The 72,089-nt window shown below is 42.7% G+C and overlaps 1 protein-coding gene across 1 annotated transcript; it reads right to left on the bottom strand.

Annotated features, from left to right (window-relative positions):
- Positions 1-24,649: 24,649 nt before the first annotated feature.
- LOC126355563 (uncharacterized) lies at positions 24,650-34,941 on the bottom strand. The gene is made up of 4 exons (XM_050005924.1): positions 34,920-34,941; positions 33,793-33,877; positions 33,094-33,589; positions 24,650-24,694 (listed from the first exon to the last, which is right to left on the bottom strand). Exons 1-4 carry the CDS (start codon positions 34,939-34,941, stop codon positions 24,650-24,652), a joined length of 648 nt encoding a protein of 215 aa, XP_049861881.1.
- Positions 34,942-72,089: the final 37,148 nt, after the last annotated feature.

The raw sequence follows: 72,089 nt of genomic DNA on the forward strand, positions 1-72,089 counted from the left end.
ATATCATCCTAGAACTGACATGTGATTACATTTTCATGCAACTTGGGTGTATAGATCCTGAGAAAACAGTACCCAGAACAACCACCTCAGGCCGTAATAACGGCCTTGATAGGCCTGGGCATTGAGTAAAACAGAGCTTGGATGGCGTGTACAGGTACAGCTGCCCATGCAGCTTCAACACGATACTACAGTACATCAAGAATAGTGACTGGCGTATTGTGACGAGGCAGTTGCTCGGCCACCATTGACCAGACGTTTTCAGTTGGTGAGAGGTCTGGAGAATGTGCTGGCCAGTGCAGCAGTCGAACATTTTCTGTTCCCAGAAAGGCCCGTACAGGACCCGCAACATGTGGTCGTGCATTATCGTGCTGAAATGTAGGGTTTCACAGGGACCCAATGAAGGGTAGAGCGACGGGTCGTAACACATCTGAAATATAACGTACACTGTTCAAAGTGCCGTCAGTGCCAACAAGAGGTGACCGAGACGTGTAACCAATGGCACCCCCATACCATAACGCCGGCTGATGGGCTAGTGTGGCGATGACGAATACATGCTTCGAATGTGCGTTCACCGCGATGTCGCCAAATACGGATGCGTCCATCATGATGCTGTAAACAGAACCTGGATTCATCGGAAAGAATGACGTTTTGCATTCGTGCACCCAGGTTCGTCGTTGAGTACACCATGGCAGGCGCTCTTGTCTGTGATTCAACGTCAAGGGTAACCGCAGCTATGGTCTCCGAGCTGTTAGTCCATGCTGCTGCAAACGGTTCAAATGTGTGTGAAATCTTATGGGATTTAACTGCTAAGGTCATCAGTCATCAGTCCATGACTGCAGTGCCTAAGACCTCTCGGCTAATCCCGCGCGGCTGTTGACTCAGGGATCGAGACGTGGCTACACGATCCATTACAGCCATGCGGTAAGATGCCTGTCACCTCGCCTGCTAGTGATACGAGGCCATTGGGATCCAGCACGGCGTTCCATATTACCCTCCTGAACCCACCGATTCCATATTCTGCTGACAGTAATTGGATGTCGGCCAACGCGACCAGCAATGTCGCGATACGATAAACCGCAATCGCGATAGGCTACAATCCGACCTTTATCAAAGTCGGAAATGTGATGGTACGCATTTCTTCTCCTAACACGAGGCATCTCAACAACGTTTCACCAGGCAACGCCGGTCAACTGCTGTTTGAGTATGAGAAATCGGTTGGAAACTTTCCTCTTGTAAGCACATTGTGTCGCCACTGGCGCCACCCTTGTGTGAATGCTCTGAAAAGCTAATCATTTGGATATCGCAGCATCTTCTTTCTGTCGGTTAAATTTCGCGTGTGTAGCACGTCATCTCCGTGGTGTAGCAATTTTAATGGCCAGTAGCGTATATTTGATATTTCCTAGATGTAAGAGTGTATTTATTTCTGACTGTATATAATTGATTGTAGTTATAATGTAAATATTGTAAATTGCTGGGTAATAGTCAAGGGAACTTTATTTGAACATATCGATAACAACGACGAAATGGCAGTAGTTGAGCCGTTGTTTAACTACTTTGCGTATGGAGAGTCTCTGTGGCGTTGCGAGCAGAGAGGAAGCAGACCAACTTGGTTCAAGAAAGAGTGCTTAAGTGTTTGTGGGGCACTCCCGCAGACGTTGTGTGCAGCTATGATCGAGCCAGTGCAGGCGCACCTCATTCGTTAAACCGCGAGTATTGAGAACACTGGAGGAGGGACAGGTGGAGAAAACTGCCTTTCCAAATTTTTCCCGTCCCATTGTTATCCCTGTAACTGGAGCAGCAGCAACAGCGGCAGCTCGGCATTGTCGTCGGCTACATTCTTCGTCTTCCGCACAGCTAAAACTTCGCGAGACTTATATCGTACCAGCATTACCCAGTGACATTTCTATCATAAACTTTGATAATTTCCTTCAATAATAAGCTTCAATAATTAAAACTGGGGCTCATCTTCTGTCATTTTCCCCAGACATTATCAACAAAAAGGACCCCTCTCCTTTCCATGCAATCACCGAGCGTCGAAAAATATGAAAACTGATTAACTACTTACTGCCAGCTCTGTTTATTTACTGATGACCATCATCATCATCATTTAAGACTGATTATGCCTTTCAGCGTTCAGTCTGGAGCATAGCCCCCCTTATAAAATTCCTCCACGATCCCCTATTTAGTGCTAACATTGGTGCCTCTTCTGATGTTGAACCTATTATTTCAATATCATTCTTATCATTCTTCTCCTTGGTCTGCCCCGACTCCTCCTACCCTCTACTGCTGAACCCATGAGTCTCTTGGGTAACCTCGCTTCTCCCATGCGTGTAACATGACCCCACCATCTAAGCCTGTTCGCCCTGACTGCTGCATCTATAGATTTCATTCCCAGTTTTTCTTTGATTTCCTCATTGTGGACACCCTCCTGCCACTGTTCCCATCTACTAGTACCTCCAATCAACCTAGCTACTTTCATATCCGTAACCTCAACCTTGTTGATAAGGTAACCTGAATCCACCCAGCTTTCGCTCCCATACAACGAAGTTGGTCGAAAGATTGAACGGTGCACAGATAATTTAGTCTTGGTACTGATTTACTTCTTGCAGAGGAGAGTAGATCGTAGCTGAGCGCTGACTGCATTAGCTTTGCTACACCTCGCTTCCAGTTCTTTCACTATGTTGCCATCCTGTGACAATATGCATCCTAAGTACTTGAAACCGTCCACCTGTTCTAACTTTGTTCCTCCTATTTGGCACTCAATCCGTTTATATTTCTAAGTTGCTTATGACCAGTTTGTCTAAATTTTGCTGCCTCAGTAACTGCTCATTCTTGAATTTCATAACAGAGGGTTAATTAATTTGTTATTTTGAGTATTAACTTCACTCAAAGTAACGTAAAATTTCACTTTCAGAACTAATAACTAAAGATACAATACAAATGAAGAGTGGGCAATTCCATTTATTCTGCATTTAGCTTAGCTGATGTGTGGCCGAGCGGTTCTAGGCGCTTCAGTCTGGAACCGCTCGACCGCTACAGTCGCAGGTTCGAATCCTACCTCGGGCATGGATGTGTGTGATGTCCTTAGGTTAGTTAGGCTTAAGTAATTTTACGTTCTAGGGGAATGATGACCTCAGATGTTGAGTCCCACAGTGCTCAGAGCCATTTGAATCATTTTGGTGACTTCTGGTGGCTTGGTACCTACCTTATTGCTATGAAAAAAGTAAATCAGTTGCTCACTTGCTTAAAGTAAATTCAGTTCAGTCAATAATTAAAAGCAAATTGCTTGCCTTTTTCCAGATTTTGCTTTACTTTATTCAGAGGTTACTCAAAGTAATTTTTTACGAAACAAAGTTTCAGTTGGTCAGTCAGTCATTCATTTAACCAACAACTTCACTTAGCTTGACCTTTAAATTAGTTATTTCAGACTGAGTAACTGCAAACTCAGTGCCTTCTGATTTATTTATTTTCTTGTCAACTGTTGTCTTGTGGAAAAGAGTAACAACCTTATGTTGCCATGTCAGAAATTATTTGCTTAATTTTCTTTGGCATTACCTTAATTAGGATTTTGGATATTCATGGCTCTAGTGGGCTGGCGACAGTTTAGTTATCCAGTTTTGCTAATCAGTATTATTTGTATTAAAAATGTAATGCGAAATAAGTGTTATCGAGAGCATGTAAAAGTAATTCGCCATGTTAGTGAGGGGTACTATGTCATAATGGAACTCAATTTAACTGCTGAACATCACACAAAAACTGACCTTTTGGAGCTTACAAACGAACTTGGTGGAACATTTTTTCCGCTAGGGGCAACAACTACAAAGTTAAACTGCCTTAGCGTTCACCGATCATGAAGATGGTACCAAGTAAACTGTGGACACAAGCGCTAAAGATCATGTGATACGATCCCACCAGGTACAGAGAAGCTGATCTGGGTGAGCGTAGGTATGGGCCTACATAAGGATTTATTATATATTATAGAGCTGTTGGAAACTAACGAAGATATGGATGAGTGACACTGTTCTCTACACAGAGGTATAGCACACGTCAGAGATACGGACTGAGATTTTATGATTCTCGTCAGTCTTGATAATTCTGACAGAGATAAACTGAGTCTGCCGAAAGATTTATTAGTTTCCAATTTAGATTTGACAGATAAGGGTGATATCGACAGGTCAAGCGAAGATATCTGCCACAAGTAAATCATCAATGCAACTGCCTTACATGAGAGAGTGAACATTTACAGGGAAATGATACAAAGGCAATGGAAGCTTTGTTACAGCAGTTAATGGATTTATTTAATCTGAGTGATCCATTAGCAGTGACACTACTCACGCAACACAGAATTTCAGCTGGGAATAATACTCCAGTGTACAAGAAACAATATCGAGATCTGAAGTGTATCCCTCCGGTAATGGAAGAATTTATCGACCAGCAGCTAACTGACAGTATTATTGAGCATAGTGACAGTTCCTGAGGAAGGACACGTCTAATTTCGGTAGCAAAAAAGTCAGAAAGTCAGCAGATGGCTCTAAAAATTTTAGATTTTGCTGTGACTGCCAGTACCTCAATGCACGAACGATCACAATGCACAGCTGATACCAAATACGACAGGGATTCTCGATAATGGATTTAAAGAGTAGATATCATTAAATGGAAGTATTGCCAGTGGGTTGACTAAAGACAACTTTCTACATCCAAGGAGGTCATTTCCAATGTCGTCGAACGCCATCTGGACTCAAGAACGTATCCGCCATGTTTCAGAGGTTACTTGATGGTGTATTTAGTGGACTGAAATCAAAACAATATTTGATGCGTTTGGATGACATAATATTGTTTTCAAAGCACATGGAAGACTATGTATGACGATTGGAGGAGGTATTCATGAGACTGATACATCTACATCTACATCTACATGACTACTCTGCAATTCACATTTAAGTGCTTGGCAGAGGGTTCATCGAACCACAATCATACTATCTCTCTACTATTCCACTCCCGAACAGCGAGTGGGAAAAACGAACACCTAAACCTTTCTGTTCGAGCTCTGATTTCTCTTATTTTATTTTGATGATCATTCCTACCTATGTAGGTTGGGCTCAACAAAATATTTTCGCATTCGGAAGAGAAAGTTGGTGACTGAAATTTCGTAAAAAGGTCTCGCCGCGACGAAAAACGTCTATGCTGTAATGACTTCCATCGCAACTCGTGTATCATATCTGCCACACTCTCTCCCCTATAACGCGATAATACAAAACGAGCTGCCCTTCTTTGCACCCTCTCGATGTCCTCCGTCAATCCCACCTGGTAAGGATCCCACACCGCGCAGCAATATTCTAACAGAGGATAACAACACGACTAATGCTAGGCATGGTAAATGTCATTTTGCAGCAACGAAAATAAATTATCTTGGTCATATAATTAGCAAAGAAGGTGTGAGTACAGATCCACGCTTGGACTCAGCAGTTCAGGATTTTTCGCCGCTGAAGACAGCTAAGCAGTTGCAGAGTTTCATCAGCCTTTGAACCATTTGTTATAGAAATGGCCAAAATTTGAATCATATATCGAAAGTCAGAAAGCATCGCATACTTTAAAGCGAGCGCTGATATTCTACCAAGTTTTGATATCCCCCAACTTGAGAAAAGAATTTGTTCTGTTTTGTGATACAAGTAGTACAGCTCTTGGATGTGAGCTAGGACAGAATATAGACAAAAAGAGCATCCTGTAGTACATGTATACTGACAGTTGAACAAAGTAGAGCAAAATTATTCCATGACTGAGTAGGAGATGCTGGCAGTAATCTAAGATATTACATATTTCCACTGTTACTTATAAGGCCAAAAGTTTAAGTTAATGGCATATCACACTGCTCACAAATGGTTGCTAGGATTGAAGGATTCTTGCAGAAGATTAACAAAGTGGGCACCCGGTTTGAGTGAATGTGATTGCACAGTAATACGCAAACGAGAGAAAAGGCCTGATAACAGCAACAGCTTGAGTAGAAAAATTGCAGTTCTACAAACACTGAGCAGGATCACTGCTGAATGGCGAAAGGCTCAAACTGCATCTTGTAGGGAGTTTACTGCAATAGATGATTATTCAATAGGTATTAGTCACGAATCCATATACATCAAAAGGCAAAACAATAAAATTCCGACATGATACCATGGACCATAACAAGTAGTGAAAATGGCGTCGGTGTTAAAATAAAATAAAGGCACGGAAGATTACTTCGATTATTCACTTGGAACATATTAAGCCTTTTAAGAGCGCTGATGATGCATTGCCACAGATACCAGTGGCATGCGAAGCCTCGTGGAATAAAGAAGAAACAGACAACTACTGGCCAGGGTACGTCAAAAATGCATTCCATCTTTAAGTCACATCGATAGATAATTTTTTAAAATATTGTTTACCTATATTACACTTCCTTTGTTCTTGTGTGGAGTGTTAGGAAATCGTCCAGTTTTATTCTGTACTATTTATAGTATGTTTTAAATTGTTTTTCTTTCTTTTTTTCTTACTTTTCGTTATATCGGGATCGGCATACTGTTGTTTATATATATGGTGGTAGAATTTTGCCCTGTTAATCTTCTGATGGGAGTCGAAGATAGTAATAAAGATGCCTTTCCCTCAGGGTACAGGTACGGACAAAAATTGTATTAATTGATGGCAGCACTCTAATATGGTTGGAAGACCTACAGAGATGCGAGAGGGTTAGTGTTAGAATGTGCGCAAGTAGGATGATACAGACTGGTGTACAGCCATTCAAGGTTCAGTTGCTCCTGGGAAAAACCGAAGCATCTGAATGTCAAAAGGAAGTGTTAATGCCATATTCGCATTTCCAGAGACCAGGTACCCACCGCGTCTACACAGCTTTTTCACCAGAAGTATAATAAACCGTTAATAACACGGGAAACCAACATGTGTGAATAGAGTGGAATTACTGGATAGCAGAATAATAACAAACAGTACGACTTGTGATTTATGTTCACTGTTAGGAACACATTTAAGTGGGAACAACCTATGTTGTGTTGCCCCGAGAAGCTGTTAGAGGTGCTGCCTACCAAAAATGTAACCTTCCTAAACACTACCCTGAATCCAAACAGTCTACGCTGACTAGACGAAGTAATAGGGAGGATTATGCCTAAACAAATGTTCTAACACATACAGGAATACTGTGACAGTATCATCACTATGATCATGACATCTACCAGGGCTGTAGTGGTTCTGATTCCGATTTGTGTAATCTACTTCTGTTTTAAACGAAAGTCAGTGCAACACTCAGATTTACCTGTGGATCAGATACCCATTGATTGGTTTGTAAATAAAGCTCAGATATAGTAAGCGATTTACGTGTAAATTAATAGATATGTGAATAATTGTGATACTGTGTAAGAAATGGTTTGTGCAGAAACATATACTACCGATGAAATGTATCAACTTCTGAAAATCATATAAATTATCTGTATGGTAGCAGAAGAACAATTAAAGCTGTATAATGTGTGACTATTGATGCTAAATATGTAGGATGAATTTATTACGAATACTCCAAGCAGAAAAATTCTAGACGCATTTTCTGAAGCAAGGGAAAGATGTTATATCCGAGGATGGTATCGCAAGTGGACACTAAAAATTCTTCGAAGTTCTATCTTGGAAGCTACCGAAAGCCAAACTGCCTGTGTCAATGATCAGTAGGCTGCCAACTAGGGGGAAATGTTGAGTGAGTTCTGTCTAACACAGAAGCTATCACAGCAGGAGGGAACGACTAAGTACCCATGTCTACAAATGAAGCTTAATGACGTCATGGAAGCTGAGAGAGACTGTCATACCAGCGACAAATCGGAGTTTCGTAAGGAAGGCTAGGTATAACACAACAATAAGTATACAGGTGATAAGACAACAGAAAAGATTCTCTGAAAAGTGAAGCTGCGAAAGTTTGAAGTCACTAGGAAAGGTGACAGCAAGAGGCAACCAGGACACATGATGTCATAACCATCCCCACCGCCACAGAGCACACAGGAAGCGCCAAAAGAAATACTCCATCCGTGTAAATAAATGTTTCGCTGCTGATTAGCGAGTGCTGTTTGCCCAATGTGTAGCCTCAGCTCTTGTGTCAGTTGCAGCTGTCCAATGAGAGGAAAGGCAATGGAGGTCGCTTTTCGGCATGCCTAGATGTCTTCGATCGTCTATGAAACCACGAGTCCAGATTGAAGGACGCTGCTGCTGCTGGCTCCTGTTTCCTAAAAAGGAGTTGAAAGCCGAGTCCTGAGAGCCTGTGAGTACTTCAGGTGCACCTGTGGCGAGACTCCTGAGTGTAAATCTTCGACGTCTATGAGAGCGCTTTGGATTCCGCGGTCGACGGCCGCCCATGACGTTCCAGCCGCCACCTGAGACTTTGCTGTGCTGACGTTATTGCAAGATGTGTGCAAGCTGGTCTCCTGCCACTCATGAGGTTCTACACTGCCGACCCGAATGTGGGGCGGCACTTTGGAAGACAGTCTTGTATTACTGCCTGGGTCGAAGGCTTCCATCAAGTCACTCATCGATCAGTCTGGCCTGGCAACGGAAAACAGCAAATCGAAAGCTGAAATTTTAAATTTAGCATTTGAGAAATCTTTCACGCAGGAGGATCGTACAAATATGACGCCGTTGGAGTCTCGTACCCGATTCCCGTATAGAGCACATAGTGATAGACATCCCAGGGGTTGTGAAGCAGCTGAATAGGTTGAAAAGAAATAAATCGCCAGGTCCTGACGGGATTCCAATTCGGTTTTACAGAGAGTACTCTACTGCATTGGCTCCTCACTTAGCTTGCATTTATCGCTAAACTCTTGCCCAACATAAAGTCCCGAGCGACTGGAAAAAATCGCAGGGTGTTGTCCATTCATCAGCCCGGCTTTAGAAAGCATCTCCTGCGAAACGCAACTCTCCCTTTTTTCACATGATATCTTGCGAACCATGGATGAAGGGTGTCAGACGGATGCCATATTCCTTGACTTACGGAAAGCGTTCGACTAGGTGCCCCACTACAGACTCCTAACTAAGGTACGAGTATATTGGATTGCTTCCCAAATATGTGAGTGGCTTGAAGACTCCGTAAGTAATAGAACCCAGTACGTTGTCCTCGATGGTGAGTGTTCTTCGGAGATGAGGGTATCATTGGAGTGCCCCAGGGAAGTTTGGTAGGTCTGCTGTGGTTTTCTACCTACATAAATGATCTTTTGGATAGGGTGGATAGCAATGTGCAGCTGTTTGCTTATGATGCTGTGGTGCACGGGAAGGTGTTATTGTTGAGTGACTGTAGGAGGATACAAGATGACTTGGACAGGATTTGTGATTGGTGTAAAGAATGGCAGTTAACAATAAATAAAGATAAATGTAAATTAATGTAGATGAACAGGAAAAAGAATCATGTAATGTTCGAATACTCCATTAGTAGTGTAGCGCTTGACACAGTAACGTCGATTAAATATTTGGGCGTGACATTGCAGAACGATATGAAGTGGGACAAGCATTTAATGGCAGTTGTGGGGAAGGCGGATAGTCGTCTTCGGTTCATTGGTAGAATTTTTGGAAGATGTGGTTCATCTGTAAAGGAGACCGCTTATAAAACACTTATACGACCTATTCTTGAGTACTGCTCGAGCGTTTGGGATCCCTAACAGGTCGGATTGAGGGAGGACATAGAAGCAATTCAGAGGCGGGATGCTATATTTGTTACTTGGTAGGTTTGATCATCACGCTAGTGCTACAGAAATGCTTCAGGAACTCGGGTGGGAGTCTCTAGAGAAAAGGAGGCGTTCTTTTCGTGAATCGCTACTGAGGAAATTTAGAGAACCAGCATTTGAAGCTGACTGCAGTACAATTTTGCTGTCGCCAACTTACAACTCGCGTAAAGACCACAAAGATAAGAGAGGTTAGGGCTCGTACAGAGGCATATAGGCAGTCATTTTTCCCTCGTTCTGTTTGGGAGTGCAACAGAGAGAGAAGATGCTAGATGTGGTACGAGGTACCCTCCGCCATGCACCGTATGGTAGACTGCAGAGTATGTATGTAGATGTAGATGTAGATGTTCTTGTCAACGAAGTTTCCTTGGCGCTTTTGAGTGTAATTTTAGAATCCCACCACTGTATCCTACACAACTCTCTTCTGAGAACCGTAGGAGACTGCAACCGGACCTGTATAGTAGGTACTGCACTAATGTCTCCCAGCCTGTCATCATCGTCCCAGTGGATTGTCTCAAGGTCGATATTATACTTAGTGATTGAACTTCGTTCGTTAAAAGTGCATGTGGAAAACCCAAAAAATTTGTTATTTTGTGTCCTTTACATATGTCTCCCTCTTTTTTTTAGTTTTGTTTGATGTAACAACTTAGTCCTTCAAAATTTTGTTTCAGTGTCTGATAGAAACTGAGCATTTTTTGTCGTTCTTTCTCCTAAGGATCTGCGGTAGTACCTTCTCGCCTGCCTTGTTCTACATCTTAAGGATTGTAGGGTGGGCCTCCAGGGGATTTTGAGCTCTTTTGACTTCCTAACAGATGTTGTTATAGTCGTGTCTTGAGCATCTGCGTCAGTCGCACCAGTTCGTTGCCTTTGGCGTCAACATAAAGACCACTTCCGTGAAGTGGCGCTGTCTTGAATTCTGCCTTTAAAATTTCCCAATTGACTTTGCGTAAATCGTATAGTATTCGCTCTGGACGTTAGCGTCTGAGTCATTATCTACTACTGTCGTGAGGTTGTGGTCACTTGCGGCAAGACCTCTGAGACCGTTCAGTAATGTGGGTATTAACTTTCGAGTTTGCGTGAGTGGTATGTATGTTTTCAGCAGTGGATAGTCAGTCAAAACATGAGTACGGACCAAGCATGAAAACAGGAAGAAGGTGTTCTGAACTGTGAAAAAAGAATCGAAATAGAAACGGTGCGCTGTCCAAGCTCAATCTGTGCAACGTCGAGCAGATAACAAGATTCACGCCGTCGTGGTTATGTGGCCACAGTGTTGGACTGCAGAGCGAAAGATCAGGGTTTAAACCTCCCTCGTGCCCCTTTTTTTCACACAATTCTGAACTTTCCGGCCGGTTATTGACGTTTCTGCCCTCCTTCTGCATTCTTGGCAAATTTCACATTATACATTGGTTGTAGAATGTGAGTCGTGTGGTAAGAATATGTTACCGTCGCAAGTAAATGGGACGAATAGTGAGAGAAGGACAGATATCACATAGATCTTTCACAGAAATGAAAACAACAAATAAACAGGTGTGAACCACGTTACAACAAAGGAATTCAAGAGTCAAAACTTCCAAAACAGAATGCAAGTGTCATAACATGTGGTACCTGCGTAGAACAAATAGGACGTACGTATACCTGGAAGTCCCTTCCTTACACCTCGCTATTGCAAACGGACGTTACCCCACGACACAGACACAAATCTGAATACAGCGAATAGACACGTCAATGTCCGAACTTAAAGTTCATAATTTTGCAAGAAAAAAAAGAAGAAAAAGTGGCAAGAGGAGATTCGAACACAGATCTTCTCATTCGTAGTCCAACGACATGACCACACGACCACGACGCCGTGGCTATTCAAATTTGCTCGATGCTGCATATCTTGTACTTGAACCACTCACTGTTTCTATTTTGCTTTTTTTTCACAGTTCTTCCTGTTTTCATGCCTGATCAGTGCTCAGCATTTGACACGCTATCCACTGGGCCATCTCACCACTAAATCTGAGGGGAGTGCGATGGGGAATTTCCCTAATAAGTATGGGTAGCGAAAAAGTCTGTGTGAGTGTGATGGTACTGGTTATAAGACGTTCGGTACAGCTGAGCTATGTATCGACAAGTTTTGTGTGATCACTACTCATCCAGGCTGGGAAGCTATATTCCACAACAGTGCAATCCCAGAGCTGAAGCACGTAGTGTCGATGCAGTTGATCCCCATGATATGCCACAGAATAATAAGTAACAATGAGAAAACTTAATTGCCAGCCGTGGTGGCCGAGCGGTTCTAGGCGCTACAGTATGGAACCGCCAGACTTCTACGGTCGCAGGTTCGAATCCTGCCTCGGGCATGAATGTGTATGTAGTGCTTAGGTTAGTTAGGTTTAAGTAGTTATAAGTTCTAGGGGACTGATGACCTTAGCAGTTAAGTCCCATAGTGCTCTGAGCCATTTTAACCAAAACTTAACTTTTCAACTGCAAGAAGGTCATTTTGCTGGTAAATTACACTAATTTCTCTCATCTTTCACTCTGTGAGCATTCTGTTGTCCTGCCTACGCTGCTAAAACGACAGTGAGCGAATGTTCCCGGGGTCGGCGACACACTGGTTGTGTGATATCGCGCTCGTTAGCTGATGCGACGCAAATTCAACTGTTGCCATAGGGCCGGTGGTATGAGTAAAGTCAGTTCTTTCTCCCCTTCTCTAATGCAACTGGAAATAACCGGAATGAAATTCGGTAACACAATCTTAAGAAAATCTCTGACTTCGTGCTGCTGGTTTTGTATAGACTGACCAGGCAATTTCTAATAATAATCAGTTGAATAATGGAATGCTGAAAATTTCTTTAATTATTACTACAATATGAAGACCACATGGAAAGAAAGGGGATATATCCATTTTATAGATTTTTCTGGAGAGAAATTTTAAAGCATAAAGGGTTTCTGTTTCACTGGTTATTGAAATATGCTTTTGCAATTTATACACTACATTCAACGGCCTTTTCTTTAGGATTCCTTAAAAGCGGAATGAATTTAAAAAAAATTGGACCCTGTATGTCTTTTTATATGATTTTTTTTGTACAATGCACTAATTAGATTGGAAAAGTTAGAATGTAATGGGGTATTGGGATGATATTTCACTATAAAACTTCCCTGCAACTCCTTTGAGAAAGATCTATTCATCTTTCAGTCTAGTCATTATTGTATAGGATGTTCATGACTAATCAGGTCTTAGGAACAATGCTGTTCTGTTTTTATTTTCATTGAAATCATGTAAATTATGATGATTAATAAGCCCATGTCTCAACGTTTGTATCTTTAAATCACCTGGTATACAATTACCAACAATTATACAATAAATGGTTACAACACATACTATAAAAATATGATTAATAGGACGTAATTTCAGTTATCACCATAAATCGCAGTACTTATAACCCGCAGTCTTCATTTCTCGCTTTTTACTTATTACAAACAAATAACACAAAACGTGTTTGGAAATTCACTGTCGAAAAGGAATATTTGTTTAGTACTCTTGGGCCCCCGTGCACAGAAAACCTTCAGTTCTTGCAGATCACGATACTTTTCCTTGGTGATAGGTAGCAGTCCCGAAACATTGGACATGCGACCTCTTGTTAGCATGCTATCTCACCAGGTTTGTTTTAATAAAGCAGGACCTTCTATTTCACACACTGATATGATCTGGTTTCATTTAATTGCTGTGACTGAAGTCTTTACCAGCCTACCATTGTAACAGGGTGAAGGGAAGAAAAACTCTCCTTCTGCAAGTTCTGGTTCCTCTTCCATTCATCCAGCAGGAAGTAACAATTGATGTGATCCAAGATCCGTTGTAACTGTCACGATGTACGACTAGCTACGGATGGTGACGTTCTGTCTTCATCTCCTTAATAACTCGCGATGGAAATTCACATTTTTTTCGGTATCTGGGTTGCCAGAAATCAGTCCATTCACGTATGATTGAGCCAACTTCAACAACCTGAAAAGGTGTGGGTTTCGCACGCGCATCTTTAATTATGCCTATCCAGTCTTTTAGGAACTCAGTTTTTTTTACGCCTGATGAGGCCCACGTCTTTGTCACTTTCCAGGTATGAATGTCCTCTTCCTGAGAATGTCACACGAATTGATTCAGCTCGCTTTGCATGATGGACAAGATAATGGATGAATTTGAAAAGGGTGTAGTTTCTGCTTTGACCACGACAGGAGTCACAGAAGATTTCGAAATTTTTAATCTCAGGATCCAGAGACGAAGTAACACAATGATGCAGGAAAGAAACTACTTCATTTGAATCTTAATTTCCTATAGTTTCACGATAAACATAAGATACGGCATTCTGTCTAAGAGTCGATGTATGTTAAATACATACAGAGAAATCTGTCGGTTATAATAGACAATGTTGGTGCTGATGTTTGAACATGGAAGATTTCGTTGGAGTCCATACATATTGTTCTGTGTTTGTAAACTTTTTGCTTCTCTGTCGAGGTTGTCTTTTACGCTGACAGAAAGCATCAACTTTACGGCGGTGTAGTTTATATTCAGCATTCTCTCTCTTAATATTACTTTGAACGTCTGATCTTTCCTTTCCATCTGTTGCATGTGTGAGTTGTGCCTCTAGAGCTTTGAAAGTTACAGAAAACTTATCACAAATACTGCATGTACAAGTATCACTTCGAGAGAAACCGAATGATATATGAAATTCTGTACACTCCTGGAAATGGAAAAAAGAACACATTGACACCGGTGTGTCAGACCCACCATACTTGCTCCGGACACTGCGAGAGGGCTGTACAAGCAATGATCACACGCACTGCACAGCAGACACACCAGGAACCGCGGTGTTGGCCGTCGAATGGCGCTAGCTGCGCAGCATTTGTGCACCGCCGCCGTCAGTGTCAGCCAGTTTGCCGTGGCATACGGAGCTCCATCGCAGTCTTTAACACTGGTAGCATGCCGCGACAGCGTGGACGTGAACCGTATGTACAGTTGACGGACTTTGAGCGAGGGCGTATAGTGGGCATGCGGGAGACTGGGTGGACGTACCGCCGAATTGCTCAACACCTGGGGCGTCAGGTCTCCACAGTACATCGATGTTGTCGCCAGTGGTCGGCGGAAGGTGCACGTGCCCGTCGACCTGGGACCGGACCGCAGCGACGCACGGATGCACGCCAAGACCGTAGGATCCTACGCAGTGCCGTAGGGGACCGCACCGCCACTTCCCAGCAAATTAGGGACACTGTTGCTCCTGGGGTATCGGCGAGGACCATTCGCAACCGTCTCCATGAAGCTGGGCTACGGTCCTGCACACCGTTAGGCCGTCTTCCGCTCACGCCCCAACATCGTGCAGCCCGCCTCCAGTGGTGTCGCGACAGGCGTGAATGGAGGGACGAATGGAGACGTGTCGTCTTCAGCGATGAGAGTCGCTTCTGCCTTGGTGCCAATGATGGTCGTATGCGTGTTTGGCGCCGTGCAGGTGAGCGCCACAATCAGGACTGCATACGACCGAGGCACACAGGGCCAACACCCGGCATCATGGTGTGGGGAGCGATCTCCTACACTGGCCGTACACCTCTGGTGATCGTCGAGGGGACACTGAATAGTGCACGGTACAACGAAACCGTCATCGAACCCATCGTTCTACCATTCCTAGACCGGCAAGGGAACTTGCTGTTCCAACAGGACAATGCACGTCCGCATGTATCCCGTGCCACCCAACGTGCTCTAGAAGGTGTAAGTCAACTACCCTGGCTAGCAAGATCTCCGGATCTGTCCCGCATTGAGCATGTTTGGGACTGGATGAAGCGTCGTCTCACGCGGTCTGCACGTCCAGCACGAACGCTGGTCCAACTGAGGCGCCAGGTGGAAATGGCATGGCAAGCCGTTCCACAGGACTACATCCAGCATCTCTACGATCGTCTCCATGGGAGAATAGCACCCTGCATTGCTGCGAAAGGTGGATATACACTGTACTAGTGCCGACATTGTGCATGCTCTGTTGCCTGTGTCTATGTGCCTGTGGTTCTGTCAGTGTGATCATGTGATGTATCTGACCCCAGGAATGTGTCAATAAAGTTTCCCCTTCCTGGGACAATGAATTCATGGTGTTCTTATTTCAATTTCCAGGAGTGTATTAAATGCTTTACGATAAGTTTCATATGATACGGAACAAGTAGAATGTGTCTCTTGAAACATGTTGAACGTCTTCCTGATTGTGAGTTCTTCACGCAAATACGGTTCCTGTGTTTTATTTATGCTGTAATGACTGGACCGTCCTTTAAACGACTTGATGTGAGCGCAGATGTTTTGCTCTGCTTCTGTTGAATGCTTATGAACTTGGATTCCGTGTTTCCCTCGTTTATGAACTGTCTTCATTTTTAAAAGAATTCTTGATAGTTTCTAATCTTTTCTTTGAAATACCATGCAGTGATATAAAGGCCTTTTGACAAACAGACAATTCTGTCAAAGTATTGTCTCTCATTATTCTAACCTTATAATGAAATGCATAATCACGCAAAGTAACTACTGACTCATCTCTGTGAGGCCTTCGGCGTAGTATATTTCCAACAGAAATCAGTCGTGTCAGGTAACAACTTTGCTCATTCCAGTCCCTCAGCAAACTGAAATTAAATATTAATGTAGACTTCTCCGAATCTGTTAGCAAATCAGTACAATTCTTCTTACAATTACAATGCTCTCCCACTTCTTGTGACACTTTTCTTAGCTTTACAAATACTTCAGATTGTCTACCAAAGCTCTGTCTTTTTCTAGAACTACCACTGCAGCTTGACTCTCAATATTCCATCACTAGCTGAAACACCGACCTCAGCTGGATTTTACATGATATTCAATTCTATCACACTACAAACCACTGAAGCGATTGTCAACATTGACATTTTTCGAATGTTTTGGGAGTGAAACATGTGACACCAAAATTTATATCAATAGTGTTAAATTTCGAACTAAAACAGCGACGGTTGTAAGTTGCTCAGGAGTCGTAAGACTGAGCGATTAACGTGGTAACTTGTGGAACTACCAAAACATGTCATAACAGACGATGAAACATAGGTTTACAGATAGGACGTCAACACTAAGGTTAAATTGTCCTATTGCATGTGTTCTGGACCGGCGAGAACGAAAAATCTCGACAAATACTGATAATTGTAAAGGTTGTGCTCACTTTCTTTGACTATAAGGGCACAGTGCGGTGTTAGTTATCGCCACCAGGTCGAACCGTTACTAAGGAATACTACTTACAAGCTCAACGCAGCTTACGTGAAGAAATCCAAAACGAAACCCCGAGATTTGTGGCAAAACCATTCATAGCTTTTGCACCACGATATTGCACCTGTACACATTTCGTTGTTCCATCCTGAATTTTTGGCCGAAAACAATAATTCACGAATGATGTGGCAGGGGACTTCAAGGCGTAGCTATATAAGTCGTTCCACAGTGAGACCATACTAAGACCATTACGTAATAGGAGTGACGAATTGTCAGAAGGGAGTTCGTTTTCTGGATTTCCTGTTGATACAGTTTTGCTGCGTGTCTTCGGAGTCCTTCGGGACGGCATAAATGAATAAACCGTTCTCGGTTTTCAAGCCGCGTCAATTCGAATATAATCCTCGAACTTTCGATGACTTTCTCCACCATCGTCGTCAGTTGTTCATTGACCGCCGGGGCTGCTACGGTTTTTCGCATATATAGGCATGATGACATCAGCAGCCAACTAGGTCTATCTGATTGGCTGCTGATGGTGTCATCATGCCTATATAAGCGAGAAATCGTAGCAGCCCGGAAGTAAATGAACTCCTGACGACGATGTCTGAGATGGTCATCGAAAGCTCGTGGATTTTATTCGAATTGACGCGGCTTGAAAAACCGAGAACGGTTTATTGATTTTTGCTGCGATTCGTGACAGGTGCAACACCACAGCATGCGAGTGAAACATCGCGCCAACTGGAAACGCGCTCTGTCGTTGAAGTACGTGCTACTGTGCGATTGTTATTGGGAAAACGTCTGAACAGCAACACAGATTAACCGTGAATTTCTGGCTGCACATAGATCAATTCCGCAATCGACATCGAACACAGACGACTACGATCGCAGAGTTTCCATCCGTCACGCCGTTCATTTCTTTGTTCTCGAATGGTTGCGTGACCAAGGAGAATATTTCTGTAGTCGAGAAACTGAACGATTAGTAGGGCGTTCCGACCGTTGTTTACAGAAGCTTGGTAGTTGTTGAAAAGTAGTGTCACACAGCTGCTTCACTTTTAGGTGTATTTGCCAGCCTCAATAATGCGTTATTCATTTCTTGAAGTCCCCTCGTAAATTCTCTAGACACGGCAACATATAAGTTCTTTATGTTTTTCCAAGCATAACGAATACCTTAAAGGACAGCCGGTTTGCATGCACAGATGAGATTAAGAAGCATCTCTGAGAGAGCTGGAAGTTATGTCAAAACTTCCAGAAGTATTTCTCAGATTAAAAAAAGCGTTGTTGTAAGTGAATAACATCCAATGAAGGCTGCTTTGAAGGGTATAACATTGGTGCAAGAAATAAACACGAGGGTCTTTCAGTAAGAAATGCAATCCATTTTCTATTTTATTTTTCTCGGCCAGTTTCGGTTGAAAAGATGCACAGTTTGTTGTGGTATATCGTAGAATATTTCTGCTTGCGTTAGGTAACGGCGCTATGTGTAGGCTTCAAATTGGCGTCTGTAAAGGAGGTACGTTCCACGCAGAGAGCTGTCACTGAGTATCTTTTGGGGAAAACCTGTGTAAGACGTCGTGGTCTCCAGACCTTCATTTGCTTTCATATTCCGCCCTCACAATCATATTCTGCACATCAAGATGCCACCCAAACTCGACAAGATAAAGTCAATTTTGTATGAATTCATGTAAACGATACACAATTAACAAGTAAGCGCACCGTGGTTGAAATATTCGAGGCTGTTGTACACACGTACATTCCAGACACGACGGTCACAGGAGCTTTTAGTTCGGGAGAGAAACCGCACAACGCGACGCCGGTCCCTTCAGAGGACGACCCAGCCTATGTCGGCCGGTGACCGCCCATGTAGCGACAGAGTGGAAAGGGGGAACGACCCCGTGTTCGGCTTAAAAGCAAATTCCGCTACATTGTGTGGGAACGGCCAGCCTACGCATTCTTTACACATTGCAAGCAGTTTCAGTGATTTTCACAGAGAGACAGCAAACGCCAAACGCTAATGTTACAGGTTTCCGGATTGATCGCCTTAAACGAAACGTTATTCTCCCGTTTTAGAAGAGCAATGCTGATTGGCAGACGATATTTCTGACGCTTTGAGCTGAAGGAATAATGGAAGAGACCGAAAGATATACCCATTCACGTCTGGCTTGAACAGGAGCTGTCCCGGTGTCGCTCTTGGAGCGAGGAACAAGCCTCTCCTCAGTAATTCACTGGGAAAGCGAATCGAAGGGCGACTCTATATTGAGTCCTTGCGATTAAGCTATGTTCACTGTGTTGGCTGACACACTTATTGTCCAGTGTGAACGGACAGAGTTATATTTAAACGCCTGCAAGCGAATTTTGAGTGTCATCGCGGTGGACTGGTTATCTGACCGGTGTACCATGCCAATAGTTAGACTAGGGGCGAATAGAGATCCTTGACTTCATCAAGGCACAGGTAGAGTTTGATTGGCGAAGGTTAATCCAGATAGAACGAGAATTATCTTATTTGTCAGCAGCAAGCGGTGCAGACAGCAGTCATCGCAGCTTACGGTATTGTGTGCTACAGCTATTGCGAGCCCCATATTTCCTCCACAACAGTACACTTTACTACATTTCACACGCGATAGCCTTAACCATACCTAGGAACATTCTAAAGTATAATTATTCAAGTTGAGTAGGCGCGACTCTCAGCCTTTCTACCAAGTCAACAACCATCTTAAACTTTGTATAGAAATTTCATTAGCGAATCCTATCCTTGAGAGGTAACTTCACATTCCGAAAAGAACCCGAATATAACTTGTTCAATTCATAACTAAAAGGGCCATTGTGATTTCTCAGAATTTTTGCAAAATAAATAATAACTTTGGATAAATTCATGTTTTTCTTACACTAACTAGCACTACTTCAGTACCCAAGTATCCCACTAGTTACGTAAGAATTTTTTTGAATTTTTGTGTCATTTCCCCAGAAGATATTTATTGCTGAAAGTTTTTCAGGCATTTCTCTTTACAACGTTAGGAGCATCTGTCTGCCTTCTGTAGTAGTGTGGGGGTGGAAATTGCATCATCCAGGAGCCACAGGGTAAAGGGTACATCTCAGATTAATCCGTCGCGCAGAATAACAGAATATCAGATCAACCCCACACCTCAGACCTGAACATCGAAAATATTCATAAGCGTTTGCAGAATGTCTACGGAGACCTAGTAGAGAACTAAAGCACAGTGAATAGTTGGCCGACGCGTCTGTCATCATCGCAACAAGATCGCGCAAACCTGTCCGATCTTCCGCGTGCTGCCCAGCTGCACACAGCTGTGAATCTGCAGTGTTGGAACGGCGGAAACTCTCGTTCGAGGTGATCAACCGATCACAATCATACATCTCGCTGCTCAACTGGACGTCTCTGTCGATAGTGCTGACAAACTCGTCCACCTGTTGGGGTACTCAAAGGTGTCTGCCCACTGGGTTGCTCGCCATCTAACAGAAGACCATAAAAGAGCAACGAAGGACCATCTGCGCGGAATAGCTTTCGCGTTACGAGGATGATCGTGACATTTTTTGTCGAATATCGTCACAGACGATGAGACACGGGCGCATAACTTCGAAACAGAAACAAAACAGCAATGCACTGACAGGCACAACACTAACTCTCCTCCAAAGGAAAAGATCAAATCCGCACTCTTAGCCGGTACAATCACGGCGGCGGTCTTCTGGGCTCTGAAGGGGTTTTCTGTTTGGTGTCTTCCCGCATGGTCTCACAATCAACAATGAAGAGTATTGTGCTACCCTCAGGAAGTTGAGGAAACAACTTCAGCCTGTTCGTCGCCACAAAAATGCGAAGGGACATCTCCTTCTGCAAGATAGCGCAAGGCCTCACACAAGTCTGAGCACAGGATGGGAACTCAAGAAACTTCGTTGAACATTTTTTGTCTCATCCATCCAACAACCCGGATCTCACATCTTCCGACCTCATCTGTTGGGCCCAATGAAAGATGCACTCTGCCAGAAACAGTACTTGGATGGTAACATACGCGCTTACAAGTCCTGTAGTAAGTTGGCGTAAGGTCATCGCATTAAATGGAGATTATGTTGAAAAATAGGATTTTGTAGAGTAGCGCCGCTCGCTTTGAACGTAAAACTGAAAACAGAAAAGAGTACCAAAAACCCAATAAAAGCCCCAAAATCCAAATTTCAAGTCCCAATGGAATAGCATCAGATGGATAGCAGCAAGTATATAGAAAAGAAATCCAGTATAAAGTGACTTAATTTTTTTAAAAGGTAAAGAAAACAAATAGAATACATTAGTTTCAAATTAAAATAATTGTAGATCGCAAACTAGTGTACTTAAAGATCACAGAATAGAACGAGTGAACTCAAAGAACATTCCTTCTGTGTACTCATTGAGGACACTGCGTAATACAGAAGAAAGAAGGTCATACATTGTTAATGTGCTGCTAGCGCATGCTGGATCAGGTCGTATCTCAACGTGTGTTCTTGTACGTAAGCGCGACGAGATTGTTTTAGTGCATTTTTGGAAATTTTGCGATCTGCTAGGAATCATAAACTTGAAATAGGTAGATCATCAACCTTGGTTATATCATTACGTAAAGCCAAGAAAGGAAAAGATTCGAACTTGTCTTAAATTATCATACAGGGAAGACTGAACTTTGCCCCGAAGTAATAGACTGTTAGCAATTTACCGACATAGGAACTGAACATTGGTACTGAATTGTGAGAAAGTACTGAAGTTTCGTTAATTGTAGCAAATAAAAGCTGCATCTTGTTACAAACTCTCTGGCTGAAACTTAACTAATTCCACCCAGCATAGGGAAAAGCTACTGCCAAAATACAATGATAGGACGTGAATAGTATAGAATAAACAATCAGAAAGTGGATTTACAGTGTGACATTTCGTTCAATCCATTTAATATTGTGAGTTTATGAAATATAGATTTGCGCGACAACATAGATCAAGTAACAGAGCGCAGCATGCATAAATATTCTTTGCCGCGTTAGAAAGTTATTGTACCGATTCTAACTTAAACTGAAAACTTTAGGGGATAAACTATTGCCTGCCGCGGTGGTCTCGCGGTTCTAGGCACGCAGTCCGGAACCGTGCGACTGCTCCGGTCGCAGGTTCGAATCTTGCCTCGGGCATGGATGTGTGTGATGTCCTTAGGTTAGTTAGGTTTAAGTAGTTCTACGTTCTAGGGGACTAATGACCACAGCAGTTGAGTCCCATAGTGCTCAGAGCCATTTGAACCTTTTTTTTTTTTTTTTGGTAAACTATTGCCGTACATGGACTGTAGCCACAATCAGTACAAGAATAGCCATTGCTGTACAACTACGAGTAGCTGTGGTCGCGCACGTCGGGCAGCATATAATTGAGCTGGTCGGTATCATTGATACGCACTCGGCATGAATACAGTGAAGCAGGACAGATTTTTTTATGTAACGTTCCTCATAATACAATATACCTATACATTCGACCGCTAGTTGGTCGGAGCACGAATTTCATCAAGGAACATTTCCAATATATCTTAAGAGGAGCAGTTACAGTAGCCAGAAGAATAGGGAAGGATATGGTATAGTGGAATCCTTAAATGAAACCAACCTTTTTTCATAAAAAATGTGTTGCATTACTTATTCAGCGCCCCTCTTGTTATAGTCTTTCCATGAAACAAAGACTGCCGTTATTTTTTTAACACACCTCATATTATCACGTGAAATGGTGATCAAAGACATTCGAATTCATACTGAGGCTTCCGTTCAGTCTATGTGCTAACCATTCACGAATGAAACAGAAAATGAGTCAATCAGAAAATGTAACAGGAAGTCCCTTCCACTACATTCTGTAACGTTGCATTGCGCGCTGTAGTAGAATGAATACAAGGATGGGGTCAGCATATGTGGCCAGTTTCGAGAACACTAACAAGGCCAATACTGTGGAATAAATCTGTGTGCTGTAGTTCCTTCAGAATAGGACGGAAATAAAATTTGTTTTTTACTGTGTAGGGAATCAGGATAGCCAAGATTATTTCTAGTCAGTACTGCATGTGTAACAAATATCCCGCTTCCTGCATGTGTAATAGCAGTAAAGAGTACAAATAATAATTTTATGGAAGAGACTATAACTTGACCTCCTTTAAGCCAGTAGGAAGTATAGTAATGTCACATAGTGCTGACACAGCAAATCCTTTACTTATGTAAGCGCATTCACCGTAATGGTAGGTAATGTATCACGTGTTAGGTACAGTACCGTTAGGTTCGGTTTTACTGCTACTCCTCAAGGCAACATTTCCGTTCCAGCGAGCGAACAACGCAGCGTAATGCTAACAAGCCAAGCCCGCGCGGCTACGGGTGACACTGCTCCCAAGGGAAAGACTCGTAGTTGGCGATACCTGGTGCGCACTAGCTGTTGCGGTAATGTGCAGTGACCGAGCACGTGTACGTTAGGGCGAGGCAAACACCCGACACCACTGAAATCCTGTTATCTTGTGCATCTCCCACATTATCTGCTGCTCGACTTTCTCAGACACTTTACCTTTGCCTTCTGCTTGTAAGTTACGGTAAATTAAGTTATTATCATGCTCTCCTCTTTGTTTTACGACCTCTTATTTTCCTGTAGGCACAGTTATAGATGTTATATACGTCAAATATCGTCTTTTTAGACCGTAATGAAAGTTTTATGAAGACTTAATAAGATTTTCTTTACAGTCTTAAACGCCGGTATTTGACCTACACTATGTGATCAAAAGTATCCGGACACCTAGCTGGAAATGACTTAGAAGTTCGTGGCCCCCTCTATCGGTAAGGCTGGAATTCAGTATGGTGTTGGCTCACCCTCAGCCTTGATGACTGCTTCTACTCTCGCAGGCATACGTTCAATCAGGTGATGGAAGGTATCTTGGGGAATGGCAGCCCATTCTTCACGGAGTGCTGCACTGAGGAGAGGTAACGATGTCGGTCGGTGAGGCCTAACACGAAGTCGGCGTTCCAAAACATCCCAAAGATGTTCTATAGGATTCAGGTCAGGACTCTGTGCAGGCCAGTCCCTTACAGGGATGTTATTGTCTTGTAACCACTCCGCCACAGGCTGTGCATTATGAACAGGTGCTCGGTCTTGTTGAAATATGCAGTCGCCGTCCCTGAATTGCTCTCCCACAGTGGGAAGCAAGAAGGTGCTTAAAACGTCGGTGTAGGCCAGTGCTGTGACAGTGCCACGCAAACCAACAAGGGGTGCAAGTCTCCTCCGTGATAAACACGACCACACCATAACACAACAGTCGAATTCGACTGTTGGCACTACACATGCTGGCAGATGACGTTCACCGTGCATTCGCCATACCCATACTTTGCCATCGGATCGCCACATTGTGTATCGTGATTCGTCACTCCTCCTCCACTGTTCAACCGTCAGATGTTTACGCTCCTTACACCGAGCTAGGCGTTGTTTGGCATTTACTGGCGTGATGTGTGATTTATGAACAGACGCTCGACCATGAAATTCAAGGTTTCTCACCTCGCGCCTAACTGTCATAGTACTTGTAGTGGCTCCTGATGCAGTTTGGAACTCCTGTGTGATGGTCTGGATAGATGTCTGCATATTACACCTTACGACCCTCTTCAATTGTGGGCGGTCTCTGTCAGTTAACAGACGAGGTGTCGCGTCTGTAGTTTCCTGTGAGCGGATCAGGATGGAAGCTAGACGCTAAATCCAGTAATGAGGTGGCTCGTCCAACTCGAAGTCCTGGTGCTGAAAAACAAGCTGGAAATTCTTTGCAGATAACGGAACTCGGTCGGATAAAGGACGTAACACGAGGTAGGATAAGACCACTGTCGAGCCCTAAGAGGCACAAACACATTGAATGTAAGTTGTGCAATCCTGCATGTACCCTGTGCAGCTAAGTGCCACGAGAAACGAAGTCCCGTCCCGAGGGCAGAGTAACACAGGTCCAGCGTCTGAGGCAACTGTCGAAGGAATCATCCTGCAGCACCAGAGGCCCTGCTTATATAGGCTCGTCTGGTGCAATTCCCGGCGATCACATGCGTCTCCCGTGTGCTGTCGTCCTTCTACAACATTCTGTCGTAGCTGGTCACGTAGCTTCAGCGTCCAATACCACAATAACGCTACCTCTCCTGCGCCCCAGCGCCATGGCTGACGTTAGGTTGCATTCCTACAGGTTCATCTTGCAGTCTTATGCATTTCTACTCACATCCGCGACCTTTTCGCGACACTTCCCTCCCCGAGGAAAAATTTTGTAGTCTCTGTCCTCAAAGACTGCAAAATTTTGCTATCAATGTGTTAGCTTATGCCTATAGCATTCTACTTTTTATTAAATTGTAAATTTACATTTTGTTTAAGGCACCTGATACTTCTACGTTTCAATGGTATTTTACAATATCCTATTATAAATATACAAATTATTATACAAATTCAATAATACAATTATCCCTTTCTTTTCAATAGCATTTAAAAATCATCTTCAAGTTTACGCATAGTTATTCATCCTTTATATTGCTATCATTTACTCTCTTTGTAAACAATTCATCGGCACAATTTTTTTGCTTTTCAAGGAACACATCACAAGGAGATACACATTATCTAGTCTTAATACACTACTTTCCGTACAATCATGGGCACATTATAGTTTATTTGTTTTCAAGGGGCGCACAAACAATATTTTCTCAAGGGCGCACATAATATCTATTCTTAACACAACAGAAAATTTTTCTTTCTGTATACATTTGTATCTATACAAATCATGGGCACATCATATTTTCTCTCCTTTCAAGGGCACGCGAATAATTACATCTTGAGGCACACACATAATATCATTTCCATTATTACACTAATACAGTCTTATTCTTTTATCTTTTGCCTGATCTTGACATTAACATTACTGGTACTCGTCTTTCGATTTCTTCCGAATATCTTGTTGGTACTATTCTTCTTTCGTAACTCACGTGGCCGCTATCTCATGCGTCATTTCTGATACGCATTCTTTTTACAATAATTCACTCATTTTCTCCAACTTCCCTACGAGCAGGTTGGTACATAACCATTTCTGTACTTGGATACTGATTTATAATTTTATTTCTTACACAGATCTTTTAACAACAATCGTCTCTCATACTCTTAAACGTAAATTTGTAGCATTCTCTACAACATTTACAGTATCTGCAAATACATAAAAGGATTATTACAATTACAATACTTGAGTCTGTATGACTCCAGATGGGCATACTACTTAGTGAAAATCCGCTAAAGGCGGTCCTTTGCTGATATAAAATTTCATTCTCCAATTCATCTAACTTATGTCCCGCTGCATTTAAGTTACCTAACAGCCTTACAACATGTTCGACTGGCAAATTTAAGATAAGCTCTGTTATATTTTGCTTTTCTTCGTTGACAATGCAGCAATCTACCTCCATATTCAGATTTGGAATAATATCATCATTTGTTACATTTGTTCTAATTATGTGCTCAGATTGTATTATTATTTGAGCGCCATAACCTTTATATTTTCCAAGAAATTTTAGCTTGCCTGTACCATGAACAACTAAATCCTTGGGCTCATTATCACTACATAACACTGTAAGACCTTCATCTTTAGGTGCTACAAATAACCAATCCTTACCTCTGATTTGCATCCATACACTTTCATTTAATACTATACACCTCTGGTTACAATCTTTCGGTATCTTGGTAACTGGTTGCAGCGTTTTAGCCTCACACATCTCATGATCGTAAGTAGGCAAAAGAACAAATGTTTGCTTACATATTCTGTGACCTTGGTCTAATTTGTTACATAACAACTGTTCATAGTTTAACTTTACATATTGTCTTTTCGCATCATCTATTAATAATATCTCTTTCTCTGGGGATATATATGTAAACAACTGTTTCTTAGCGTTTACTTCAACTGGTAGGTGCCACATTTTATACATATCAAATATACTGCTGTCTACCAGGACAATGTTTAATACCTAACTTAATATGTTACCAGCTATAGAAACATCAAGGTCAATTACCTTAAGTAACTGATAACCATTGTTTCCTGTAAGTGCTATTGGGAATCTTTTGTCTTTTACATAATCTTTTATTAATTCCAAATATCCAACTACTTGCTCAGGATTAATCAAATGCGGTTCTAAAATACCTTTCTGTGCATTTACAATTGCTGTGATTAACAAATCATATTCCCATTCTAGCTCACTGAAAATAGACAACAGCTGAATTAGCTGTTCATTAATGGTTATCAAATAACTGCTCTCTGTAGCCGCTTATCAGTGCTGTTTTGGAACTGTATAATGTTCTGACTGAGCCTTTTCATTCCTTGAGTAATTACCTGTTTATTTCTGGCTATTGAGCTGACAGTTTGATTAAGACTCGTTAACGTGGCCTTTACTATTGTGACTTGTTCTCGGCTTAATCCTAACAGCTGTTTCTGTTCTCCCTGTAACACATCAATTTTTGACTTGAAATATGACGCGTCATTTTCATCTAGAGTTCCAAATAAAACTTTACTTTTTTATCCAACAAAATTTAGTATTCACCGTTTTCGTATTCTCACTTCATGGCAACCTAATTGTCCAATTAGACTTTGAGATTTTTCTATTTTCCCCATTCTAATGGATGTTCCGCACTGAAGCACTCCTATTAAGTAAAGCAAGTCTATTCTGACAGAATGTCACAGCTCTCATAGTTAATACTTCAGTGTTTTCAAATTTCTTCTGTAACTCTAGCAAGCTAAAATAACTTACAATTCTCCATGTCACACTATAGAGACTGACCTTCCCCTTGTCGTCATAGTACAGTCCTGATGGTGATTGGAATTTTGTAAGGTGAAGATCCGGATGAAGAATCACTGTTTGGAGCGAAGTAATCCCGAAAGCTAATATGGCCATTCCAATTACCAGCTGTCATCGCCATCCTGTAATTAGAAAAATTCTCTCAGGCAACTGGCGTGTACCGTCAGGTACTTATTCTTTCTTATGTGTATGACCACATCAGGTCCTTTATTTTCCTTTATTATGTATGAGCCTCGCCATTGACTATCTAATTTCCTTGACCTTCCTCTTCTAACTCTTTCATCATACAGGAGGACTTTGCCTCCGGATTGGAACTCTTTCGGATGCTGGGTTTTGTCATAATATTCCTTGTTCTTTAATTTAATTTGGGCATTATAGCTACGCGCACACTGGTGCATAGCTTGCATTCGCTCTTTTAGTTCGAGCACGTAATCGTCATAATTATATGTTACTTCTGCTGGGTTCTTTTGTAGTACTCCTAATTATATGTTACTTCTGCTGGGTTCTTTTGTAGTACTCCCGGTACATTCCACAATCTCCCGAAGAATAACTCGTGAGATGTGTACCCAGTTGCACTATGCGGTGTTGTGTTGACAAGTAAGTGTCCCTCTAGATAAGTATGGAGGTGTGATTACACATGTCAATCACATCGCGATTACGGGCAGCATGGGGTCCACGCCTGAGCCTCAGGACGTGCGCTAGCAGCGCATGTCGGGTGTTTCAAGCGTCAACTTCGCGTCTCAATATCTCGGGATGTAATGGGAATATTGCGATTCAATCATCGCCATTGTGTATGTGCTTTGTCATGCTATGGATCGCTGAAGAAAAAATATAGGCTGTCCATTTAAGAAACATAAGTTTGTGTTAAAAAAACACATATGCTTTCGTTTTAGAATGTTTCCAAATATGTACATTCATGGTCCCCAGCCCTACATTGATACCGGTGAATGTCGTTTTCCAATAGCTGTTATTGTTCCAGAGATATTTTGGGTGGACGAGATAGCTGGGACACCCTGTATAAGAAGGGCAGAAGGACGGATCCTCAAAATTACAGACCAATATCCTTAATATCGGTTTGCAGCAGGATTCCCGAACATGTTCTCAGTTCGAATATAATGAATTTCCTTGAGACAGAGGAGTTGCTGTCCATGCGTTGGCACAGCTTTAGAAAGCATCGCTCCTGCGAAAAGCAACTCGCCCTTTTTTCACATGATATCTTGCGAACCATGGATGATGAGTATCAGACGGATGCCATATTCCTTGACTTCCGAAAAGCGTTTGACTCGGTGCCCACTGCAGACTCCTAACTAAGGTACGAGCATATGGGATTGGTTCCCAAATATGTGAGTAGCTCGAAGACTTCTTAAGTAATAGAACCCAGTACGTTGTCCTCGATGGTGAGTCTTCATCGAAGGTGAGGGTATCATCTGGAGTGCCCCAGGGAAGTGTGGTAAGTCCGATGTCGTTTTCTATCTACATAAATGATCTTTTGAATAGGGTGGATAGCAATGTGCGGCTGTTTGTTGATGATGCTGTGGTGTACGGGAAGGTGTCATCGTTGAGTGACTGTAGGAGAATACAAGATGACTTTGACAAGATTTGTGATTAGTGTAATGAATGGTAGCTAACTCTAAATATAGTGAAATGTAAATTAATGCAGATGAATAGGAAAAAGAATCCTGTGACGTTTCAATACTCCATTAGTAGTGTAGCGCTTGACACAGTAACGTCGATTAAATATTTGGGCGTAACATTGCAGAGCGATATGAAGTGGGGCAAGCATGTAATGGCAGTTGTGAGGAAGGCGGATAGTCGTCTTCGGTTCATTGGTAGAATTTTGGGAAGATGTGGTTCATCTGTAAAGGAGACCGCTTATAAAACACTAATACGACCTATTCTTGAGTACTGCTCGAGCGTTTGGGATCCCTATCAGGTCGGATTGAGGGCGGACATAGAAGCAATTCAGAGGCGGGCTGCTAGATTTGTTACTGGTAGGTTTGATCATCACGCGAGTGTTGCGGAAATGCTTCAGGAACTCGGGTGGGAGTCTCTAGAGGAAAGGAGGCGTTCTTTTCGTAGATCGCTACTGAGGAAATTTAGAGAACCTGCATGTGAGGCTGACTGCAGTACAATTTTCCTGCCGCCAACTTACATTTGCTGAAAGACCGCAAAGATAAGATAAGAGAGATTAGTGCTTGTACAGAGGCATATAGGCAGTGATTTTTCCCTCGTTCTGTTTGGGAGTGGAACAGGGAGAGAAGATGCTAGTTGTGGTACGAGGTACCCTCCGCCACGCACCGTATGGTGGATTGCGGAGAATGTATGTAGAAGCAAAAGTAGAAGGTAAATCATTACCATTTTTCCTTGACTCAAAACGGCTCCAATGGAACTTTGGCTAGCATATGTGGTTACTATAGATTCCTGTCCAAAATCTGGATACTGCAATATTGGAGGATTTATCAGCTTTTCCTTCAACTGATGAAATGCTTCCTCCTGTTCCGTTCCCCAATTATATACTACTCCTTTCTTCAGAAGTTCGAAAAGGGGTTCCGCATTTTTCCTATAACTGCTAATAAAACTCCTATAATACCCGCTGAGTCCGAGAAAACCATTTAACTATGTAGTAGTCTTTGGCTGCGGATATTGTCTCACTGCTTCGATCTTTTTTGGATCTGGCTTTAATCTTTATGCTGTAAGAATATGCTCCAAAAATGTTACTTCTTTACGGAAGAACTCACACTTGAGTCTTTCAAATGTTTCTTCAAGTCGACTATTGTGTTCTTCCACTGAGGATCCAAATATTACTACATCATCTAGTTATATAAATACCTTTTCTCCCTGCAGTCCCATTAACACTGAATTCATTAATTTTTGAAATGTACTCGGGGCTGTCTTTAGAACCATTGGCATCCTCTTATAATGCCCATAAGGCGTACTAAACGCCGTTTCCTATTGATCTCGCTCATTTATTAACACTTGATAGTACCCTTTAGCTAAATCAAGTGTCGAGAAGTATTTTGCCTTTCCTAGTCAGTCCAAGATTTCGTCTATTCTTGAAAGAGGATACACATTATTAATTGAATCTCATTCAGGCACCTATAATCGGCCACAATTCGCCATTTCTGTTTCCCACTAGCATCCATTTTCTTAGGAATCATCAATAATGGGAAATTCCATGCACTCTTGCTGGGAACTATAATACCGTCTTGCAACATTCTATCAATTTCCTCTTTCAAGACCTCTTTTTCCTCCTGCGCAATGCTGTAGGGCCTTGAACATACTATTCGCCCTTCTGCTTCCGGTATTAATGTAATTTTATGTTTTGTAACGTCTGTATACATTAATTTATCTCTTGGCAAGTGGAAGACATCATTATATGCCATGCATATTTCTAAAATGGCATTCCTTTCTTCACAATTTAAATGTTCAACCCTCAGGTTTTCTTTTAACTTACTAGCCTGTGACTTCACTCCAGGCTTTCCTGTCTTCACTTGCCATACAATATCCACCTTCTCAGGTGGCACTTTCTCTATCACTAATGATGAACACTTCATCTCTCATCCGTTGTCTTTAGTACACTAGTTATACAAGTGCCCTCCTAAATTCGTACATAAAATCGAGGATTTATTTCCTGTTTAGGAATAATCACCGCTGATTCATTCCTTGCATTGACTTCGATTCTATGAATTCTCTCTTCTCTATGGTTCAAAAATTGTTCAAATGGCTCTGAGGACTATGGGAGTTAACATCTTAGGTCATCAGTCCCCTAGACTTAGAACTACTTAAACCTAACTAACCTAAGGACATCACACACATCCATGCCCGAGGCAGGATTCGATCCTGCGACCGTAGCAGTCCCTCGGTTCCGGACTGCAGCGCCTAGAACCGCAAGACCACCGCGGCCGGCCTTCTCTAGGGCTCATTACTATTCATTGACTCTTTTGTTCCGCTCTTGCGGTTTCCTGTCTGCACTGACTTAACCTCTGTGTCACGGCACCAACCGTACCCGTATTTTCGCACTGTTTTGCAGATGCTACTGCTATCGAACTGGTCCCAACCGCGATCGACTTGTCTTTTTCTTCTTTCGCGGCTCCAACCGCATCTGAACTGTTGACTCTCCATTTCGCAGAGTTTCCTGCCATTGAACCGGCCCCAACCGCGTTCGACGTGTCTTTTATTTCTCTTGCGGCTCCAACCGCTATCGAACTAGCTCCAACTGCGTTCGTTACATGTTTACTTCGTTTCACGGTGCCGATTGCAAACAAATATTTCCACTCCAACCGCCTTCTCACTACATTAGCTATCTCTGGCAGTGACTGCCGCCATCGAACCAGCTCCGACCATGTTCGATCTGACTTTTCTCGGTTTCTTGGCTCCGACTACAACCGAACAAGTACATCTCTTTTCCGTGGCTCCTACCGCGCTACCATTATAGCTGTTTCTACAGGATTCCCTCCCTATAGACTGACGTTCCCATGCCGTTCTTAACTCAATTCACCTTCCACAAATCCATAAACATTTAACCGCGTAATCTATCACAGAATTCTGTCTTGTTAGGAAATCTCACCGTAGCAGACCTTCAAACGGCAGATCTACCTCTGTCCCTATAACATGAACTGTATGTTTTACAAGCGGATCCCTTGCAATCTGCAATTACAACTCTATTCGACCTTCAGTCTTTGCTATGGTATTAGCTATCCACCTTATCCTAATACCGTATCTTGGGTTACATTTCCCAGTGTTCCACATACTTTCCTTTTTTACTAAACTTGTTTGTGCCCCACTATCTATTAAAAACTTCATTGGATTTCTTTTTTCTTTTGTGCATCCTAACTCTATAAAATCGTTTCTATTTGTGTAGTCTACTGTAAATACCTTACTGGATGTGGTGCAGTGCGACTGCCTCTTTGCGCCTCCTCCTAGTTATTGGCCTCTTATTCATTCGTTTCGCCAACCATGGGCATTCGTTACAGTGTCTTGCCTAATGGCCTCTCTGGTTGCATTTGAAACATATTACATCACTTGAATCTGTACAAGATGCTTTGTGCCCTGACAAATTACACTGAATATACTTAACAGGTGTCAAACTCCCTATTTCTCTACAGTGCCCCTTAAATTCTCTACTTATCTCCGCCAGCCTGTCCGCCCCTTCCTTTTCCAAGTTCACTAGCCTGTCTGTATTTTCTTTCTCTTCCCTACGCTTTCCATCCGCGTCTTTTCGAAAACTCGTACACGTCTGTGTACACGACAGTCTTTCGCCATGTGCCCTGGTTTTTCACAATTATAACACGATGGACTTTTAGTCTTCTGCATCCTTGGTGTTCTAACCAGATTTCTCACGGTCGACTTCCCTTTAGCCGATGCTGTCTCGCTTTCCTCTGTAGCAGCAATGTCAACGGCTTCAGAAAGTGTCACGGACTCTCCTCTAGCTCTCTCTATTGTTTTGATTCTATCGCCATAGAGTCCCTGTATCAACACTGCTCTTCCTAATTTCAACACTAGCGCAATACTCCCAGCCAGTTCAGCTTCTGTAATCACACCTTGAATGGCTTTTCTAAAATGATGTAACGCGTCAATAGGTGAACCCCACTGTGCAATGCTTTCACCTCTTTCCTGACGACTTGCAAACAGTTTACACGGAAAGTAATCCAACGTGCGTTTACAAGCGTAATTTTCAACAAGTGTAGCACGTACATCGGACCAAGTGGTTGTCAAGTCTCTAACTAATAACTTACTTCTAGCTGCACCCACTATGCGCGCCTTAATAAACTTTAGCAACACATTGTGCTGTTCAGGAGCCACTAACTCAAACGCACTATCACAATTGTCTAGCAGGCTGCAATGGTCGTGCGGTTCTAGTGCTGCAGTCCGGAACCGCGGGACTGCTACGGTGGCAGGTTCGAATCTTGCCTCGGGCATGGATGTGTGTGATGTCCTTAGGTTAGTTAGGTTTAAGTAGTTCTACGTTCTAGGGGACTGATGACCTCAGATGTTAAGTCCCATAGTGCTCAGAGCCATTTTGAACAATTGTCTAGAAACTCGATCAGCTGGAATTTATTACCATCAAAAGGCTGAGGCAACAACTTTAACGCATCACTCACACTGATGTATTGCCTGATTGGTACTGATTGCGCAATGTTATTATTGTACCAACAAGATTTGTCTTACCTTATTGTCTCTGTGATCTGCGCTGATTCGTGCGCCGCTTCTCGTTGCTCGCGTTGGCTCGCCGCCACGCCTCCTTTGCCGCCTGCCTCGCTCGGGAGCTACGCGCCTCGTTATCTGCTTCCAGCAGCTGACGGGCCTCTGCAGCCTTTCCGAAGACCGATAACTCCGCCTCCCTCTCTGGAGCTGCGTGCCGTTTACGCCTCGCCGGCGACCGCTTCCCGCGTGTCGAACCCGCGCCGTGACGGACCTTGCCATCCCGTCAAATTCTTCTTTCTTCGCCTTTACGCACCTCGTCTCAGTTTGATTCCTAAAAAACCGTCAGCCTTTTCCTGACTTCAGGATGAGTACAGTCAAAAGTTAAAGTCGTCCTACACCTGTTCCTCAAATCCGTGTCTTGACTAACCTCGGTACTGTGTGTAAGAACAGTAAGGCTAAGGATTCCACAAAAAGCCAACAGTTACTAGAAGGGATGCCTGATTTGTGACAGCCCCACACCTAGCACCAAAAAGTGTGGATCGTCTGTCGCGTCTGTAGTTTCCTGTGAGAGGATCAGGATGGGAGCTAGACGATAAATCCAGTAATGAGGTGGCTCGTCCAACTCGAAGTCCTGATGCCGGAAAACAAGCTGGAAATTCTTTGCAGATAAGGGACCTCAGTGGGATAAAGGACGTATACTTCTGATGAAATAACTGAGACGAAACACGAGGTACGATAAGACCCTAAGAGGCACCAAGACAATGAATGTAAGTTGTGCAATCCTGCATGTACCCTGTGCAGCTAAATGCCACGAGAAACTAAGTCCCATCCCGAGGGCAGAGTAACACAGGTCCAGCGTGTGTCGAAGGAAACTCCCAGAAGCACCAGCGGCCCTGCTTAAATAGGCTCGTCTGGTGCAATCCCCCGCTATCACGGGCGTCTCCGTTGTCCTGTTGTCCTTCTAGAACATTCTGTCGTAGCTGGTCACGTAGCTCCAGCGTCCCTTACCACAAAAACGCTACCTCTCCTGCGTCCCAGCGCCATGGCTGACGTTAGGTTGCTTTCCTACAGGTTCATCTTATGCAATCTTACTCATTTCTACTCACATCCGCGACCCATGCGCGACAGAGGTCGGCCTGTACGCTTTTGTTCTCTATGTGTCCCTTCACGTTTCCACGCCACCACCACATCGTAAACAGTGGAGCTACTGATGTTTAGGAGTGTGGAAAGGTCGCTTACACATGTATGACACAAGTGACACCCAATCTCCTGACCACGTTCGAAGTCCGTGAGTTCCGCGGAGCAGCCCATTCTGCTCTCTCACGATGTCTAATGACTACTGAGGTCGCTGATATGGAGTACCTGGCAGTAGGTGGCAGCAACATGCACCTAATATGAAAAAGGTATGTGGTTGGGTGTGTCCGGATACTTTTCATAACATAGTGTATATACCTTTGGAGAAGAAAGACCATATCTGTTGTCAGTGAAACTCTTTTATGTGAACACCTGCAGTTACATTGCTGCATTGACAGAGTGTCGCTGAGTGAAACACGGGTTGGCTTGGTGAGGCACCTGGAAGAGGAAGGCGTCTTTTCCAGTGAAAGTTGGTGACGAGGATGATGTTGCTATAACATATCGAGTAGCACGTGCTACTGCCCACGCAGTGTCACGAGAATTGTCCATGCCATGGTCAACACGACGGAGAGTTTTGTGGTCTTTTTTTCACTGGTACCCGCACAAGATCCACCAACTGAAATCTCATGACCCGCAACAACACCCCGAATTTGCTCTCCGGTTTCTGGCAAGGATCGAAGTTGATCACATGTGGCCGTGCAATATTCTATGAAGTGGTGAGGCAAACTTTACACTACAGCAGAACTGCCGAATTTCGGCCACGGTTAAACCACGTGTTGCGCAGAAAGAGCCATTGTGCTCGCCTTATCTGACTGAGTTTAGCGTTGCTGATAAAATATCAATAAATCATTAACGTTCCAACAATATCGTTCACCAACATATCCATGTGGTGATACCGAAACTGCAATTTGGAGCACCGATAATTTTATTTCATATTACATTCTTTTCGAAATTTTTGAGTAATATTTGAAGTTGTTCTTTTTAAATTATAGTAGAACATAATTTTACTTTCGCTCTGGGAAGGAGTCTTACCACGTTTTTAGGGTCATCAAATCCAGTCTTTCTCTTTGACTGTGTGAAGCAAGTAGAGATGGCACAAAGAAGAATTCGATTGCACAGAGGGATGACGATGTGAATGGAATAACAAGATTTCCGACGCGAACAAATAGCACACCGGCTGCGTAAAAGAAAAAAAATAAATTATAACTCAGCTATTGTGCTATTCCTTCACATCGGCATTCTTCGAAAACAGTTGCTGACACAGATGAACAAAACCCTAAATGACAAGATTGGTTTTTGCCTTGGGCGCAGGTGTGTGAGGGGAAATGCTGACGTAATCAGCGCTCGGTACTACCAACAGATACTGCAACGTTTAACTTCACCATAGAACTAACAGGTCGCTGAAGTCTGTAGAAATGAAAAAACAGAGAAGTCGACATGGAGTGTTTCAGGCAAATCCGACATGTGGCGAAATCGAACGACAGACCTATCGGGCAAATTTTATTGTGCCACCATCGTTAGCAAACTGCTAAAGTGCATCGTTTTCCTTCCAATTCTTGCTCTAAGGGGGACAAGGAGGCTCCTAGCTTGTTGACGTACTCAATATCTAATAATAAATCAACTCTTAAATATACAGCTCTAAAATTGGCTGTATATTTTGTGCAGTCGATATTTTATTTGGCCGGCACGTCGGTTATCTTCCGTCGATACATAGGTGCATCAATAATTCCTTTTCTTTGTATCGAGGATTGTCAATGATGCTTTTGTAGTATCTATGTATCGGATTCCTGATATTTTTAAAAATCTCAACAGTCCTGATGTGGATTCGGAAGTACTTTTAATCTCGGGACGTTCTTTTTTCAAGACAATATACCCAGAGGCTTGTCAGGTGTACTGGACGTCCGCACGTCATCGAGACCTCCTCGTACAGCACGTGATTCATGCTTTTGAAAGAGCTCATTTGTATGGAAACTTCGTCTTCATACAAGATGGTTAATAATAAAATCAAGATTATGCCTTTCTCTCTGGTTTCACCTTTTCTGCCCCCGTCCCCTTCCTCCGTTCCTAATTCATCACATATGTAGACACTGCTATACGTTTTTCGTGCTTTCAGAGTGTCTGGTTTGCAATTGGTGGTCAAAATTGGAAATAATATTTCTCCCAGCGTAAATCTGTTCCAAATTAACGCATTCTCATATTCCAAGTTTCGTTTTGCCATACGATAAGTACAGCCCACTCTGGACCTCCATGAGTAGCTGCACTTTAATTATAACCACTCGGTACAGGGGTGAGTGGAAAGTTTCCTTTGGAAGGCTGTACAGTCCAGAGACGGTATGCCAGTCAGACAAAAGGGCTGGAACATTGAGGCAATCACCCCGCCAACGCAACAGGTTCAAGTTACTCTTTTGGTAAAATGAAGAGTCCTGCTGCGTGAAGAAGTCCATACCTACCTGCTCCACATCCTCTTCCGACAAGCCGTTTTTAAGGAACCGAAATCATGATAATCGCATGGGGAGAGATCAGGACCATAGCGCGGGTGCTAGAGTCTCTCCCACTTGCATGGAGTGACACTCGTGCGGAGAGGGAATGTGTTACCTTTTGTGCGGAGGCCAGGACTCAGTAGGTTGTGGACAGGGTGTTCCAGAAGTAGGACTCACCGGCCTGTCCGCCCTTTCTGCGACGTATACTGGCGAAGGGTGGAGCGCATTTCCACATCAAGTTCCTTTCCCCGCACCAGTTCTTAGTGTGCATGCTTCCTACCTGGGTTCAGTACTGCAGTTGAATTCTAACTAGAAAACAGTGTTCCGTGTTTTAATTCTGAGATAACGGAGCTCACTAAGAACACCAAAGGGAAACCTTTACTGATTTACAACGGGCCTCAGTATATAGTGGATTATACAATAAGTGGCTTACTGGCGTGGAATGAACTTTGAAACGAATAAATGCAAAGGAAAACTACCCACAAAGAATATCACAGTTTTACTGGGTGGTAGCCATGTTTGTATTTCAAATGAAACAGCAAATGAAGTATGAAAGCACTTTGTCAGCGCAAAGAAGCTGGCAGAAGAAACAGATGCTGCAGTCTCGTCAGTTTATGTTGAAGAAATAAGGCAGCTCTTCAGCCAAGGCTACGACCTGGTAACATCGGTATGATCACACAGAAGTGCGAACAGTAGTTACATCGCATGAGGGGAAAATATGTGGGAAATAGACAAGATCCCACCGATTCTGGAGGAATATTCTTCTAAGAAAATAATTTACTGATGAATGGTGGTAGACACTTTTTGCTTGCAGATGGTAACAGGGGACCGAATGACAGAATACTGTAGCTTGCCAGCGAAAAGGAAAGAGCGCGAGTATCGAAATGCGAAACGTTCTTTGTGGATGAAACGTTCAAGAGTTCGTCAAGCAGATTGGACACCACACCGAACTTAATCGTTCTTGGAAGGAAGGAAACACCATTCCAGTTGTTTACGCTTTCCTGCCAAACAAAAAGTGGGAAACGGATGAACGTTTTTTTAAAAAAAATTATTAAAACTGACATGCCTGGATGGAACCCTGCATCACTGATGATGGACTTCAAAATTGCCATCGTCCGAGCACCTAACAGTATGTTTCCTGGAACGGAGAGTACTGGTTCCAATTATCATTTTAATCGATATTTGGGGAAACAAGTACTGTGTTGCGGCCTCGTTCCAGCCTATAAGGAAAAAGAGAAAATACGCTGTCACATAAGAATGTGAATTACAGGCCCATATCACTAACGTCGATTTGAGGTAGGGATTTGGAAGATATAATTTATTCGAACATTATGAATTACCTCTAGGAAAACGATTTATTGGCACGTAGTCAGCACGGATTCAGGAAACACCGTTCTTGTGAAACACAACTAGCTCCTTATACTCAAGAAGTAATGAGCGCTATCGACAGGGGATGTCAAACTGTTTCCATATTTTTAGATTTCCGGAAGTCTTTCGACACCGTTCTCATAAGCATCTTCTAACCAAACTAGGTGCCTATGGAATATTGCCTCAGCTGTGTGGATGGATTCGTGATTTCCTGTCAGGTATGTCACAGTATGCAGTAACAGACAGAAAGTCATCCAGTAAAACAGAAGTAATATCCGGCGCTCCCCAAAGGAAGTGTTATAGATGATCCATTGTTCCTGATCTATATTAACGACATAGGAGACTATGTGAGTAGCCCTCCTAAATTAATTGCAGATGATGCTGTCATTTATCGTCTTGTAAAGTCATCAGATGGCCAAAACGAATTGCAAAATGATTTAGATATGATATCTGTGTGGTGCGAAAACTGGCAATTGACCCTGAATAGAGAAAAGTGTGAAGTTATTCACATAACTACTAAAAGAAATCCGCTAAATTTCGATTAAGGGATCAGTCACACAAATCTGAAGGCTGTAAATTCAACTAAATACTTAAGTATTACAATTACAACTAACCTAAATTGGAACGATCACATAGACAATGTTGCTGTGATTCACTGGAAGGTGCAACAGGTCTACTAAAGAGACTGCTTACACCACACTTGTCCGCCCCATTCTGAAGTATTGCTGTGGGGTGTGGTATCAACATCAGGTGGCACTGACGGATGGCATCGAAAAAGTACAAAGAAGTGCGGCTCGTTTTGTACTATCGCGTAATAGGAGAGATAGTGCTACAGTCATGATACGTGAATTGGAGTGTCAGTTATTTAAAGAAAGCCGTTTTTCGTTGCGACAGCATCTTCTCATAAAATATCAGTCACCAGTTTTCTCCTCTGATTGCAAAAACATCCTGTTGGCACTTACCTACATAGGGGTAAATGACCATCACTTTACAATCAGGGCTCGCACAGGAAAAATTAAGTGCTCGTTTTTCCCGCGCGACGTTCGAAAGTGGAAAGGCAGAGACTGCTCGAAGGTGGTTCATTGAACCCTCTACCAGACACTTAATTGTGAATATCAGAGTATTCACATAGATGTAAATGTAGAGGTAGATTGAGAGTAAACACTCCAAAAATGTGAAATAGGTATTAAACTTTTTTTAAAAAATTGTAATTTTAGGATGTAGTCTCCCCTTAAATGGAGAGCACCTTTTTATATGGATGAAAAGTAACATCATGGTGAGATTAAGAACTTCAAAGTAGTCCGACAACTCAGCATAAACTTATTAGTTCAGGATGACTGGTTTATATGTTTATTGTATGCAATCGTGTCTTCATACGTTTAGTGTTCTCTTAATGTGCTTTAAAACTTTGGACACAACGAAAAAATTCAGTTTACAACAACATTACAATAGATTCCGTGCAAAATGTTATTCACACTTCAAAGGTGAACATCGAGAAGCCGAGGTGAAGAAAAAAAAGCGTTTTAAAGCATATTACTGAAGAAAGTATTCATCGTAGGGGATCCCAGAATAAACGTTTCAATAATTTTCCCAACATTTTCACTATGAAAATATGTTTTTGTTTCCAGGAGGAACATTCAACGAATGAATCTGCAGTTAGATCAAGTCACCATCCTGCTTTTCAGCTTGCAAAGCGTTGCTCAGTTCACTGATTTTCGGATTTTGCTAACAATGGGAAACTCGGCTACAGCTAGAAATTATAACTTGCAGTTTGACGTTTATGCGACATACACTCCTGGAAATGGAAATAAGAACACATTGACACCGGTGTGTCAGACCCACCATACTTGCTCCGGACACTGCGAGAGGGCTGTACAAGCAATGATCACACGCACGGCACAGCGGACACACCAGGAACCGCGGTGTTGGCCGTCGAATGGCGCTAGCTGCGCAGCATTTGTGCACCGCCGCCGTCAGTGTCAGCCAGTTTGCCGTGGCATACGGAGCTCCATCGCAGTCTTTAACACTGGTAGCATGCCGCGACAGCGTGGACGTGAACCGTATGTGCAGTTGACGGACTTTGAGCGAGGGCGTATAGTGGGCATGCGGGAGGCCGGGTGGACGTACCGCCGAATTGCTCAACACGTGGGGCGTGAGGTCTCCACAGCACATCAATGTTGTCGCCAGTGGTCGGCGGAAGGTGCACGTGCCCGTCGACCTGGGACCGGACCGCAGCGACGCACGGATGCACGCCAAGACCGTAGGATTCTACGCAGTGCCGTAGGGCACCGCACCGCCACTTCCCAGCAAATTAGGGACACTGTTGTTCCTGGGGTATCGGCGAGGACCATTCGCAACCGTCTCCATGAAGCTGGGCTACGGTCCCGCACACCGTTATGCCGTCTTCCGCTCACGCCCCAACATCGTGCAGCCCGCCTCCAGTGGTGTCGCGACAGGCGTGAATGGAGGGACGAATGGAGACGTGTCGTCTTCAGCGATGAGAGTCGCTTCTGCCTTGGTGCCAATGATGGTCGTATGCGTGTTTGGCGCCGTGCAGGTGAGCGCCACAATCAGGACTGCATACGACCGAGGCACACAGGGCCAACACCCGGCATCATGGTGTGGGGAGCGATCTCCTACACTGGCCGTACACCTCTGGTGATCGTCGAGGGGACACGGAATAGTGCACGGTACATCCAAACCGTCATCGAACCCATCGTTCTACCATTCCTAGACCGGCAAGGGAACTTGCTGTTCCAACAGGACAATGCACGTCAACATGTATCCCGTACCACCCAACGTGCTCTAGAAGGTGTAAGTCAACTACCCTGGCCAGCAAGATCTCCGGATCTGTCCCCCATTGAGCATGTTTGGGACTGGATGAAGCGTCGTATCACGCGGTCTGCACGTCCATCACGAACGCTGGTCCAACTGAGGCGCCAGGTGGAAATGGCATGGCAAGCCGTTCCACAGTACTACATCCAGCATCTCTACGATCGTCTCCATGGGAGAATAGCAGCCAGCATTGCTGCGAATGGTGGATATACACTGTACTAGTGCCGACATTGTGCATGCTCTGTTGCCTGTGTCTATGTGCCTGTGGTTCTGTCAGTGTGATCATGTGATGTATCTGACCCCAGGAATGTGTCAATAAAGTTTCCCCTTCCTGGGACAATGAATTCACGGTGTTCTTATTTCAATTTCCAGGAGTGTAGTTTCATAGCAAAATTAGTCTGGTACACTTCTGTTTCCTCAATGTAATTTTTCACGACTTCAGGTGTCTGCAGCTACGACTGTGTCGATGATTAGACTTGTATGTACATGTTGCATTTTTACGCAATGAAGATAACGAAATCCGCCCAGAGAAGCTCACAGGCAAACATGATTATAAGAACTTGTCTTCGAATTAGCATTATTGGAAAAGTGGTAAAATATATTAATCCTTTAGTGAATAGCAAAATAAGTAATATTCATTGACATTCTGTACTTTTATTTTTAATGTTTAAATAAAATAGTAACGAAATATAAATTTGTGAATTTAAATTTAGTCCTAAAACAGCAGTCATCGCAAGTCTACAACAATCATATGAAATACCACAGTTCCTATTTAGATGCCCCCAACTGTTTGTATCCTTAAAGCATTAAAAGAGATGTCGAATTTCATTATCATGTTCCATTAAGACAACAGTCCTAAAAATAAATTTGCCACGAAACGTGTTAATGAACCACGCTGACGCGATACGCGGTTGCCCAGTGCTTTGGTGCGAGCGTTGTGCTGGGCTGCTGGACTTCTTAGTGCATCTGTAACTGTAAAAAGCCGGTTAACCTAGCAAGAGCCCCAGGCTGCGTGCAAGTGTCACTCCACGCAAATATCACTCCACACAAGTGTTCCGATCGCGTCTTTAATTGGATGAGGGTGGTCTCCCAGAAAAACTTAGCCATGTGCCACATCACGACCAGACAGAACTGCACCAATCCAAAACAGTGGTTTTTCAGGAGGCATGATGCCCTATACACATTTTTCATTCTGCCTTGGGTGTCGAACGGGGCTTGTTCATGTGCTACCAAGAAAATAATAACTGCACATCAGTATTGCTTGCATGTATTTTCTAATAGCTTTTCCACAGTTCACGGTTCCACATTTACCCACATGTGTCGAAAAGACACGAATGCTATGTCTCTTATGCGCTGCAACAACGCCCTCAAATAGAAATTTCTTGATTGACCCTTATACACTATTGGCAATTAAAATTACTGCACCAATAAAAATGCAGATGGTAAACTGGTATTCATTGGACAAATATATTATACTACAACTGACATGTGATTACATTTTCACTCAGTTTGGGTGCATAGATCCTGAGAAATCAGTATCCAGAACAACCACCTCTGGCCGTAATAACGGCCTTGATACGCCTGGGCATTCAGTCAAAGAGAGCTTGGATGGCGTGTACAGGCATAGCTGCCCATCCAGCTTCAACACGATACCACAGTTGTCCAAGAGTAGTGACTGGCGTATTGTGACGAGCCAGTTGCTCGGCCACCATTGGCCAGACGTTTTCAATTGGTGAGAGATCTGGAGAATGTGCTGGTCAGGGCAGCAGTCGAACATTTCCTGTATCCAGAAAGGCCCGTACAGGACCTGCAACATGCGGTCGTGCTTTATCCTGCTGAAATGTGGGGTTTCGCAGGGATCGAATGAAGGGTAGAGCCACGGGTCGTAACACATCTAAAATGTAACGTCCACTGTTCACAAAGTACCGTCAAGACGTGTAACCAATGGCAACCTATACCATCACGCCGGTTGATACGCCAGTATAGCGATGACGAATACACGCTTCCAATGTTCGTTCACAGCGATGTCACCAAACACGGATGCGACCATCATGATGCTGTAAACAGAACCTGGATTCATCCGAAAAAATGAGGTTCTGTCATTCGTGCACCCAGGTTCGTCGTTCGTTACACCATCGCAGGTGCTCCTGTCTGTGATGCAGCGTCAAGGGTAACCGCAGCCATGGTTCCGAGCTGATAGTCCATGCTGCTGCAAACGTCGTTGAACTGTTGGTTCAGATGGTTGTTGTCTTGCAAACGTCCCCATCTGTTGACTCTGGGATCGAGACGTGGCTGCACGATCCGTTACAGCCATACGGATAAGATGCCTGTCATCTCGACTACTAGCGATACGAGCAGTTGGGATCCAGCACGGCGTTCCGTATTACCCTCCTGAACCCACCGATTCCATATTCTGCTAACAGTCATTGGATCTCAACCAACGCGAGCAGCAATGTCGCGATATGATAAACCGCAATCGCGATAGGCTACAATCCGACCTTTATCAAAGTTGGAAAAGTGATGATATGAATTTCTTCTCCTTATCCGAGGCATCACAACAACGTTTCACTAGGCAACGCCGGTCAACTGCTGCTTGTGTATGAGTAATCGGTTGGTAACTTTCCTCACGTCAGCACGTTATAGGTGTCGCCACCGGTGCCAAACTTGTGTGCATGGTCTGAAAAGCTAGTCATTTGCCTATCACAGCATCTTCCTGTAGGTTAAAGTCGCGTCTGTAGCAAGTCATCTTCGTGGTGTAGCAATTTTAATGGCCAGTAGTGTAACTTGTCAGTTATTATGTGTACGTTGCAGAGTTTTATGTTAGCAGCTTGGGTACACTGGATGAACTTTCTACTTCAGCTTATTCTCCACTACTCTTTGATTACTTCTACGATAGATTGTGGTTGGGCAAAAATACGGAAACCCTGTGAGAAATGCATGCTTGAATGTAAATGTAGATGCGAGCCAAGTTTACAGAACGTGCTGTTATATTTGACTACAAATGGCATCTATGCAATGTCCTCAGTACTTTCCAAGGACCATCCATGGTCAGACAGCGTTCTGTGTAGTTGTGGGTAGGTTATGTCGGAGCTAAGCGAATTCGAACGTCGGTTATTTGTTGATTCTCTTATGGTGGGTGCTTATGTAACCAACGTAGCCGAAGTGTTTGGAATCATATAAAAGATTTTTAGCGCTTGTAGGGAAATTGGAAAAACATCGTCTTCTCATTCATAACCTGTACGAAAGTGCGTGTCGACTGATAGTGGCGGTTCTTCGTTCCAGATGAACATGGAGTGAAATAAGAGGACGACAACTGTAAATCTCATTGCAGAACTGGATGCCACACTCACGAACTCTGTGAGCACCAGAACAACTAAAGGGAGCTCCAGAAAAAGGGAATTGCTGGGAGAGGTGGAATTCCAAAAGCACTCATCGGTGATGTAGATGTCCATTACAGTATAAGGGGTGCTGAAGCCATAAAACCTGGACTATGCAGCAATAGCATAACGTATCTTGGGCAGATTAGTCTTATCCATACTGTTTTCAGCTTTTGGTCAAATAGTGAAATATGGCACGGTTTCGGTGATGATTTGAGCAGCCAAATCGTGGCATCCCGTGGTTCCCACGGTTGCTCTGAGAGAACGCCTTACTGCCAAGGATTATTTAACCATTCTGGTTGATCTGCTCCATCCCACGTTTGTTCCCCAACCGTCATGCTGTGTCCCAAGGCGACAATGCCCCCTTTCACACAGCTCGCTTCGTCCAGGCTAATATTGTGAGCATGACGGTGAACTGTCGCATCTGCTCTGGCCACTAATCACCACATCTCAGTATTACTGTGCCGTTGTGATCTACGTTATAGGGAATGGTGGTGATTGCCATCCACCTCCATAATCGATACGTGAACTTGCCACTGTTTGTAGGAAAGATGGTAAAATTTTTCCTTTGAAACAATACAGGACCTGTAATTATCGATTGCAAGACAACTAGAAGCTGTTTTGAAAGCAAGTGGGTTTCAAAAAATGGTTCAAATGGCTCTGAGCACTATAGGACTTAACATCTGAGGTTATCAGTCCCCTAGAACGTAGAACTACTTAAACCTGACTAACCTAAGGACATCACACACATGCATGCCCGAGGCAGGATTCGAACCTGCGACCGTAGCAGTCGTGGGGTTCCGGACTGAAGCGCCTAGAACCGCTCGGCCACCGCGGCTGGCCAAGTGGGTTTCTTATACCGTTTTAGGTATTGTAAAGCGTAGTACCCTTCGTGTTTCCATATTTTTGTCCATCACATGTGAAAGCTAGAACCAATTAGGAGCCGCTAATAGTAGGACGGACGAAATTTGATTGGACCCCTGAGAGAAAACTATCAAACAAAATCTCTTGAACGGTTAACTGATATCCAGTACATTGGTTCTCTAGAACAGTTAACTGATTTTCAGTACTTTGATTGTCTAGAACACATATAAATCGACTTTGTTAGAATGAAGTGTACAGAATAGATTATTTTTCCCTGTCAATTTGCAGTACAGATGGTACACAGTGTGCACCATAAGTGATAGCAAGAACTGACGTGGATAAAGTATACTCAGTTCGAGCGAAACATGCCAGTAAACGAGCGTCTGCAAACGAGCCGTTTGCGAGATAATTGCCGCCACTGCCATTAGTATTTCTATACTGTCATAGCTAGTACAACTACATTTGAAACATAAATTTTTCTGTTCAGTCACCATCTAGTTGGGCCTAAATTTCACCCGTAGGCCATGGCTGGGGAAGGTTATTAGATGCATAATGGGGCACCAGCAAGATTTGGTGCATCTAAATCATCCGTTTGATCCAAGGTGGGTTGGTCGAATAGAAAAGATATCTTGTGCTCCGAGATCACCTAACCCCAATCCTATGGATCTCTCGTCTGAAATCATATCAAAACACAACTGTACAGCACTTCTTTTGATACGGTAGAAGAAGTGGAGCACCGAATTGAAAATTTTATCCTTGAAACATCCCCCAGGCTGTGGCTAAGTCATGTCTCCGCAGTATTCTCACTTCCAGGAGCGCTAGTTCTGCAAGGTTCGCAGGAAAGCTTCTGTGAAACTTCATGGCAGATTAAAACTGTGTAGAGCGCTTGCCCGAGAAAGGCAAAGGTTCCAAGTTCGAGTCTCGGTCCGGCACACAGTTTTAATCTGAAAGGAAGTTTCATATCAGCGCGTACACTCCGCTGTAAAGTGAAAATTTCGTTCTGGAAACTTTTATGAAGTTTGGAAGGTAGGATTAAAGCAATCAGGACGGGTCGTGAGTCGTGATTGGGTAGTTGAAGGCAAAGATTCCGAGTTCGAGTCTCTGTAAATAGGAAACTTGTGGTAAGGTCTTATGGGACCAAACTACTCAGGTCATCGGTCCCTAAGCGTACAAACTACTTAATCTAGCTTTACGCAACTTACGCTAAGGACAAAAGACACACCCATGCCCGAGGTAGGACTTTGCCCTCCGACGCGGAGAGCCGCACGGACCGTAACAAGGCGCCTAAGACCGCGCGGCTACCCCGCGCGGCTCGAGTCTCTGCACAGCACACAGTTTCAAAATGCCAGGAAGTTTCATATCAGCATACACTCCGCCACACAGTGAAAATTTTATTCTATACACTATTGTCAAGAATTATAAAATTCATAACTCACTGCAGACACGATTTCACTACTGCATGTGAATTCGAGGGAGACACGTGACAAATATCCTGTAACAGACTCAAGTGTGCAGAAAACTGTAACATGTAACGTTCAGTAGCAGAGCTGTACTTTTTGTTAAAGGATACCTTGGGTGAAATTTGAAAGAAACGGTCGGACCTATTCTAACATCGCGGAGTCATTCCTACGCGTCAAGAGCTTGCATTGCGGAAGAGTTGGCGCTGTTGGCTGTATCTTTTATACCAGCCTGTACAGAGAGACTATATTACAAGGCAGAAAAACAGTTTTAACACAAAAATGTATAATAATATAGGTTGAGGGCCTAATTGCTAAAAAAAAAAGAAACCAATAACTCTTCCCCCTGCAAGCACTATAACACATGTCTGAGCGAATCGGCCAACTTAGGAAGCGGTGTAATGATGTCACGACTTGACCTACGCTTGGATACGTATAAACAGTTCGGCCTGCTGTGCTTCTTTGAGTATATTTTGTCTCTGATGAAGTCTCCAGCATTGGGATACAAAGCATTAGGAACGGAAATATGCCCTAAGCCACGACCTAATGCCCGTATAACGAAAATAACCAGAGATGGAGTGTGCAGTTGTGGGCCTTTCGAATAGTGTGAGGTGGAAGAGGAATCGAATTCTGATATGCGTTTCACAGCCAATGGACTTAAGAATTAAGCTATCCAAGCATGACTCGTGAGCCACCTTGAAGCTTCGATAACTGCACCTTCAAGCTATGAAAGCGGGTCGTCAGTTAGATGCCACGTTCCTTCACTTCCGGAAGCCACTCTATACAGTTCGACACAGCCGCCTAATTAACAAAATACGAGTGTACGGAATATCAGATAGATTGTATGGTTGAATTGAAAAGTTTCTAGCAAATAGAACACAGCATGTCATTCTGGACGGAGACAAGTCCTCAGACAGAAAGGTAACTTCGGGCATGCCCTTGCAGAGTGTTACAGGACTTTTAGTAGATAACCACGGGAGTTTCATGATGGTGTTGTACACAGAGAAGATGCGACGGGATAATATTTTAGCGAAATGTAGGAGGACCTGCATAAGACAGATGCTTTGTATAAGGAGTGGCAACTGACCCTCAAACAAATGTAACTTATGGCGAGCACGTAGAAACACTCTTTATTGTACGATTACATACCTGCACAGCAATCACTGGAAGCAGCTCTTTTCCTGAAATACCTAGGAAAATACTTACGGGGCAATATAAAATAGAAATACCACGTAAAATTAATCACAAGTAAGACAGATACCAAGTAGATTCATTGGAAGAATCCTCAGGAAATGCAGTCCATCAGCAAAGGAAGCAGAACGCTCGTTCGACCAATAATAGGAGACGTTCCAGACAGGACTGAGAGAGAAGATCTCGAGAACACCGAAAGCGTCATAGAGATGATCAAACAGTTCCCGCAACAGACGCTGCAAGAGAGGCGTTCTGGATCAAGGTGTGGCTTATTGTTAAACTTCCGAGAGCGTAGGTTCCTAGAAGAGTCAATTAGCTTCTTCCTACGTATACCTCGCGGAAAAGCCATGAAGGTGAGATCAGAAATATTCGAGCCCTCACAGAGGCTTACCGGCAATCGTTCTTCCCGCAATTTATTCGTCACTGGAACAGTAAAGATAGGGGAATGGCAGTGATACACAAGTTACTCGTCGCCACACAGTGCAATATGGCTTGGTGAATATAGATATAGATGTACCAGATTAGTTCAAGTTGTAAAAGCATTTTCCACGAAAGACAAGAGTCGTTTTTTGAGATCCGGTCCTGCATGCGCTGTCGGTCTGTTCAGAAATCAGTCATGACTAAAATTAGAGACAAATTTTTCTTAAGAATCTATTGGTAAAACAACACGAGAGATAGCTCTGTTAATGGGCACAACTGCACAGCAAACTGCAACATTTAACGTACAGAAAAAGTATTGTATTTCTTGCTGAAGGAGGCTATTGGTGAAATTTGAACGCAGTGGCCGGGTCTCGACGTCATTAAAGTGTTATCTGAATTCGCGGAATCGCTCCGACATCTGTTTTCAGAATGTGTCCTAAACACAGCAAGTGTGACGTACGTCATTATTCTGTGTTTTAGCGGTCAGTGTGCATGTGGTTTCTTTTTTTTTCAGTAAGACTGCTGACAGTTATTTTGGTTCTTAACAGAACTGAGAACATCGTGAGGAAGGTCTGCCCAGCCTATCTTGTGCGTTGTGGAACTGCTTAATTAAGAGAGCAATGCCGTCATGATTCATGCACTGGTAGTAACAAGTTTGAACCGACTTAGAGCCAACTGCGAAGCTGTTGAAAGGTACCAGCGGCCACCCATTCCTCTCTGCATACAGGTTTTCTTTTCTCCCTCAATACAGCCGTCAGAAAAGAAACAGTGGATGTTAGAAATAAAGCAAAAGAACTAGAGAGACACCTCCAATCTTAAACTCAGTATTACTAAAACTCCAAGCATTAACGCTGGAACTTTCGTTTTAAGGTGTTCCGTGCCTCTATTTGTTAAAACGAAACTTTTATAGGATCCCTTTGTTGTCCGTCTGACCGTCTGTTTGTCCTACTGTTAAGACCCGTTTTTCTCAGAGGAACGAGTAGATGTATCAAGCTCAGATGTACGTCGTATGTTAAAATCTATGGTTCCTTGGAGATGTAAAAATGTTAATCTTATACATGAATGTAATCCAAAGATACGGCAATTTATGTCGCATGTTTTGATACTCCCAAACTCACAGATGAAAACGTAAATGGTATTTCGCGTCGACCTAGAATCACGAATGCGACAAGAAGCAAACTTTCATAGCACAAGGTAAAGTAAAAAACATGTCAAACTGTAACTACACAACATAAAAAATATCTTTGACATTTGAATATACATCGCGTTCATCATCCGTAAAAATGTTAATAGACCATCATTACTGCATGCAAACATAAAATGTAAGCTGTCGTCATGTTTCAGTAAGTCAATAAAAATGTTTTATTAAATCTTCTCTCTCTACATATATAAACTAAAGGCCACTACTCGCTTCTTTTTGCATGTCCGGAATAACCTGAGGAATTACTGTAGCGATTTTGATACGGGTTTGGAATTCTCGGGACCAGTATTTTGCCGGTACCTATACAAAAGGCAAAAATTGTCGAATTTTTCGATTTTCAGGAGATGGGTGAACTATATATGCATCACTGTATATGCGTCGTTGTGCACAGCCATCGGTGCGCTAGTGATACTCACACTTGGCCAATTTTGGTTACTGAAATCACGCTAATAAGAAATTTTCAACGTCATATTAGCGTTCTCGTGATGTGAACTTGGCTCACATACAAACACTGAATTTTTTTGTTGTTTTCTAAAAAGCACAAAACAAAACAGAAATAAACGGATTACTTCATTTTGATCCATATCATGTAATCGCTCCATTTGAATATGGACTATGACAGACGCCGTAGAAATATAGGCAGCAAGAGATGTAAGGTAGGGAGGAAATTTTAAGGACGTTTCTAGTCCTAAGTGATAACTGAATCCATATTACAAAAATGGTTCAAATGGCTCTCAGCACTATGGGACTTAACATCTATGGTCATCAGTCCCCTAGAACTTAGAACTACTTAAACCTAACTAACCTAAGGACATCACACAACACCCAGTCATCACGAGGCAGAGAAAATCCCTGACCTCGCCGGGAATCGAACCCGGGAACCCGGCCGTGGGAAGCGAGAACGCTACCACACGTCCATATTACAATCCTATTGTGGGTTAGGAGACAAATTCTTCCAATGTTGGGCTAAAGTGCACTGGTTGCGGTCAGTAGAGCGCCTACACACTGACATTTTGTTGTCGCCTCCAGTCCGAAGAGAGGCTTGAGGAAGCTCTCCAAGGTAGTCTGTATTGAGTAGGCCTCTTCACCGCTGCGTAGCTATCGCAAGCTACATCCATCTCAGTCTGCTTACTGTGTGGTCAAGTCTTAATCTCCCTTTGCAATTTTTACCACCCATCTTTCAATCTCAGCAGTGCGACGGCTCCTTATCGATTCTTCCCTTCCTTCCGTAGTCATATGTGTCGATGGCACCACATTTCCCTCTGTGTATCGATTCTCTTTGTGAAGAAACAGCTCTGGCGAAGCACTGAGGAGTCGGCGGAACGTGGAGGGAGCCAGTGCGTCGAGGGTAAGCGACCAGCGGCCCGGATTACCAGCGGCAGCTATTTTTCTCGGGTGCTTGTTATGGACGTGGCCTTAGCGTTTCTCGCCTGCTGCAATTTTTGGGGAGACGGCGTCCTGTTGTACGAATCCCATTCGTCTAGAGGTCCATTGATTTTCGATTCAGTACTGTGTGCGACTGGATTTACAACGCTGCGCTGACAGTACAATATTCAGCTTGCCTTCGCCTTTTGCTCCTTTTGAGGTCGTACTACCAGTATTTCTGGTCTTGTCTGCTATTGTTGGCTTCCTGAAGCACTCAATTTAAAGTGATTACTCACTGAGCCTCCTACCTTTATTCATTGGTACTTTTTGTGTATTTGTGTCTTTCGATGGCTTTCTATGGGTTGTTTTCCGCTCTACTTATTGCCTGTGTAATTCGATGGCGGGAGAGCTGTCTGCTGACCAAATGCCCCTCCATATCCGCATCCAGTGACGCCTATGGACTAAGGATGACACAACGGCCGGTCGGTACCGTTGGGCCTTCCAAGGCCTGTTCGGAAGGAGTTTAGTTTTAGTTTACTAATTCGGTCGCTTAAGTCCAGTTACAGTGGCTCAAGCCAATTATTAAACTAATGTGTTTTATCTTTTTATGGTATTGGTGATTACTCTGAGTGTTGTCCTGTTTTATTTACATGTTGGTGGCCACCCCTTTTTTTAATAAGAGTGCTGTTAATTGAAGTTTAGTCCTTTAGTACTCTTTAAACAATTTTGTGGAGTAACTGTGTCGGTTTTCTTGCGAACTGAAATGTTTAATTAGCCATATGAAAACCTCTGTCTAAAGTCAATTACATTTACTAGTTGTATTTTCTGCTGCTGGGTATTTTATCTGTTGCCTTTCTATTTTATTTTTTATGGGGGAGTGGATTTAAAACTTGTATGTCTAATATGTATGCAAATTTTTATATTTTTCCTTGCTTGAAGTGTCGCGTTAACAGCAACAGAGTGTGAGAATCTGTTTAGTTCCAGTTCTTTAGATGTAGCCTCGTTCCTTCTTGCCTTACTGTAAGAACGCCAACAAATAGCTTGGTGGCCTGACTGTTATCGGCTGTATTTGTCGACGAACCTCAAATTGTAATTGTGATTAGCCAGTTGATTAACGCTTGAGGCTGCCTTTAATTCTCAGGTTCTTTTCCTGAATGGAGATCTTTGATACAAGAGTTAAAGATAAGTTGCTACTTTTTGGTATGTTCTTGTAAGGCTTCATTTACAATTGTTAAACATCTTCTTTGGCCCTTGCATATTTAGTGCCTTTCGTTAACAGCACACAGCTCACGGGCGCGGGAACCTGTTGATGTTATGCACCGCCTTGTTGCTTGTTAACTTGTCTTATATCGTGCAGGATTGGCCTAAGCACAATATTTAGGCCGTTTGTTGGAACGAGTAACTTATCTTGTGTATTTTACGCCCTGTATTCTTATTCAAAATTGTACCCTTTCCCTCACAACGATTTGTTTATTAGCGATTTAAATTCAGTTAACTGTACTGTACGAGCTTTCTCTCGACCATTACGGATTCACAGTTTTTTGAATGTGTTTCTTTGAACTGACTTTAGCCTGAACTGCCAATGTACTGCTTTCGCCTTGTATCCTCTAGAAGCACTTTACTTTTATTTATTTAAAAAAAATTATATTAAGAAAGGGAGGGGGAATGTTCTGCTTTAACAATATATTCACTTCTTTCCTTGGTATAAGGAACTGTTAATGTTCCTGCACATAACTTGTTGCCTTTTATGAAATTACTGATTATACGATAAATTGTAGCAGTTTCTGCAATTAGCAACATAACTTGGTCTAGTGCAGACTGAAAGTGGGAATAGGCCTCGAGGCCTCCCTTTTACCCTTTCTTAATGTGAAAAAGCTACTGTTCTTTTTGTGTGTATATCTCTGTTACCCAATTTGACATTTTTGGCCTTTGGTTGTTTGTTAAGATGGAGTCTGATTTGTTCAAATGTCTCTGAGCACTATGAAACTTCTGAGGTCATCAGTCCCCTCGAACTTAGAACTACTTAAACCTAACTAACCTAAGGACGTCACACACATCCATGCCCAAGGCAAGTTTCGAACCTGCGACTGCAGAAATCGCGCGGTTCCGGACTGAAGCGCCTAGAATCGCTCGGCCACCAAGGACGGCAATGGAGTCTGATCATTACTGTGTTTAATATTATTCGTTTTTATTTGAATAAATTTAAACAAACGACAATTGACACTACTACTCCAGGTTGCTCCTTCATGCTTCCTTATCTTCCATTCTGTGTAAAGGGGCTATCACATTCGATTGCCCAACTGACGATTCCTTGACATGTTAGGATGTGTCCTGTCAACAGACCCATTCTTTTAAAATGTGCCTTGAATTTATTTCCTTCCCAGTTCCATTCTGTACCTCCTCATAAGTTACCTGACAAACTCATCTAAACTTTAGTATGCTGTTGCAGCATCACATTTCAAAAATTTCTCTTCTCTTTATGTGTGAACTGCTTAAGTCCACTTTTCACTTTCATATAAGGCTACACTCCACACAGATACCTTCAGTAATGATTTGCAAACACTTAAATTTATATTAGATCGTACCAGATTCCTCTTTTCCAGAAATAATTTTTTTGTTATTACCAGTCAGTATTTTGTATTCTCTCTGGCACTTCCATTAATTTTGCAGTGCAAATAACGAAACTCATCTACAACGGCCAGTGCCCCGTTTCCTAATCTAATTCCACCTTCAATATCCTATTTAAAAAAACATTCAATTCCCCTTGTCTTATACTTCCTAGCAGATTGAATCTGTGTGCCAAACCCGTATTCGAATATGAGAAGTTTGCCTTTGGTGGACAGGTGCTCGCGGTAGCGTTCTCGCTTCCCACGCCCGGGTTCCCGGGTTCGATTCCCGGCGTGGTCAGGGATTTTCTCTGCCTCGTGATGGCTGGGTGTTGTGTGATGTCCTTAGGTTAGTTAGGTTTAAGTAGTTCTAAGTTCGAGGGGACTGATGACCATAGATGTTAAGTCCCATAGTGCTCAGAGCCATTTGAACCATTTTTTGACAAGTGCTCTACGCAACTGAGCTACCCAACCGCGACTCACCACAACCTTAATTAGTGGTCCCAGGTTCGAGTCCCGATCCAGCACACAGTTTTAATCAGCGAGCAAGTTCATATCAGCGCACACTGCGCTGCAGAGTGATAAATTCTTTCTGCAAATCGTTGTCTTACTTTTGTTGCTATCTTATCTCTTATCAAAAGACCATCCACTCCATTCAACTCATTTTCCAAGTCTTTCGCGGTCTCTGACAGAATTACAACGTTAAACTTTTAATTTCTACTCATTTAATTTTAATTTGACACAACTCTGTTATTATTAACGACTTGAGAAATATTTAGAAACATGGGCCTGCGATGTAGGCAGTTGTAAACAAGAATTCTGAAAGGTAAACCTTAAACTCACCCTGTCTGCGAGTTCACGGCGGCGGTTCGTCTGTACGTTGATAACCTCCGATCGTTGGGTTCTGGATTCCTTGCTACAACTCGTCGTCGTTGTCAGCAAGGTGAAAACGGCTGCTAAAGCTACTAGGAAGGTGTCTCCAATAGCTCGTGAGTGTGCACTGGAATGATTCATGTAGGAATATTCACTGTTGTATTCACGGTACATATTGAGCGAAGATAGGGGCTAATTCAACAGCTCACTCATGGTAAAACCTAACGAGAAAAAAATGTTCAAATGTGTGTGAAATCTTATGCGACTTAACGGCTAAGGTCATCAGTCCCTAAACTTAAACACTACTGAACCTAAATTACCCTAAGGACAAACACACACACTTAACGAGAATTGCATTCTTTCCTTCAAGTGTCATCCTTCCGATACGTGAAAATATTTACGTTAATATGAGTCACTTAAGAGTACGAGGTCGACAAAACCATGACAACCCGACTTGAAGGAAGACAACTACTCAGACAAGGTGCATTTGTGAAGCCTTTTTTGACAATGACTGGTTTAGGTACAACAGAGTTACCATCTCCTGACCTGCGAATAGTGTATATGAAGTGTAAAATAATATATATTTTCCATAATTTAATATTTTTCACTTTATTTACACTATTCACAGACCAGAAGGTGGTAACTGTTATACCGAAACCAGTCATTGTCAATAAAGGATTCACAAATGTGAATGAGATTTTCACTCTGCAGCGGAGCGTGCGCTGATATGAAACTTCCTGGCAGATTAAAACTGTGTGCCCGACCGAGACTCGAACACAGGACCTTTGCCTTTCGCGGACAAGTGCTCTACCATCTTTTTTTTCTTTTCTTCATTTTGTTCCTTGTTGATCGATGTGTTTGGTCGTTGCGGACGTCACATGACATCCGTTAAAGTTCGTTTTGTTGATCGGTCCACTCAGCTTTTTTTTATTACAGAGGCCAACCAGCGCTCTGACCGAACACGCTGAGCTACCGTGCCGGCTACCATCTGAGCTACCGAAGCACGACTCACAATCGGTACTCACAGCTTTACTTCTGGCAGAAGTAAAGCTGTGAGTACCGGGTGTGAGTCGTGCCGGCTATGAAGTCCGTATTTAATATCCCGACACTAACTGTGGAATGTCACTGACTATCCCTATAGTAAATTCACACCCAAAAGCATCCCGAAGATAATTAATCTGACCTTATATTTTAAACGTCCTAAACAGTCACTGTTTTCGTGTTAACACATTCAATCTTTCAGTAGGCTTCCTGTACCAAAGTTCTCTCCATAATGTCTCGTAATTTGCAGGTAACACGCCACGCGGGGTTTCTTTGCGACTTGAAATGTTCACACGTGACATCTCCAACAATTAAATCACTCACAAAGCTCAAACTTTCTCACTATAGACGCTTTTCATCAACTACACGAGAACCAATCAAACGCGCGAATTTTTTTCATTTTTATACAAATTTGATCAGCGCGATGTAGTATAGGTGATTACCAGAAAACGGCTCCCTAGCGACTATATCGACTCATAGATGTAAGGTACCAAGCTCTACTCAAACGGGCGGGAAATGCTGCCTTCCTATTAGCTGTTATGTTAAGCATGTCATATCGAGCACTTCTCTAGTCGCGGTATTTATAAAGTCAGCGGATCAGATTACCACACGTAATTCCGAAACTATATAAAATTTAAAGAAAACAAACTACGGTCCCCTTCCACAAAATAAATGACTAACCAGTTTAATATTCAACGCCCCTTCTAGCTGCCTTTCACGAAATCAAAATCACTCGGACGTACGTCACAAATTCACATGTTGCACACCTACTTTCTCGGCTTACATTTACGTAGTTGTAATAAATTACCATTTTCCGTATTACGTATGTCCCCACTCACTCTCTGTATCTCCAAAACACTCACTACCAAACATAATGAAATAATAATGTTCCATTGTACTGTTAATTACGTCAGAAATCTGTGGCAATGAAACTAAAGAAAATTCCAGAAATTAGGTTATGTGGACCTATCGTCTTGCTTGTAGTTGCAGTTAATGCTAGAGATTAATACATTAAAGTCCTTAACTCGGTTTAACAGTGCCAGCATGGTTATTATGTGTTTTAGGTAAAAATTTGTATCTCTAAAAGCATCGGAGCTATTGATTTGAAATTTTAAGAGTATGGGTGTGTTATCCATAGAATTTGGTAACTAATGTACGAAAAATGTCGATTAATATTTAATAGTACTTCTCCAGATTCATAGAGAGTATGTGTAACGTACTGCACGGAGCGTTAACCACGTACACGGCGCGTTCAGCTCAGTTGCCAGCGTCAGCACGTAGGAACCAACGTTTCCTGTCCTCCCGGCTCCACGGCAAGCTACGTTTTCAATGCAAGGTGACAACTCGTAACAATGTGCTACGTTACATGTCGTCTCAATATTTCGGAAGGTATCGAATGTGATTCTCATAATTTTCAGAGAAAGGATGCCAGTAACTAGACATAAATACCATCTAGGGGAACATGGTTCCAGTGGCAGATTCAATCCACTCTCGCAATCTCTTGGGTACATACGCGTTCTCTCTGTCATTGGCGCCAGTACTCCCGGCAACCCACTCCCTATGCCCAATAAAGGTCGTTTCCCCCTACTGATCATCTGGAGACCTTCTCGACTGCGCGTGTCAACGTCTCCTGTGTGTCCGTTGTTGCCTGGACTGTACAAACAGGTGCCATGGCATACACCACGGTTGCAGAGGCAGGGTAATATTTACAATGCAATGCCTCTTTTATAAAAACGACTATTTTGTATCTATCGACTACCTGTGGCAGGTGCAGCGTCCTTGAAGCTTTATTCCTGTGTAGAGCCTCACCCGTCATAAGTGCTCCAGTTAAGACGTCGGTGCAAAAATGTGTGTGTTGCGAAAGCTATCTGCTGTTCAGTTTGGCACCTGAGTGATTAGAGTGAAGCTATGAGGGACGAAATTGAGAGAATCGAAATATAGTAACAGAATGCAGGAAGAACCAATGATAACAGCGTTTATTAATGACGAAAAAAAAAGTTTAGTCGCAATTGTTGACAAAGTTCGTACAGTAAATTCTCCATACTTCTGGGCACTGACAGAACAGCAAACGCCTTTCCTAAATATTCCAAAACATCAACATTCATTTTCTAAAGAAAATGTTTACACACAAACTCACCATACAATATTCAGTACATGATATATATAGCGTCCCATATGGCTCCGTACCTCAAACGGTAGAAGCGGAACCCTTATAGGATGAATCTGATGTCCGTCTGTCTGTCTGTTAAAAACCAATTTCCTCAGAAACGGTTGAAATTGGTATCACGTACGAAGACCTCCGTTTCCTTGACGGCGTAAGAAATTGCAGCTTCTAAGCCAATGTTATCAAAACATACGGCCATCTATGTCACATATTTTCATACTCGCAAAATTCACTCATCAAAACATATTGCGTGCATCCCATTGACCTATTATCGTGAAGCAATGTTTCGTAGTACAAGAACGGAAAAAAATTGAGAATCATTAATTTATAATTACATGCAAAAATATTTCCTTATCATTTGTTATCTGACATCAAACTTAAAATTAAAACGTGCTCGAAAGTCTCTGAATTTCCAGGACAAATATTAGCCAGTCACTATGTCGCTAACACTGTTCATCGAAAACCGTTTTTCTGTTTAATTTCATATTCACTCATAGTGTAGGCCTTTTCTCTGTCCATGAACCGTAAAACATGAATTCCTGTTTGATTTCAGATATTTCGATTTCTTGCGAGAGAACACTAATAGGAAAAGTACCAGACCCTCGTGCAACATTTGCTGTGTCTCACAAAAAAAAAAAGCAAATACAAAATAAGCAGTAGTTCTCTTCGCTGACTCTGAACTTGGTCATCTCCTGCACTCTCTGTTTCAAGTACCTCACTGTGTCATTACGTTTGAGTGAGACAGTGACAGGAGCAGATATGTTTAGTGACAGTAGTGGGGCTAAGTGTTTCCTGGTGCATTTGGATTGTGCGGATTGCATACATTGAGGTGCAAGTATACGTTCAGGGGCAAATCATCCACATCCATCTCCCCTTAACCATTGTTATGATAACTGATTTATGACCTCCTGAGGGTTGGTTAATGACTCCTTGGAAATAATCTTTCCTTCTGACAAAACACGCCCCACCCCCCTCCTTCTCCGCCACTCCTCTAGGAAAAGCGACACTTTTTTGTCACTCCTCACCAATTCAGTTGAAAGCCACTTTTCCTGCTGCTAGGAAATCCTCCAGTACTCTCCTCAACCACTTACAATCCCCACGCCTATCTGGAAATTGGAGGTAAAAAGTGTCAGATGAAGGATCTCATGACACTAAATTCACGTCAAGGACGATAATAATGTATTATTCAATTCAGTATGCACATTCTTTGTTTAATTAGTTTGTGGGAGACAGAGTTCCCCAAGTTGCGTAGAGCTTCAGTATGCACACCTCACACCAGCTTCCTGTGATGTAATAACTGTAAGCACTGAGGAATGGAATGAAGTGCAGCATATTAGAGTTGTTTTAGGTCACCAGCACATGTGCCTGTCTTCTGGACACTCGGTGGGCACTGAGTGCAGACATCTGCATACCACAGAGGTTAGGCTGCATCTGCCACCTAGGTGATACCAGACGTCGGATGGAGGGCCAAGAGCTGACAGCTCTGAGCAGGAACAACAGTACTGCACCAAGTAGGTACTGCTGGCAGTGGACAGTGACTGTTCCTGCTCATAACCCACGCAACATACACGAGTGCAAAGGCAGTCCAAAATGCTGTGAGTTGCAGTTCACAAAACTGCCCGGAGTGCACTTCTAATGTGTTATGTTCCCCCCACCACTTTCCTTGGGAACCAATAGGAACACAGCAATCTCCCCCTCTGCAACCTGAAAATTGGTTGGACCCAGTAGGAACACTACATCCAGTCACGACATGGGGATATAACATGGATGCAACCTCAGTCAAAGTAAGTCAGTGGAAGAGCCAAAAAGCATCAACAGCAGTCGATATCCTTATTCGCCATTGTAAAAGTAGGTACATTTGGTTCATGCCTTTTTCCAACTCTGCGGTATTGTAAATGAATTCTTGTTGTTCCTTCTTCTTCTTTGTTCAGCGGCCTCCAGTGTGCCCAGACCGGCAGCTACCTCTGGCCTGTTCGGCCTAACAGTAGCCACATGCTTGTAAGGACCTGCAGCACATCTCACCAGGAGCAGGACAATGAGTTGCTATTATCCTTCCTGCCCATTGATGAAGACGCCCAGCTACTCTCTCAAAAGAATTGTGCTGGGTATCCTACACCACATGATGCAGGTCATAACTGGTTTTTGACATATGCACCATCCCAGAATATTCCCATATTAATGCAAGGACAGAGTGTTGATGTGGTGGATGTGAAGCCACAGACTCTTCCCGGTGCTGTACTGCTTCTCACTTCAACTTATAATGTAACAGCTAGTGGTTCAAAGTGCTTAAATGTTGATATAGAAGCATGAGCAGACAGTGAATTCCAGGTTGTGTTAGAGATTGAAAATGCCTCGAGAAGTGTTCAAACGTGGTTAACGGAAATGTAATGGGATGAAATGAGTTGTGGAGAACCCTACATCAATCAAGAGATGACCTCTGAGTCTTCTCAATCTCATCCACCCACAGACGTTTACTTTGCTGGCCTGACACTATCTAAAACATCATTGTACATTCACAGAGAGATCCAAAGGTCGATCCATTTATCTGCAACACTCCACTGCTACAAACTTGTTTGGTGTATGGCTGATATTGTCCCTTGTGTTGGAAAGACTGAACTCTGGGTTGCTGTGTGATCAAGCTATGTATAAAGACGTTGTGAGCTATTTCCATTATATAGTGTGCATGCAGACGATATAGGACACAGTGTCAATATAGTGTCAAAAGAAGAAGCTGAAGAAACACCCATTAGTTCGAGATAAATGCACTTTGAATTCTGTGCATACAAGAAAGCTTTGTTCGCTAAATTCAGTACTGTTGTGAAGACACAATCAGTGAATTTTTACACATGTATACCATTGATGATGATTAAATAAAGAATATTATCTCAAAATCTCTATTCTTTTTCTTATTTAATTACCCCTCACTATAAACTGAAGCGTGAAAGAAACTGGTACATGTAGAGATATGTAAACAGGCAGAATACGGCGCTATGGTCGTCAACGCCTAGATAAGACAACAAGTGTTTGACGCAGTTGTTAGATTGGTTGCTGCTGTTACAATGGCAGGTTTACCAAGATTTATGTGAGTTTCAAATTTATCGAGTTTATAGTAAATATTAAGAATCCAGTAAAACATCACATCCCCAGCATCGGTGTGGCTGCAGAAAGATCTTGCAGGAACAGGACCAACTTCTGTTGAAGAGAATCGTGTAACGTATTGGAAGTGCAACCCTTCCACAAATTGCTGCAGATTTCAATGCTGGCCGATCAACAAGTGTCAATGTGCAAATCATTCAACGAAACATCATCGATATAGGCTTTCAGAACTGAAGTACCACTTGTGTATCCTTGACGACTGCATGATACAAAACCTTACGCCTCGCCTGGGCCTGTCAACACCAACATTGGACAGTTGGTGACTGGAAATATATTGCCCAGGGACAGACGAGTCTCGTTTCAAATTGTATTGAATGAATGGACGTGTATGGGTATAGAGCTAACCTCATGAATCCACGTACTCTGCACGTCAGCAGGGGACTGTTCAAGTTTTAGGAGGCTCTGTAATGGTGTGGGGCGTGTGCAGCTGGAGTGATATGGGACCCCTAATACATCTGCATAAGATTCTGACAGGTAACATATATGCAAGCACCCTGTCTGATCACCTGCATCCATTCACATCCATTATGCATTCTGACGGGTTTTGGCAATTCCAGCAGGACAGTGTGACACCCCACACGTCCAGAATTGCTACATCATGGCTCCAGGAACACCCTTTTGAGTTTAAATACTTCCAGTGGCGAACAATCTCCCCAGACATCAACATTATTGACCACATCTGGGATGTCTTGCAACTTGCTGTTCAGAAGAGATTTTCAGCCCCCTGTATTCTTAAGATTGAGAACACTCCTACAGGATTCATGGTGTTAATTCCCTCAGCACTACTTCAGACATTAGTCAAGTCCATACCATGTCATGTTGCAGCACATCTGCATACTCTCAGGGGCCCTACACAATATTAGGGACGTGTATCGGTTTCCTTGGCTCTTCAGTATATAATGTAAGGTGTAGCCGTTGTAGCTCAGTCAGTAAGATGCTTGCGCAAGAGGCTACACATGTTGTTGTTGTTAACAAGTGTTCATTTTTCTATAAAAGTCCACTACACACCAAAACCTCACGTAGTTAGTGTCACACATCAGGACTTGGTTGTGAGTGACTGGTCCTGTGACGGCACATAAGAAGACCAGAAGATGAGGAAGAAGAGGAATTGGATACGCCTACCTGATAATATATGAGTGGTGATTGTAGGTCTATCCAACAGTGGCAAGAGAAATGTTCTTATGTCACTGCTAACACACCTAGATGGAGTCCTCTTTGAGCACGTATGTGTACTTCCAAAAACGCTGTTTCAGTCCAAGTACCAAATAGTGCAAATGATACTGCAGGATGTAGATGGTGTAACATACATGATGGTCAGCCAAAGCAGTAAAATTCCTCCATTAGAAAAAGTAGGACCAAACCCTGTGTTCATATTTGACCATGTACATAAGAAAGAAAAATCCAGGATTCAAATATATTTTAATGGCTATTGATACAAACTCCAAATTTGCCTTGGCATTGTTCATTGGAACAAAAACGGGGAGATATGTCACTGGGGTGTCTGAGCACTTGTTGCAGACAGGGACGGGTCGATGTCCAGACAACCTCCAAACTGACCACTGTAAATCAGGTATTTCAAGACCCTGATGCAGTAGTTAGGAATACATCATTACTCAACACCCACCCATCTGAAGGTGAGTATCGTGAAACATATGAACAGTACAATAAAAGGTCAAATGAGGACGTGTTTTAATTTCTGTAGCTCGTACAAATGGATGGATGTCCTCCCAGAAATAATTGCACAGCGTAACTGAACCAAACATAGCAAGATAAAAATGAGACCAACTGAGGTTCGTGATAATGAACTCATGGATACAGTATACCATCACATTAAAATGCTGGTTTCACATAAACAGAAATTTGGTGTGGATGATTTGATATGTATCAAAACACAAGACAGCACTTGAAAAGTCATATTTCCAAACTGGTTTGGTGGAGGTTCTAACAGTTTTCAAAGTGCGGAGAACAAATCCCAGAACTTACATCTTAGAGGATAGCACTGGCATTAAAATTTCAGGATACTTTTACACAGAGGAAATGCAGAAGAGCTCAAAACTACATTTGTTTTCATACAGTGTGTAATAAGACGTCGGGAGAGTAGAGCACTAGTTAAACAGGTTGGTTTTCCTGCAGCACAAAACAACTGGATTGACGCTAGCGATTTGCTATTTAATGAGTTCACAGAGCACAGCCAGCACAGTAGCATAACAAGCTCGATAGGAGACACATTATGGGAGGCAGTGGTATTCTCGATAAACTTTCCATCAAATTGCACATTCCATGGCACAATTACTGCGGACCTGGTACAAAGCTTCAAAAACGTTTTGCTCGTGATGATAAGGCGATTAACCTGCTGGACAAGGCGTGTTTGCAACATGACAGTGTATTCGCAAAACATAAAGATCTCCTATTACGTCACCCTGCAGATCTAATTTTATATGATAAAATCAATGCGATGTGTGAAAACGGATACTGATACAAGGCAGCTCTTTGCAGCATTTGTAGTTGATAAAACCACGCATGGCAAAATTAATTTTGGCTTGGGTGCGAATTACAAGCAAGTTATGAGTGCTACACATCTCACACTGAAGAAGAAGACGGTGATGAAGTAGAAGAAGAAGACGCCAGGGCATTGGTGTTTAAAAATTGCATTCTGACAGCATTTTATGCAGCTAAAAGCATCCTCAAGCATAAAGGACCGAATAAAGCACTCCGGGTTCTGCCAATACCCAAGATGTCAGGTGGAGTTATCCCCTTCGGCATTTCTACCCTCACAGGTCCCTCACGATGGGTTCATTGGCTGGTGCTGCTGCAGCTATTGCCAGAACAGTCAGCAATACACAGAATCCCAGGAGTAGCTTAGAGGATGCAAGAAGACATAACTGTATAATGGAAGGAGCAGCCATCAGAAAAGGACTGTACATGAAACTATACAAGGTCTCTTCAAAAAAATAAAAAAAAACATCAGTTAGCCTACTGGATAGACTGCTTACAAATACGAAGAAATCCGGAGAATGTTGAATTGCGAATTTAGTTTTTCTGGAGGAACCAGGAACACACTGGGTGGCGTATATTAGGAAAAATACAAATAGCATCTACTACTTCGACTCATTTGCAGATCTGCAGCCACCAGAAGAGTTATAAGGATACTTCACCGTCAGTATACGTGTGTTCTACAATTTTCGCCACTACCAGGGCTTTAACTCTTACATGTGTCGGCATTAGTGCATCATGTTCCTCATAATGTTTACGAAGAAGGATATGTAAGGAAGTGCATTAAACATCCACTCATCAGTTGCTTTTCAGATGCAATGTCAAATACTCTGACTTTAAAAGAACGATCGTCAGTATGCCACGCTAATTACTTCCCATTGACTGATTTAAGCAACGAGCAGTGGAGTATTGCACTGATTGTACTGGAGACATACAACAGAATTCCGAATATCACAGAGTCTAACAACAAACTTCATCCATAAATTAAAACATTCATGTCGAAAGGAACTTTGCAGCTTAATTCGGAATAACACAGGCACTGCAATATATTATTTATCTGCCAACACTGGACAAGTGAATTTCAAGTAAAACATCCCCCCTGTACGGAAATATACATGATGATGTACAAGTACCGGTGGTTCATGACATATGGAAGTATAGGTGTGGCTTTGAATCATGCTTGGATAACCAAATGGGAAGGCGGTGGCTCACGATATGTTACAAATCTGGGTTCGAGTCCAGATCAAGCACAAATTTTCTAGGTTGTCAATCCATTATACAGCTGATGGTTGTCCATATTCGCAAATCGTGAATACATTTCTTGAATTTCATAACGGCTATAAACATGTTCCTTTGGATATGCAAGCTTGTCCGAAGCATGGTAATTTGGAATAACACATGCACTGCAGTATTGTATAATGTCATTTGTGTCTTGCAAATAACAACAGCAAAGATGTGTGGTAACCAAGTCTTTTTATTTATTCAATTCTTACAGATACAGTATGATTCTTGAGATACATTTTGGTTCTTGGGGAAGATTTTGGTTCTAATATTCAATGTAGAGATACTTTTTTTTGCACAATAACGAAAAAATTGCTGGTTGAAATATTTACAATTTTCGGATATTTAAATCTATGCTAGAAACTAACGTGGAGACAGTTATAAACTTACGCTAGTACTAAATTCCATAGTCTCAATAGTAGCAGTTACTTGGTTGTTATACAACAACAATTTTTATGGATTGTGAACTATATATATATATATATATATATATATATATATATATATATATATATATATATATATACACTTAAAAACTAATTGGACTTGATTGGCTAGTGGCAAGTGAAGCTTAAACATTATTTTATTTACATAATATGCATGGTGAGTATATATATTTCAGTAGTACAATTTTTTTTTGTCAATGCACATGATGCACAAATATTTTACAAGCAAAATTCTTGTTGATGATTTTGTGAGTAGATTTTTTTTTTCACAAGGTATACATCTATTCACAAGTGTACATGGTATACATTCCTCACACACACATGTCGTCGATAAATAAATAAATATTTACACCACACACACAGGTTAGATTAGGTTAGTTTACAAACACACACACACACACACACACATACATACATACATACATGCACAATTATAATAGGGCCATCTCTTCTGCAACATTTATGCTCAGTCTAATTCTCTCCCTCTCACTCAGAGTATCCCCACTCCATCTCTCAACAAGTGAATAGTGTGCGTAAAGGAGAGTTTCAATTCCATCTTCACAAATGACCCTTTATCGTCATGAGGCGACAGGCTGAGTTTGGATAGCAGCACAGAGTACGCCTCATCTTCTCTTGATCAAAAGCTAGTTTGTCGTTCTATATGCGCAGTTAATGTGAGAGCACCGCAACACCACTGTACAGGCACTGGAAACAGTCTTTGATAGAGAGGGTTCTCCATGTCGCGTGATGCATACCCTTAGCCTGCCTCTGGGTGACACTTTCCAATATGTGATAAACATACATTTTTGCTATCAGACATACAAACTCCACATTCAGTGACCCGTTCACCTCATCTTTCATTAGGCTGATAACCTTCTTGTTTCTGTGGAGCAGTAGCATGAGGATTATTGGCTGTGTATGAAGATGTGTCGAATTCTTCACCATGGCACCTCTTTACTTAATATGGATTGCAGTCCTCCACCCAATAGTTGAAGTATCTGTATCCATATAAAGTAACTTAGGTGCAGTGAAATGAGGTTTCAGAAACTCATAATGTGGAATTTGGATAGGTATAGCATGCTCATTCCCGCAAAGATAGGTTTTGTGGACTCTACTGTAACCTTCACCATCTCCAAAGCAGCAAATTTCTCATTGAATATTGTGAACTATTTAAAATTTGGTTTGACGATGCGTTTTCGTACTCTACAGTAGTCATTGAAATAAGTTCTGAAGGAAATTTTAACGATGGTTGCTAGAATTTCTCGTAGTTTTACGTAAAATTGAATTATTCGTTAATTTTTAAAAAATTCTTTCACAAAGTCACTTATTGGAGAAGCCCTCAGTGGTGGACTCAGATCAATAAACTTGTTCATCCAGGGGGATTGCTTGAAGGAGATAGGTGGGTGATTCTAACCAGCTTCATCCCTAATCTGAGACACTGCTGGATATTATGATAGTGAATAATGTATATGCTTATACTCCAGCACTGTCATCAGTTTTGGGGAAGACCCTCCTCGCAGAATGCTCTCCGGACACAGTAAAAAATTGGCGTGCGTATCATGCAAACTAATAGCGTATGCGAGTTTTGTCTCCACTACATACCCCACATCAGATTCAGCCACCACTCCCCCGTTTATTTCCACCTAATCCGTTACATTCTTCTTTGGGCACCCATTGAAACTCGCCAGTTGGCAGTGACTGTTGCATGGCGTACCTCTATCGGTTATTCACATCTAAGTACATGAAGTAACTCGAATGAAGTGATGCACTGAACGTCTCAACCATTAGGGTTATTTGCATAGGCATGTCTATGGGTACAGTGACAAAGCCCGCCCACGGATCCCTCACTCAAAAGAAAGAAATACGTCAGCATCCAATGCTGCATTTCGCTTTCTTGATCATAGCATCCAAGGACAACCCAGGAACTGCGTAATAATAGGTGGGACCAGAGAATACGTGGTTATGAACAGAGCCTGAAATTTCTAAAAGACATCAGCAAGCAAGGGCAAGTCTGTGTCCATGTAAGGCAGTGTGCACTCTCCTAAAAAGGAAATGTTGAATACCTGCCACACATGCATCACATGCTCATACTCTGCATCTGTTATGGCATCGCATGTAAGGTTACTGGAGAAAGCAGTTACGTCAGGTAGCCTGGTTTCGTTGAGTTTTGTCATACTACCCACATACTCGTATGGAAAGACCCCTTTCTTAGTTACAAGTTGAAACTTTTCCTCATAGGGGAATGTAGCTCGGGTGATACGTGTATGCTTCTGTTGTAGTGTTTCAACTAGTTTCTGGAGTGATGCCTACATAACGTGAAGCGAAGCAAGGAAGCGGAGGTAATTCTTGGCGTCATTCCTTTCTCAACACTCTGAGACAAGACACTGACCTGACCGTTCCCCATATCGAAATTAGCCAAGCGCCCAACAAGAAAGTGATCGTCAAACCTGCTTCTCCTTCGATTTTGTCATGAGAATGTTGTCGCTGTAAAGCTTATCAACCTCCCAGTAAGGTTTGTCAAGTTCAGTGGAAAGTCAGACTCAAGGATTGTTTCTGATGTAAGATTTGTATCGGTTAAGACTCGAATCACAGAGTAATGCAACTTGGTACACTGCCATATATGGCATGTTTTTTGGTGAAGATAGTATGTGAAGCTAGGTTCAACATCACAGCAGGTCACAGGAGGGAGAAAGCATTCAAAGTCGGCATACTCCACAATCAAGCATTGCTTCTGATGGTGAGCGTTCTTAAACTTTATGAATTTATTTTCCTCAGTAGGCATAATAAAGAGCACTGAGTCCTTGGACGTGTAATCTCCAAGATGCATTGCTAATAATTAGTCTGAGGAAAATACATTGAACCATCTGAAGAGAATATGCTGCCTATCCTTATTTTTTTTATTTTTAGTTGGAGCTTGTCCTTTAACCAAACATAATGATGTCTGTCTCCACCAGAGACTAGCAGCATGTTCACACACATGCTATGCTCATTGGCAAATTTTGAGATGTGGAGGGGTCTAAAAGTTATATGTTTATCCTGCTTGTTCTCCTCATCTGACTTTTGTTTCTCTAGGCCATAAATAGAAACCGATATTCTGTGCCTCAAATTTAGGTATGTCAAGAAGTTTGATAGGAAATTCGATGCCAGTTTAGCTATAACACTTATGAATGTCAATGTATCTACTATATCAAAATTTGTGCTCTGGATTCTGTTTAATATTTCTTTCGTAGACCGGTATTGACCATAAAAAAAGTCTGGTCGGTTTTATTTCTGACATTAAAACATGCCTTCTTATTAGCTGTATCATAGGAAGCTTGATATAGCTGTACACCCTATTTACTCGACTATGGACATGCATATGGATGTCAAGGTATAGTATTCATATGAGTACTTTAGCTGATCCTCTTAAAATAGGTCCACTGTAACACTCAAGGTGGACTCACAAAACTACTTTCCGATTGGTTTGTACTGCAATATCAAACCATTTTCTCCCAAAAGACAGTGAAGGCTTGTCTCTTCTGTGCCAAAGGCCTGTTTGGAGGAATGCAACAGTTTGAAGCACAGCACTGCATTTAATAACAGGATAGTGTGGATCAGTAACAGCCTCGAGGAGCTCCATTTCCAGGACAGGAAGGTATGCTTTCAGAAACCCTGAAGGATCTTGGTATCCTCCTACTGGATTCGCGATCCCAGTGAATGAGAATCACTCCTCAAAGGTGTCCACAATCACCAAATATTCTAATTGTGGTATGATAATCTAATGTCCTTCCCTAAAAGGATGGGAAATGGACCTGCCATTAGCCACAGGATTACTACTATTAGTATAGCTACAACGTATTGTTGATGGCGCAGCTGCTTCTGGCAGCTTGGAGGAGCAGGAGGGGGAGAAGGGGGTGGCGATTCACATATCTTGTGCCTTGGGTAAGAACAAGGGGAAGGAGGAGCTGGTGAATTTCCTCAGTAGAAGCAAACTGACTATGGCTGCGACTGCAGAGATGGTTTCTATTACCACATCCCTGATTCAGCTGCCATATTGAGTCTGGCCCATAGACGCCAGAGCAGAGCTTGTGTAGGGCAACGGTGGCAGGGTAGGCTACGGCTGCAGCTGTTACAGTTCTCTGCACAGCAATGAGTGTTGTCTTACACGGAAAACTGTGCCGTGCAGGACGATGTCTACCTGATTATTTCTTCATTGCCCCCCGAATCAATACAACGTTCTAGACATTGCTTGCTTCTGCTGCTGCTGCTGCAAGGAAAAAACACTGATTATGTGTAGTCAGAGTGAGTATGTATATAAATTACATACATTGCTCTTGCTCCAAGACGCAAACCGCAGGTCACTGGGAATCACCTCCAGCACCTCCTCATGCCAGTGCAGCTCCATCTTTTCCACTCATTGTGGCTTCCCACCATTCCCACCTGAAGCACCATGGATCCATCGATCGAGGTCGCAGAAATCACCTGCAACAGCAACATATTTATTTAATAAAAACATGTGCACACAAAACAAAGAATTTTTTTCAGAACTTACACAAACACAATAGCTGTGATGTGGATAGTATCACGACCTCTGTCCCTCCCTCCTCATCATCTTCAAAATCATCTACAAGAACAATGGGAAATAACAGCAATGCATTACTTACATGCAGCACTATGATGAAATTTCAGAAAGAACTTTTTTTAATGAAAAGAATATGTTTCAGACTCGTTGACCATTAAATAACAGCAACATATTATGTATAAATAAAAAACTATGAAGAACAATCTTTTATAATATAGAATTACAACATAGCTGTAGTGGGGAAGGTATCACAACCTCAACCCCTCCCTGCTCCTCTTCCTCGACTACAACAACAAAGAATGTGTCTCAGACAACAATATATTATGCACAAACAGCGCTACTACGAATTTCTTTTAATGAAAAGTATATGTCTCAGCAACATGTTAGTTATACACAGCACTAGTGACAAGAAAATATGTATTTAGAATGCTGATGCTGTTGCTGCTGCTGCTGCCGCCGCTACTGCCTCACATCTTCCAGCTGATCCACTGTTTTATGGATATGTGCTGAAACAATAAGAACACTACTTCTATTCAATGCTACGAAATTCTTAGCGGAAGAGTTGTGAGAGAAAAGAAATTACAGTTATCGATCGAAATAAGTACTTACCCAGTAATTCACTTTACCTAGATCGTTTGCCACTGGCGTTGCTGTTGTTTGCTGCTGCTGGCTACTTCATAGTAGATACACTATCAGAAACTAGACACACTAATGAGGACAGCTGAACGTAGTCAGAGACTAGTGCAGAGTGAAGATGACTCAGGATGGGGTCTTTATATACCCTCACTGATTCAACATCAGCCAAAAGGAACATGGTAGTATCAGGAAGGACGAAAGCCTCTATCTGAATATTTGGACTTGTTGATACATGCATGTGTTCACACAAACAGAAAGTAATCACTTGATAGAGACAGAGACCAGAATCGAGTCTGGAATGTCCTGGTCTAAGGAACGTCACCACCAAATGCTTTATTAGGGTCCACAAGAGCAACGGCCAGTAGGTAGATGTGTCCATTTGGACCGATATTGGCACATGCAATGGCTGGCTGTAAGGCCTCTGGCAACGGTTCCCATGTGGCCCCCAATAGTGGTTTCTCTGCGTGGTGAGAAAAATGGGCGCCTCATGCATACGCAGTCTCACAGTAGTTCCAATAAGCTACCACGTGGCGATGCTAGACGCATGCACTGGCACATACATGCCATCAGCCTATGACTTCCACAGCAAATGGAGCTGTCTTCACTCAGCCCTCCACCCAAGTGGCAGACATGGTGCAACCTCCACAGCATGCAGATGTGGATGCCCAGTGTCCGCTCAATACCTAGATGAGAGACACACTCGTGGGTGACATGAAATAACAGCTAATATACTGCACTTCATTCCATTCTTCGGTCCTTACAGTTATTATGAGATGGAGAGCAGGGGTGGAGGGGTGCCGAAGTGACCTCTAACCAAGTGGGGGTGCCCTGTCCCCCAAAAACTGATTAAATAAAGAATATGCCAATTGAACCGAACAACATATTATTATTGATGCTGATTTGAATTTCATGTCGAGAGAGCCTTCCTCTACAGCACAGATTGATACTTTTTCCCAATTTCCAATTGAGAGAGGGGAGGGGAAGTGTGGGATGGGAGGGTAAGTGGTGGAAGGGAGGGGAGGGCTGGGGAATTTCCCAGGAGGGATGACAAAAAAAGTGTCCCTTTTCCCAGAGGAGTGAGGAAGGAGAGGGGGGGAGGGGGAAGACCAGGGATTGCTTAGATGGAATGCAACTCAAGATAGTGTTCACGATAGAACAGTATGTTGACTGTCGAGTGTTATAGAAATCACAATTCGTGGAAAACGTGTGAGCAAAGACCTGAAGTATTTTCGGAAAACCTCCA

The sequence above is a fragment of the Schistocerca gregaria genome, chromosome 3, assembly GCF_023897955.1.
Source record: "Schistocerca gregaria isolate iqSchGreg1 chromosome 3, iqSchGreg1.2, whole genome shotgun sequence".
Classification (NCBI taxonomy): Eukaryota; Metazoa; Arthropoda; class Insecta; order Orthoptera; family Acrididae; genus Schistocerca; species Schistocerca gregaria.

Bases quoted from the DNA above. Each gene is read 5' to 3' on its own strand.
- LOC126355563 (XM_050005924.1), bottom strand. From the start codon at position 34,941: ATGGCGCTGGGACGCAGGAGAG. The intron at 33,878-34,919 runs GTAGCGTTTTTG...TTGCGCAATCAG, and splicing joins GGCGCTGGGACGCAGGAGAG to TACCAATCAGGCAATACATC. The intron at 33,590-33,792 runs GTTTCTAGACAA...CGACCATTGCAG, and splicing joins AATAAATTCCAGCTGATCGA to CCTGCTAGACAATTGTGATA.